General features: G+C 37.4%; 1 protein-coding gene across 1 annotated transcript; it reads right to left on the reverse strand.

Annotated features, from left to right (window-relative positions):
• Positions 1 to 29,009: 29,009 nt before the first annotated feature.
• Positions 29,010 to 39,805, reverse strand: LOC139708548 (G-protein coupled receptor GRL101-like). The gene is made up of 3 exons (XM_071620490.1): positions 39,798 to 39,805; positions 39,175 to 39,246; positions 29,010 to 30,081 (listed from the first exon to the last, which is right to left on the reverse strand). The coding sequence occupies exons 1-3, from the start codon at positions 39,803 to 39,805 to the stop codon at positions 29,010 to 29,012; spliced, it is 1,152 nt and encodes a 383-aa protein (XP_071476591.1).
• Positions 39,806 to 72,089: the final 32,284 nt, after the last annotated feature.

Genomic DNA, 72,089 nt, shown 5'->3' on the forward strand with positions numbered 1-72,089 from the left:
TGACCCTGCACCTCAAAACAAACAAAAAGTCGCCAGACATGAATTTTTAGTTAAGACCATATTCTGAGAGAGCAGACTTTAAGCTTTAAGATGATGCATAACTCAAATCAAATGGACTCCCCTAACCTATATAAATATTGGAAAGAAAGCAAACACTCAGGAAAAGTGTGAACTGAGAAAAGAGGCTCTGAAATACAGTGTCAATTCAAGCACCTGATCTTTACCAAGCCGTGCTGGCTGTGCAATGAATGGGACAAAAAAACAGGATGTAAACCACCGGAGTAACAACAATGAAGGGATTATCTGATTAAATTGAAATTGATCATGCCTTATTACACATTCTCTCCTTAATTATTGCCAACTTTCAAAGCAGTAGCATTATCTCTTCAAAAGACACACTACTCTGCCAAATAATGTTCCAGAAAAACGGCTAAAAAGCACACGTTCCTGCCCGTTTTATGATACAAAATTTTAGCATAATGTAGAAGAAGACTTGCTCTTTCAGAAAATATGAAAAAGTCAACATCGGCTCGGTTGACCCTTTTCACCTTCATTCAGTCCTCACACAAAATCAGTGTGTGCGACTTTTTGTTCGCTTTGTGGTGCAAGGTCACATATTTACATACATCTACTTAACCCATATACGCCTACTGCGTTATACTTTGTAAAAGCCATTTGTACCGAGCCACTACAGATCAATATTTGCACTCAAAGAACTTTCAACTTCACATCTCTTTCAAAGGCACTAAAAATAAAGGAAAGTTGACAAATTTCGTATCAAACGAAAGAGCATGAAATTGCCTTTATTATGATATAAATTTCCATGCATTTTGACCAATCAGAAGAATTTACCAGTTGACAGAAGTCAGACATGATTTATGAAAATATGAATAATAAATATCATATTTGATATTTATTCATAAATGAAAAATATGTTCTTCCTTTGCATGTAAATTTCAATATCATTTTCAGAATATTCAAAGCAAGCGCTTTACAGTAATGATACATGCATATTGTGATCTTTTAATTAAGAATAATTGGAGAAGTAAAAATATAATGCAATCTCTCTGTTTTATGACAAATGGGTATTATCCATGTAAACATATAATTGACTGATGTAAAGAGACTGTTCTTTACAACCTTCTCTGAAATGAGATACCACATCCATCCCAATCAATGCTTAGGCCTATCACATCAATTTGTAACCAAAATATCACACAAATACATGGAAACAAATGTCATGATTACATATGCAAAAAATAACGTCAAAATGACTTTAAAATTGACGTTAAAATGACGTCATTTCAGCGGCAAGCTCGACTACGGAATTTTCCATACTTCGGTGATTGCAGCGTTCGCGGCTGCTGCGGGAAATCCCGTAGATCAGCGGATATGGGTTAAACCTCTACTCACAATTCTCAGTTCCTATCTAACCAAAATATATATTCTAAACATCTCAAATGATGAAATAAAATATTCATTCGATACTCCTATTTCCCCCCTAAAAATATCAGGAGGCGTGTGTTTTCATACACACAATTTGTTTCAATGCGTTTACTCTCTAAAAAAGAAAGAGTGAATTTTCACTCGATTTTCACTCCCCTTGGTAGTGACGTCAAGGATCACTAGAAGTGGAGTGAATTTCGAGTGAACAGAAATTTCACTCCAAAAGAGAGTGAAAAAAGACGGAAATGTATTTGGTGGGATGTTCACTCCTTTCTCACTCTAAATTCACCCCTGACGTATTTCACTCTTTTGTCAGTCGTTTTTCACTCCTTTCTCACTCTCAATTCAATCCTATTGTATTCACTCTTCTTTAACTCCGGAGGTTTTTCACTCCTTTTTCACTCTTTTTTCAATCCTTTTTCAATCTTTTTTTCAATCCCAAACGGAATTACACTCTACATGAGCACACAGTTTTTCCATAGATAAATACTTCAGCCTCATTCATATCAATTCACGAAGCTTGAATAAGAACTTTGAATCAATCGAAACGCTCTTAAACTCTCTTCACCATTTTGCCTTTTCCGTAATAGGAATTTCTGAAACTTGGTTGCATTATGTCTCCCCAAATATGTTTAGTATTCAAAATTATGATATGATTCGTGCAGATAGAAGGACTGGAAGAGGAGGTGGAGTAGCCTTGTATATACATAATCAACTTCGTTACAAACTCCGACCTGACTTATCCATAAATGGTGTTGAAAGCTTATTCGTCGAAATTATAAATGATAAAACTAAAAATATTATTATAGGTATTATTTATAGACCACCAAATAACGAAATAGATTTATTTCTAGACAGCATTGAAATTTTTTCAAATACAATTATTCATGAAAATAAAAGTTTGTTTTTAATGGGGGATTACAATATTGATTTACTAAGTACGACAAACCATAATTCTTCTAGATTTCATAACACATTATCATTAAGTAGTTTTTATCCTCACATTAATAAGCCTACGAGAATCTGTAACACCACGTCAACTGAGACTTTAATCGACATTTTCTCTAATATTATTGATAAAAATTATTCTAATGGCATACTTTATTCAGATATATCTGATCATCTTCCCATATTTACCATTTACGAGCAGATTGGAAACGTTCAACCAAAACAAAAATGCTATAGAACGCGAAAAAAAGAATCTCACGAAAATATTAATTCATTAATATCTGATTTATCACGCGAACAATGGCAAGATGTGACTTCGGTCAATGACGCGAATCTATCTTATGAAATGTTTTTGCATAAATTTCTTTATTATTATAATAATCGTATTCCCTTAGTTAATAAGAACAATCGCGCAAAAATAAAACAACCATGGATTACCAAAGGGCCAATGCGTTCTATACTCACCCGTAATCGCTTATATAAAATGTCCTTACGTAAACCAACACCACAGAACAAAGCAAAATACAGAACATATCGAAATACATTAACCACATTAATCCGGGCATCTCGAAAGCGATATTATTCAGACATATTAGAATCAAATAAGGACAGTAAAACCAAACTGTGGCGAACTATCAATGACCTTATTAAGAATAAAAAGAAAGAACTCCCGACCGTTATTTCCGAAAATGACCAAGATGTTAACGACCCTGAAATCATTGCAAATTGTTTTAATAAGTTCTTTACCAACATAGGCCCCAATCTCGCCTCAACAATACTTCCAAACGCTGGAAATTTTACAGATTACCTTCCTGAAAGTAATAATAATTCTTTATTTTTTACTCCCACGAATGAAAATGAAATACTGAATATTGTTCGATCTTTTAAGTCGAGTAGATCATGTGGCCACGATGGATTAAGTATGCACTTACTAAAACAAATAATATATTTTTTAGTAACCCCCATAGTACATATCTGTAACTTATCATTATCTACTGGGATCTTCCCAAATTCTTTAAAGATTGCGAAAGTAATCCCTATTCACAAAAAAGATGATGCGTCCCAAATAAAGAATTATCGTCCAATTTCATTATTGCCCGTCATTTCCAAAATCCTTGAAAAGATTGCACATGAACGTTTGTATAAGTTTCTAGTTGATAACCACATTTTAAATCATAACCAATTTGGTTTTCGAAAAGGTTTTTCTACAGATTTTGCAATCATTCAAACTTGTGACAAAATTATCGATTCTATTGCGAACAAACAGCACGTGATAGGAGTTTTTATGGACCTGAGCAAGGCCTTTGATACAATAGACCATGGAATTTTATTAAAAAAGCTACATAATTATGGCATAAGAGGAATAGTTCTTTCCTGGTTCCGAGATTATTTATCCCAACGTCAGCAATACGTAGCATTTCATTCAAGTACCTCGTTTAAGTCATATATTACTTGCGGTGTACCACAGGGATCCATTTTAGGACCTCTACTTTTTCTTATATATATTAACGATATTATAAATTCCTCAACCCTTCTCACCTATGTATTATTCGCGGACGATACCAGTGTCTTCTACTCTCACAACTGTTTAAACACACTAGTGGATATACTTAATTCTGAGCTTGCAAAAATTTCTACATGGTTTAAATGCAATAAATTATCACTAAATATAGATAAAACGTGTTTCATAAACTTCAATACTTCACATTTGCAACCGATAATGCCTAATAACATTATTATTGATGGTATGCCCATTATTGGAAAAAAATCAACCAAGTTCTTAGGGGTAACCCTTGACTCCAATTTAAATTGGAATAACCACATTGATAATATAACCACATTAATATCTAAAGTCATTGAAATACTTCGGAGATTAAAATATTTTGTAACGGAAAAAGTACTCACTATGTTATACAATGCATTAATCTTACCGTATATTAATTATTGTAATGTTGTCTGGGGAAACTGTAATAAAACCAAAGTAAATGTTATTTTTCTTTTACAGAAAAAGGCAATAAGAATATGTACTAACTCACATTATTTAGAACATACTGATCCATTATTCCTTAGACTAAAAGTTCTTAAAGTTGACGATATACACAAATTTCAAACAGCAATATTTATGTTCAAATACACGCAAAATCTACTCCCACTCTTCCACAACGCATTTTCCCTTAACAGGGATGTCCATGCTTACCCCACGCGCCATCGTAATGATTTCCATTTGAATAACCCTAAACTCCTATTAGCTCAAAAATCAATTCGGCATAACGGGCCTGATATTTGGAATTCACTCCCTCTCCACATAAAACAGTGCACATCTCTCTATTCCTTTAAGGCAAATACAAAGAAATATTTCTTGGCACAATATCATACGGTACAGTAATCATTAAACATGTACCTCTTATACTCAACAACAAGGCAATATTTTGGTCCACCCCCTTTTCCCTTTCTTTTACTTTGCTGCTTGACCCTTCGCCCATATTATAACATATTCAATCATTTTCTTAGAAGTGCTGACCATCAACACTTTCGCGCTTCATCACCTGCACACGCACTCACAGGCACCACTCCTGTTTACCAAATAATTGTATAAAACTGGATTTACACGCATTTTAACATGGCCCATCCGTATTAGTGTTCAAGTACTACAATAAAAAATGGTAATTTAACTCTGGCTGTCCGTCTGTTCAAGCACGGCTTATAACGGCGGCCCTCTGCATTATATGTATATATTATATATTGTACTGTGAATCAAGTCATTATTGGCCATATAAACATTTTGTATGTTATTTAACGTTTCATTTGTCTTTATATACAAAATATGACTTACTATGTAATATGTCAATAATTTTCAGAATTGTATTTGTGTAATTGAACCTGCCTTTGTTATTTTTGTATTCTGAAAGAAAATATGAAATGCAGAAAATAAAATCTTTTCAAACAAACATCTCTATCACCACTGATCACAGTACTCAGTGCACTAGTTATTCAACCCTGGAAGAAAAAGTGACAATATATATGGTGATGAATTTGGGAATAATGTAGGTGGTCTGGAGTCATTTTTGGAATAATGAATACCAATCAAACTAATACAAACAAAAACAGTAAGCAACGTTCATAATATAGATATTTGTTAATATTAATGCATATATTTAGAAGCCAACGATCCACCACTGTTAGCCCAGTGCATTGCCAACTTTGTGTTCCAGGTTTGAAAGTAATTCCTACCCGAGCTGGATCAATACATGAAACTGAATAAATATAAGCTAGTAATCCAAATGGCTGTTGTTTCATTCTTTCTTATTAATTTATTCTTTCTTTAAGTAGCATAGAGGGGGATATAAGAAGATAATGTACTAAATGCTACGCATGTTATTTTTTTTTTCTTATGAGCTGATTCTCTATATTAAATAAATGTGTGATGTCCACTGGATCACCTGAAATTTAAATAAAAGGAATATACCTCTTGAAATATCTAAACTTAACAACTGCAGAGCAGTACACCATTACAAACAGTCTTCATGTGCTGAGTATCTGGTTTTCCATGAATTCTGTGGCCAATAATAATTATACATATTTTTATCATTTAAGAACAACTGTCACCATAATCATCACAAGGTCCCTGTAAATATGCTATTCTAGCTGTCATTCCCAAAGCTCTACAAATGAAGAGTTTGTTTGCAAAAACTGCTAAGTCCATATGTGCCAAATGGAGATATTTGCGATTAAAGGTCAAGAAAAATAAAGAGAATAATAAGAAAATGTTTGTTTCTTTTGATCAGAACTTCAAAAATGTACCTTTATATGTAGTGACCAATATATAATTTAAAAGGTATTATTTTGTACTTTAAGACAGAGACCGTACTTCAAAATCTTCTAAAATGGACATATCAGTTTTTGCGAACAAACTCTTCAAATATTAACATCACACATTTCCCCGAAAATATGCCAAATTCATAAAGTTTGTGCAAAAGTGAAACATTTTACAAGTACCCTTCCTGAACATGTTTAATTTTCGACTACAAGTGAATATAATTATTGCATGTTCAATGATAAGCTACAAAAGACTTGCAAAGTATAGTCACCATTATCTATATTATAATACAAAAACAATTACACATGTAGTAGGAATTGTGATTGCTTCGAAAAATTGACAAAAATACAGAAATTTTCAATACTGCATGGATCCTCTGTCATGTAACACAGTGATGCTCTACAAGTACATTGTACAAATACCTAAACATACTCGATCAGAGAAGCATGGTCTTGACTTTAAGTAGGCTTTAGGTGGGGTATTTATGTAGATGATAGAGCCAGAGGGGGGGGGGGGGGGGGGGGCTCCCTGGAACCCCCCAGACCTCGGCCATCAACCGTGCGATCATTACAAAATCCACACACAAATTGCCTGTGACATAATCTATAAAACGGTAATGTTGATTTTCAACAACAAAAATAGTCAATTGGCTAAATTAAGCTAGTTTGAGCATGAAATCAGACCATTTGCCATAAATAAAGTTCCAAAAAGGCACATTTTTTGTTTTTTGTGTAAATATTCTTTCTGGTGTCCATAGCAAATGAAAGAGAAAAAACTGTGCCATCAAAACATTTTGAAGTATCTATTTTTTTATATTGACTCATGTATTTCTTTGTTTCTTACTTTTTGTTTTTCATTGCCTTTTCAATGAAATTTGTCAGCAACACGTCCAGCATGAAAATATTTATGTTATTGATTACAATCAATAACCCCCCAAAATAATCATGCCTTCATGAAATTTGGCATGGAATGTCAAAGGGAGGAGGGCTCGTAGCCCCCCCCCCCCCCCCCCCCCTCAACCGGGCCTACTATTTATGGAAAAAGAATTGCAATCACTACAGTTGACACAACATGTATCATATCATTGATCTTCTTCACCTAAATAAGGCATCATTGTACAATATTGAACACTTGTAATCCTTCCGAGTTTTGCCAGATGTAGCAACAACTAATGCATGGAAACTGAATTTCTTATAAAGTGATTTCATGTGACGTCATGTTGGCCACCATAATGGTGACTTCCATAGCAAAGGCGACCAATATTCATTCATGCATGCCTCTGTAACAAAGGTGTTCTTTTGCCTTAGCTTTCCCTGAAGTAAACATTGCTGCAGCTTTTGTATGCAGTCTTGATTTCTAGTTGGTTTACGCAATTGACTTCATTAGGCTGCGTTCACATATATACGGTATTCGCTATTCGCTATTCGCTATTCGGGCACCCAGTACACCATCACCCGCACCATCAACTCGCCATCCCATGCAGTGAGGATTTCTTCCTCCTACATCCCAGCAAATCTTATTAACAATTTCTAAACTGCATCAGAATGTCAATCTACATGCTTATTTTTGCTAAAGGGCAAATCCAGACCAAAATTGTCATTATTTCATAAACGAGAGACGGTATACGCTGCAAGAAAATCGAACAAGCTCGATTCCCACTTTGCTATACTATTCTATGCTATTCGGTACATTCAAATAGTTCGCTCTTATGTGAACCGGTGTTAGGAAAGCCTATCGTTCGATTCAAGCTATTCGCGTGCCCTCGAACACGAGTCCCAAATACCCAAATAGTATACTTCTAAATGAATGCAGCCTTTTGGTGGGCAATTGTGACATCACTGCTAACACTCTATATCAAAATATGATTGTCAGTTGCAGGTTATCTTAATAATTTGTTACGAGATCAAGGGAAGAATTATCCATAAGTTTGACTTGGCACATTAGTGAACTAATCTATTTAACTCCATCTACTCTAATGCCGTGGATTTATCAATGATGGGCTGCAGATGTTTTGTGGAGAAAGAAGTTGAACCAATTGAGCTTCTACCCACAAGTTTTTCAAAGTACAGTACATCAATTACATAAAGGTGAACATGTACAAAATAACTCTGGGTCCCGTAACCCTAGGGATCAATGATTCCCATCAATTTTGTTTTATTTTTTTTAAAGATTTTCCCCCTACTCCAAAGAAGATGGATGCAATAAATTTGAGCACATGCATATGTGACCCGCTTCAACAAAATGGTCCTAAAGTCGCGCACGGTCGAAGCCGTGAAAATAGAGTTTGAAGTTAGAGCATCAAAATTGTTCAAAACTTACGATTTTCTGAATTTGACATATTATTAGAGTCTGACATGTCTTCTATCATCTGTCGAAATTTTGAAGTAAAATGATGAAAGGAAAGACCAAAAAATAGCGTTTTTCTGGGCCATGTTTTTTTGGCGTTTCAACGAAGCAGAAACTGGTTCGAACATTTGGATTGAGCGCCACACATAGGCTCCGCCCCTAACGACGACCAGAGTGATCTCATTGGTCAGTTTGCTGCTTGCCGCTAACCGAAGCGTGAAGCTCGCACACTGCCCAGTCGACTGGTGCGTGCGTGCGGGTTGCGCTATGCCTAGCCGCTTCTCCTGACATCCTGGTCACTGATTGGTCGGTGAGGAGACCGCCGACGCTGTGTTTGAATGAGCATTTCGGGGGTTGCTAGGGCTTAACTTCTATTGTCCGGAGGTGAATACTGACTTGCGTGTCTCTTGATTGTGATTGCGTCGCAAGGAGAACTTTTAGGGCGCTTTTCTCGAAACAATGATTTCCCAGACGTTTTGACATGCTCTCTTTTAAACATCGATATCTCCGCAGCCGATTATTTTTATAAGACATGTTATATATCAATTTAAAGCAGAAAGATTAGGGAATTGTGTCATGCAATTTTCAAATAATCGACCTTGCCCGACTTTAGGATCATTTTGTTGTAGCGGGTCACATATTGTACTGCATCAATGCTAATCAAAGGGGTGACAAAGGTATGTGGTAACTTATTCACAACATGGAGACATGATCTTCATCCCAAGAGCATGGATGACCATTGGAAGATTCTTCTATTTAGCTGCTATATGTAGCATTCCCCCACCCCCCCCCCCCCCAAAAAAAAAAGAAAAGAAATGAGGGAAAGAAAAAAAAATACATATGAGTGTCTGTCAACAGTTTTCTCTCTTGAATATTAGACCATCAAAAGGTTTTATTAAAGCAAGTCAGAATTGCCTGGAGAGAAGGGGGTGCTTAATCATGAGCGCAGCCAGATTCGTATCATGCGGAATGCCAAGCTGTGTGTGGCCAAACATTCTTTGATATGCTTGGAACACCTCACAGATGAATGTATTGATTAACATGTGGCCATGAAGAGGAGATTTTTTTGACTATATAAGTCAAAGCTATTTTCAGTTACTGGTATATACAACAATCAACAATTTAAAGCATTAACAATCACACATTCTATGCAACAAACTCTTTTCATCGGCGAGCCCTGTTCTACTTTAATGTTGAAGTGCTTCAGTACATCCTGGTAACAGCTTCATGCTAAACTACCGCTGAGCCTGATGAGGCTGACTCTTCAACAAGAATGTAAGTTCCAACGTCAGAGGAGCATATGCTGTATCTCAAAAGAGGAAAAAGCAAGGGTATTTAGACCTATACACCGATGGTAGCTGTCTCTTCTCATTGGGCTTCTAATCTAACGTTGGAATGGTGCTCGGTCAGGGGCTTGGTGGGAGCTGCAACTACTCTCTCTTTCTCTCTCTGCCTGAGGTGATTTGTGGTGTCATAGCTCCTCAAGGTCTTCAAACGATACCCGATGAATCCATGATCCTTGCCATACAGGTATACTCCTGAAATATAAGAATGCATTGTAAGTCAAAGCTTTTTCTTGAGTCTCAACAAATTTGACTTTGGCACAGAGTTGACTATAACTGATGAAGATCTGATAGCAGTAGAAATACATGTAGTGGCATTCTTATGGAAGAAAACGAAAATAGGTTTATTATAAATGAACGGCGCAACTGGCATGTTGGAACTTAAGTTACATTACGTTACGTTGAAGTTAACGTTCATCGAACCTAAGTCATGGAATCAGGCCAATCTGCACACAACTTTATTAGACATCTATGAGGAGGTACATCACAATCCCCACATTGCCTGTATATTTGCACAATGAGTTAATTAAGAAATAGATGCAATTTCCCTGTAAAGGCCATTTTTTTATTTTTTTTTATTTATTTATTTATTTATTTATTTTTTTTTTTTGGGGGGGGGGTGGGGGGTCATGCCCATAATCTGAAAAACTTTGGGTCCTTGCCCCCTAACTAAACAAGGATGATCAACTCCTCGGTTGGTTTCTTAATTCTGTCCACTAGCTCCTGAGAAAAGTTGAAAATGTTGAAGTTTTTGCAAGCTAGATGAATAAGATACCATGTATGTCACTTAATCTTTCTGCTAAAGAGGGCTAAAAAAAGGTTGTAGATCACATAACTTACGAGTATAAACTTACATGTCCCTTTGCACCTTGTGTGGTGTCTCACAAAGTGGGGTACTGCATCGCAACTGCCTTGGCTACAACATCCTTTGCTCACTACTTGGTATCTGAATTTAAAAAGAAAGCAAGAAAAATGTTAATCATATTCTACGACACAAACATCAAAAATTTGGCCCTCATTTTAATCTTTTAAGGGGCTGAACTATTTTTACGTTTTTTTTTTCTTGGCATTAATTCCTACTGCTATTCAGTACCACTGTTTCAAGTACATTTATTGCTACTTCAGCCAGATATCAGTTAATACATATGTGACCGTGCACCTCAAAACGAACATAGAGTCGCACACACTGATTTTGCGTGAGGACTGAAAATAAGTGAAATGGCTTAACCTAGCCGAACTTGACTTTTTCATATTTTCTGAAAGAGCGGGTCTTCTTTTACGTTATGCTAAAATTTGGTATCATAAAACAGGCAGGAAAGTGTGTTTTTTTAGCAGTGTATCTCGAACATTTTTGGTAGAATAGTGTGATTAGGTGTGTCTTTAGAACCCCTTTTTCATTTCTGAAAAACCGTGTCCACACTCTTCACTTTCAATTCTAATAACTTTTGATAAGATAGCGCTACTGCTTTGAAAGTTGGCATTAATTATGGACAGAATGTGTTAATGAGGCATGCTTAATTTCTGTTTAATCTGATAATCCCTTCATTGTTGTTACTCTGGTGGTTTACTTCCTGTTTTTTTGTCCCATTCATCGCACAGCCAGCACGGTTTGGTAAAGATTAAGCGCTTGAATAGACACTGTACTTCAGAGCCTCTTTTCTCAGTTTACACTTTTCCTGAGTTTGTGCTTTCTTTCTAATATTTAGATAGGTTAGGAGAGTCCATTTGATTTGAGTTATACATCATTTTAAAGCTTAAAGTCTGCTCTTTCAGAATATGGTCTTAACTAAAAATTCATGTCTGGCGACGTTTTGTTTGTTTTGAGGTGCAGGGTCACATATGACAATTTCATGCAGATAGGTTAAGTGTGAATGTGCACAGTTAGTAGAAAAATTCATACAAGATGTGATTATCCATTGAACTTCATGGCACATCAACTCCCACTTTTCTATCAATCATTGTGATGATTAAATCATAAGTATTAGGACTATTATCAAATCAATATACATGTGGCCCGATGGGGCTACCACGAAAATAAGTCAGCGTGGAGTCTTGTACGTACACTCTGTTTACATGTTTCATACAAGTATACCAGTCTTTATTTTTAAATCTATAACCATCACTTCATTAGCAATGTTATACTTACCGGTCCCGTCTATTTTCTTTCCTTTTTTTTTTTGGGGGGGGGGGCAAATTTTAGTCTGCTTTTCTCTATACTTGAGAAGACCAAAAAACAAAAAAAAAGAAACAAATGAACAGGCAAATTACATGGTTATATATTGGATGAAAATCTACATTGTAGTACAAGACATGACAATGGGAAACTGGTATTCCAGACCAATTTTCAAATTATAATAATAACATATGAATAATAATAATATTTTAACTAATTGAACTTACGCTGTACAGTTTTCAGCTTCCATTTTCAACAACAAATATGCTGCAATGATCTGGATGTGCAGATGTCTCCTCGGAACAGTCAGAACTCCTTCCCTCAGCTTTTGAAGTATCTCTTCCCCCTTGAAGTGATGTGTGTGTTGAATTCCTGGGCAAATAAGTAAAATGTAATGGTTTTATGAATAATACAAATGGCATGAGGATAGTAGGTTCCTCCAGTTTACATTATAAACTTGAGGAGCAAAATCATTTAACATACATATTTGACATAAGCAACAGCTCTACTTACACAACACAAGACTGACCATAACATGGTTTTCACTTCTGTCGATACGGCAAGTACACGGTACACATTTTTCTTAAATACAAGTACTAACCTGTCAAGACATTCATTGTCAGAGGGAAGGACAGCTCCAAAACTGCTCCATGAAGTATCTTGAAAATCATTTCTTCAAACAAAATAAAACCAACCAAGCATTCAGTCTCTTAATGTAGCCTCTTATGTAATTACTAAGACTCTAGAATGTAAAATAAATATAAATCAATTTCAAACTAGTCTCCCTTCATTAATCATTGTGGAAAACAACAGAATAGCTTACAGCAGGGTTTAACGCAATGGAAGTCAATATCTCAGAGGCTCCTTCGCTGATGTTGGCCCGGTGTTTCCAGCATTCGTCAACCCTGAATTCAATGGCTAGTCGTTGTATGACCACATCTGGTACTTTGCAATCTGGTGATCTGCACCCTCTTCGTGTGACAGAGACTGTACAGCTCTCAATATCTGTCTTTGTTCTCCAAATGATGACCCCTACACCGAGTTCCTTTAAATCACCATCACTCCCGAAGAGCTGTCATGTCTACGTCCTTATCTGGAGGAAAGTGTGAAAACACAAGGTTCAGAAATGGATTTAGAACTCATTTCCACAAGACAATATGCAGTTGTTTTGTCCACACAAATACTAAGTGAGCACCAATACAAAGGCTAGTAGGCCTAATTACTTTTTTAGCTACCGTACATCAGCATATTCAATGTTAGAATTAAAGACCCAAAGATGATCTCTGCCAAATTTCAATACCTAAGGTCACCTGTAACTTTCATAAAAAACAATGTTGAAAAAAGTGCCAGTCATCGTCTGCTACAAGGGGATCGATCTCCATGATGACGTGTGAGCACGCGATCTTCAGCTAGAAGTGTGATGTCACAGTGGACCAACACTTAACACGAACAGTACACGCATCATACTTCTTACCTAGTACAGTAGTAGATGATCACGACACATGACGTGGGAGCTAGTGTACGTGGTATTCTCCCAGCTGTTTGGATGCTCAAATGTAGCGGCAAATAAAAGTCCTTTTTACTACATACAGTGTAATAATCATAAATCACCAAATTTCACCATTCTTTATTACCGTACTGATCGAGATCACCATCTCATCTGGCAACACAGACCAGTGTCAGTGATTCGGCTGTCAACTCAACAATAGCAATGTAGAGTACGTGTCTGGCGCTAGGCGCTTCTAATGTATTGCTTTAATTAGCACAGCTTAGTAACAGTTAGGACCCTATAGTATAAGTTCGATCTCTAGCGCTACACTCGACCACATATAGCACCGTACAGGAATCTCTGTGTGATGATATGCTTACGAATGTCAATTCAATGACTAACGACCAACGTTTCATTCATCAATCATTTTTTTTTTTTTTTTTGAATAGTTCAAGCCCTAGATCCCAACGTGTACAATTAAAGTGTTATCTAAAGACTCAACGTATTATTAGATCCCAACACCTTGCGTGTACCATCAGCTGAGTTTCGGCCTCGGATTCTAGCTGTTCGTAAGGTGTTCTATGGTATGACCAGCCCCATATAGCTAACTGTGTACAAACCATTGTACATTAATTGTTCGAAGGAGCGCCAGTACGGGCCCGGGGTTATTCGTATAGAACCCTAAAGGTAACTTACTTATGGTCATTAACGGAGAGGTATAATTAGATCGATCTATGGTTTGCTTACCTTCAAAAATGTGAATAATATCTCCGCCCCACTCAATTTGAAGACAGACATTTTCTCCCGTCTATCACGACATCCAGGCTCTGATTCTCACGATTGCACTTACACGCACGTAAATCTGTGATCCTATGCATAATACACGCACAGCTAGCACACAGCACGCAATTATTGCACACAGTCCACGCACAGGTGACGCGTCGCTCTTCAGGTAAACCTGCCCGCGCCCAAGCCAGAGGAAATTGCTGCTGGTGATTGGCTTAGAGTAAACACATGACAGGGGAATTCTCAATTTCTATTGGCCTAGCCAAATGCGTTTAATTATGTATTCACTCGGAATTCACTCGGCTTAATTTTCACTCGGAATTCACTCGGCGAATGAGTTTCACACAAATTTCACTCGTTACAAGAGTGAAATTCACTCGACAAGGAGTGAAAGTCACTCTTAATTGAGTGAAATTTTATTCACTCCTTCCGCGGAGTGAATTATTCACTCGAATTTTTTTAGAGAATACATATCAGTCGAACAATTGACACTCAGTGGCCTATTGACCTGAAGTTTTTAAAGGAGAGTTGTACTAATATGAGAGTTATAGCCTATGAATGATGCACATGCCCTGTAATCAAACTTTAAAAGAGGGCGAGGGAGATTATGGGTTGGATCACCACTTACCCCTCCCTTTCCCAGTTTGGCGCTTACCGTGTAACACCATTGATAATGATATTACAGTTTAAAGGGGTGGTACAACATTGGAGGAGGCGAGGGATAGGGTTTTAACTTTTTGTGAGACACCAAGAAACCACTTATGAAATAGTACAGAACATACCATTTCAAGACGAATTCAAAATTTGTTTGACGAAAATCGGCTTTGGAACGCCTGAGACATCCAAAAACAAAATAAAATAAAGCGATCATATCAATAAAAGGTGGGTCCCACCATTTATTAGGATTACTTTACTTTGAGTATCTCGGCCATTTCAAACTCAATTTTATCAAATAAACGTTGAATTCCTGTTGGAATTACATGCTCTTTCACATTTCATAAGAGGATTCTCATTATCTCACCCAAAAATGTTGGAAACCTGAAGTTAAATCTCAACCAAAACTGTACAATCCCTTTAAAAGCTAGAGAATGACCGGAAAGTTGATTGTGCTTGGCGTAGTCGGAGTAAATCTGACACCTCAGCAGAACCCATCAAAGGTGGGGAAAAAAAAAATCTCCACCAACTAAATCAAAGCCGAGAAAACTTCAATGTAAAGGCAGATGGCATCTTGACGACTATTAACATGGAAATTCCCTTGAGAACGTACACTGCATACAAATTAAGTTTCATATCATGAAAAGATTGGGCATGCTGATAGTATTGCGTAATTCGACATAATTTGTGACCGTGCACCTCAAAACGAACATAAAGTCGCACACACTGATTTTGCGTGAGGACTGAAAATAAGTGAAATTGGTCAACCTAGTCGAACTTGACTTTTTCATATTTTCTGAAAGAGCGGGTCTTCTTTTACATTATGCTAAAATTTGGTATCATAAAACGGGCAGGACAGTGTGATTTTTAGCAGTTTATCTCGAACATTTTTGGTAGAATAGTGTGATTAGGTGTGTCTTTAGAATCCCTTTTTCACTTCTGAAAAACCTTGTCCACACTCTTCATTTTCAACTCTAATAACATTTGAAAGGATAGTGCTACTGCTTTGAAAGTTGGCATTAATTATGGACAGAATGTGTTAATGAGGCATGCTTAATTTCAGTTTAATCTGATAATCCCTTCATTGTTGTTACTCTGGTGGTTTACTTCCTGTTTTTTTGTCCCATTCATCGCTCGGCCAGCACGGTTTGGTAAAGATTAAGCACTTGAATAGACAGTGTACGTCAGGGCCTCTTTTCTCAGTTCACACTTTTCCTGAGTTTGTGCTTTCTTTCCAATATTTAGATAGGTTAGGAGAGTCCATTTGATTGAGTTATACATCATTTTAAAGCTTTAAGTCTGCTCATTTAGAATATAGTCTTAACTAAAAATTCATGTGTGGCGTCTTTTTGTTTGTTTTGAGGTTCAGTGTCACATTTGCAAAGCTAAGATATAATTATACTTTTCGGAGTGATTGCGTAATAATTGGAAAGCTTATAACGCGTCGTATCGAACAAGATCTGTTAGTATTTCGGGAGCTGCAGGCAGGTGACAGAAGTGGGAAGGTATAGTCTCCTCCAGCCAAAGAATCTGCAAAACTATAAGCGAGGAGAAAAGGAAATAAGCTGAAGTACCCATGTAAGTCGCTTCTCACTTTCTTCTGTCTGTTGTCTTTGTCAAAATTTGTTCGATGTTCTCCATCATCATTTAATGCAATGATTTAGCTCTAGGCTCTGCTTGTACCATTTACATTATGTTTCCTCATGTCAATCTTTTATATTTTTGCATCATTTTTTCAGTACTGCGATATGAAAATTGATACACTTAGATGGAAGAAATAGAATATTGTTTTGTGATATTTGAAAGGAAAACTGCCTTTTTCGATATTAATATTTTGTTTAATTCTACATCTCGAGACAAAAAGGATCTTTGCTGGGTAAAACTGGTCGGTTCTGTAGCTGAATAAAACGATTTTATTTCACAAAAAGAAAAAACGATCTCCAATACAGGTACAAGAGCCCTCGTTAATAAAAAAACTGTAAAATGCTTTATTTCGGAAGGTTAAAATTTTTGTCTTTGATATAATTATTTCACCCCGGAAATGTTAAAAATGCACACACATGGACTTTATTTTCATAGTAAACACACACTCTGGATATTAAGTCACAAGTAGTCATAATCTAAAAAGTGTTTGAAAGATATGCATGATTTCTACCATTCAGAGGCATGAATCTAACACAAGTAGATACGATCAGGTGTCTCTAACGACGTTACTCTGAAAATGTGATACGAAAACATAAGACATTTTTAAATCTAAAGTTAAAACATATTGAGTTGTACTTTCGTCTCTTACCTCATCTTCTTCTTCCTCATGGTCTTCTTCATTTGGAAAAGTAACGGTCGACTATACATCAAACAGCACACCTTGTCCTCTCCACAAGCAAAATGATTCTTGGGAAGCAGTTATTGCTCTTTGTCGCCGTCGTCATGGTGATCTGCCTCAGCACGTCAGCCTTAACTCCGTATGATCTGTCGGAGGAAGATGTCGACGCCCTGCTTGACGTCATGTCAACATACTTGGACGAAGGCGACTCGGATGGAGGCAACGAAGTCCTCGATGTCGAGATGGAGAAAAGGGGTCGCTTCTTCCGTGAGTTTTATAAATCTGAATGTCCATGCAATAAGCCTTTTTTGATAAAGTTCTTCTTCTAATGATCATCAAGGTCTGCAAGAACTCGACGGCAGGCAACAAATGATTCAATAGCTGTGCATGTCACTTTATTTGTGCTTTGCTGCATACGTGAGATAGTTCTAATGCAAGAACAGTTCAGAGTACACCAAAGTAGGCTCTATATAATATGTAAATATAAGTTCTACTCGGGGAAAAAATAGCTCGGTCACAATTATTCGGGGCTTAAAGCCAAACAAGTTTGCTTTCATGAAAGTCCCGTCAACCTTTTTCTTTGAACAATCCGAATCGAGATTTCGTCCAATTATGATTGTGATTATCATTTTGTATAATTATTATCATACCATATTTTTGTATGTGTTGTACATAATTTGTATTAGAACTACTGCCAATTTTACGGCATTTTATGTGGCCACAAATTAAAAATGTAACCAGGCATCACAAAACGAACAAAAAGTCGCACACACTGATTTTGTGTCAGGACTGAAAATAAGTGAAATAGGTCAGCCGAACCGATCTTGACTTGAAGCAAGTCTTCTTCTACAATGTGCTAAAATTTGGGTTCATAAAAAGTGTGGCAGGAAAGTGTGTTTTGCTGGCAGTTTATCTCATTTTCGGGGGGTAGAATAGTGTGATTAAATGTGTCTTTAGAGTCCCCTTTTCACTTCTTAAAAACCTTGTACACTCTCTTCACTTTCAACTCCTATAACTTTTGAAAGGATGATACTGCTGTTTTGAAAATCGGCATTAATTAAAGACAGAATGTGTTGATAAGGCACATTCAATTTCTCTTTAAAGGGGATAGCTGGTAACTGATCAGTGGGAATCAGTGGGAATGCTGGAGGACGATTGTTCCAATCCTTGTGGGATTCATTTAAGAGTACATTATATATCTACTGTTGTGTGAAAATTATTTGCTTCAGAACGGTCTCATATTCAAGTAATGTGCAGATTAATGCCCCGTCACTGACCAGGCACGCTAACCTTGAAACATTAAACTGCACATTACTGCCCATTCATCACACAGCCATCATGGCTTGGTAAAGATTAAGCGCTTGAATAGACATTGAACTTCAGAGCTTCTTTTTGTCATTTCACACTTTTCCTGAGTGTGTGCCTTCTTTCTAGTACACTGTATTTAGATAAATTAGGAGTGTTCATTTGGTTTGAGTTATACATCATTTTAAAGCTTAAAGTCTGATCTTTCAAAATATGCTTTTAACTAAAAATTAATGTCTGGCGAGTTTTTGTTTTGTGATGCAGGGTCTCAAAAACAATATTTTTTGTTATGAAAGTAAGGAAGGTCATATTCAACAACCTGTTTACCTTTGGGAGCAGTGAGTTAAAAAAAATGTTCAAGATATCACCTTTGATGCATATGTGTAGGTCAGTTGTATCACAAGAACTCCTACCATATGAAATCTTTGCAATGAAGGGTAAGATATAAGGATATTACTTTTTAGTGGACCTCTCTATTCTTTCTTCCTTTTTTTTCAACTAAAGCATGACTTTGTATTATTTTGTTTTGCCAGTTTGCGCTCTTATGTTTATCGATATCATTTATTATTGCAAAGGTAAATGTTTTGTTTATGATGTAATACCTGATTTATCTTGTGTTATGTTTTTGTTCAAAGAAAGAAAAAAGAAGAATGAAAATAAATGAATTGAATTGAATTGAATTGAAAAGATATAAGGAAATATCACTATTTTTATCCCATTCATTGCACAGGAAGCACGGATTGATGAAGATTAAGCGCTTGAATAGATCCTGTGCTTCAGAGCCTTTTTTCTCAGGGCATACTTTTCCAGAGTGTGTGCTTTCTTTATGTAATATTTATATAGGTTAGGAGAGTCCATTTGATTTTAATTAATATCATTTTAAAGCTTGGAGTTTGCTCTTTCAGAATAATGCTCTTATCTAAAAATCCATGTCTGGCAACTTTTTGCTTGTATTGTGGTGCAGGGTCACATATCATGTGTGTGTGTGTGTGTGTGTGTGTGTGCGTATCTGCATGGTTGCATTTGCGTGGGGGTCTTATACGCTTTGCACTGATTTTTTTTTACGTTCACCCTTATTTTTTCAAGAATGTAGCGGCATTAAAACGTACTGACAGATGCATATATCATTGAAAGTATATTACCCATAAAATTCAAAGTAGTTTATGTTTTGCACTGTAAGTGCAATGTAGTTTTATGTTCTGTTTCCCGAGGATTATGTCAAATTGTCTCGTTGTATTATTACTATAAGTTTCACGACTCACGAGAGGACTGCATTCTACAAGCTTGGCTTTTTAGCAGTCCCCTCCATTTCCGACCTTTTCTTTCTTATGATTCAGTCACATTTTGTCCATGTATTTTTTCAGTTAAAGTATGTTTATTGATTCATGTAAACATATGACGTGTATCTAAATTTCATTTGGAAATGTAATAGTTACATTGTATTTAATTTGTTTATATGCAATTGTCACATTATATGCTTTGGCCGGAAATGAAATAAAAATGAAATGTAGTGAAGTGTGAAAGCGTGACAGCCTCTCGGCTTGTATCAAAATTGTCATATACTTTGATTTTTTTTAAATATATTTAACATTTCTTTTTAAAAAAGTTGCATGCGCAAGTCACTTTGTCAATATCATTCTCTCCCACACAGGTTGCACTCATCCCCTCAACGGTGCCAAATGCGCGTGTGACAAGAAATATCGGCGGAAAAATCCGAAACACTACAGAGTTTGCAGTACCATATATTAAGTCTTGAAATGATTTTGTTGGAATACGCAAGCGCAAACAAGTGCATTTCCAATAAAGGACATGTTTAGCATTTTTTTTCATTGTTTACTCTTAATTTTTTTTTTTTTTTAAAAGACAATGCTGGCACAGAAATTTTGAGTTAATACGCTTTATGACTAAGAAATGACCAAAGCCATAACAGCGATATAAAGTCACACGCTGTTTCGTAAAATCTACGTTGCTATACCAAATTTGAGAAATTGTGTCATTCTGCTCTTTATAACTATGATCTTATGGTCAAGATGGTCCTTATTTCATTTCAAAATGAAAACTAACGCCAAAATTCTCAATTTTGTTGTTTACCAGCATTTATTGTATGTTGTAAATGATAATTAATTTTACAATAGTATGAGGGGATACTATTTTGCTACGTTAATTTAATGTTCACGAAGCTCTTTATTTTGGGCATTCGTTAACGGTGTCATGTCATTCTTAAACTTACATAACGTTCCAACTCTGAGACACTGATTGTAAAAATAACTGGACAAATTATTGCAGAAGTACTGCTTAGTGAAAAGAACATGAAGATAACAAAAGAAAGTGGTTTGATCGAGCAAACAAATCACGTGATGCGTGTGATGTTTGTACTTTTTGTAAAGGTATGAGTTGTTATTGCCTACAAAATAATTGTTGAAGATTAAAGTGCTAGCTTAACGTAGATTACCATGCACTAACGGGAGAGAGAATGTGACCTTGGATGTCATGAACATTGACTACTTGTTTTTTCCCCCTTGTGTAGTTCAGTATGCATTCGGAAAAATGTGTTAAAAAATAACGTATTAATAAGCCTATATCACATCTTGGTTGAATTTTCGAAACCCAGAAAATTGATAATGGGATAATTGATGAGTGGGTAGCATTTTTTTTTCTTTTTAGGGGGGGGGGGGGAGAGAGGGTGAAAAATGTGTAGACTATCGAAGTCGCTGCGTCAGTGATCATTCACAACTTCTGTAACTGACGTGGTAAAAGTTAATACCTGTATTAAAAAATAATTCAGTAAATGTAAAAAAAACCAACAACAAAACATCCATTCTTATTGTCTGTGTTTTCGTAGGGATTCAATAGACATCACAAGAGTTGAAATTAAGATGAATAAAACGGAATTTAACATATGCATATTATCAAATATCATAATAACAAAATATTTCTTAATTTAATACTCAATTTTTCTGGAATTTAAAAAGGCCTTATGTAATTAATGGAACACCAAAAAAAAAAAACTTATATATATATATATATATATATATATATATATATATACATATATATATATATATATATATATATATCATTACATGTTTACAAACAAACACTAACAAACGTATATGTGCGTGCGTGTGTGTGTGTGTGTGTGTGTGTGCATACATACAGACCTACATACAAGCATAAACATTATAAATACCTATATGTGACCCTGCACCTCAAAACAAACAAAAAGTCGCTAGACATGAATTTTTAGTTAAGGCCATATTCTGAAAGAGCAGACTTTAAGCTTTAAAATGATGTATAACTCAAATCAAATGGACTCTCCTAACCTATCTAAATATTGGGGCACAAACTCAGGAAAAGTGTGAACTGAGAAAAGAGGCTCTGAAGTACAGTGTCTATTCAAGCGCTTAATCTTTACCAAACCGTGCTGGCTGTGCGATGAATGGGACAAAAAACAGGAAGTAAAACACCAGAGTAACAACAATGAAGGGATTATCAAATCAAAGTGGAATTAAGCATGTCTCATTAACACAGTCTGTCCATAATTGATGCCAACTTTCAAAGCAGTAGCATTATCCTTTCAAAAGTTATTAGAGTTGAAAGTGAAGAGCGTGGGCAAAATTTTTCAGAAATGAAAAGGGATTCTAAAGACACACCTAATCACACTATTCTACCAAATATCTTTGAGATAAACTGCTAAAAAACACACTTTCCTGCCCGTTTTATGATACCAAATTTTAGCATAATGTAAAAGAAAACCCGCTCTTTCAGAAAATATGAAAAAGTCAAGTTCGGCTGGTTTGACCCATTTCACTTATTTTCAGTCCTCACGCAAAATCAGTGTGTGCGACTTTATGTTCGTTTTGAGGTGCACGGTCACATATTGTACATAATACATTATGTACTTACATTTTACGTGTTGTTTTATACTTATGTATAATACATATAACAATTATAAAGGCTTTCCCGGTCAATTTCATACTTTTGTCCTTCAAGTTCCTATTTCGAGCATCCAGTTTCACGCTTTTCACGCTCGCAGCACTGGATCAGCAATGAACATTCAAATTCATCTCAAGCTGGTCGTTCAAATTCGTAAATACCAACCATGTTCCCAATAACCGCATTCAATTCAGAAAAATTCCTCAATTTAGTCAGTTTGGGACTTGTACGTGAGTCTTTTTGATTCAGCTTTGAACATATTGGGATTTATGATGAAGGTTATTTTTGCAGTAGAGATCCACCTGCTCATTGAAAAAAAAAAATATTGAACTGGTGCTTCACAAAAAGGAATATGCAGGCACATGTCCCTCGGATAGGACATGTACAATGGAGGTCTATGTGTGAGAGTCAAAACTCATGCACGTAAAAGATCCCACTTCATTAAATTTTATTCCTCGCAAATAGCACAGAGTTTATCAAGGTTAAGTGGTCCCACCTTACTTCCAACTGGATTCCATGGTAGACCAGCTGTTGCCGCAGAATATGGGATATCCAGTCATCTTCTTTAGATGGAAAAGGTAACAAACAAACAAACAAACAAACAAGCACACAGGCACTGTATAGGCCTAGAGACGAGCGTGATACGGACGGTTGATTGACACTATACATTAAAACTGATACAAATTGTAACATGAACATTGTATACGTCTTGTTTGTTGTTAATTACTTTCTTATTAGTTCACTTTTGCTGGATTATGTGAGATCCTTGTGTGTCAGTTTGTCTTTAAATTGATGCATTGTCAATGTGTGGTTATCCTTTGGGGCGTTGTCAGCAAGCAGTATCATCAAGAGATGTGATTAGATTGTCGTGTTTCAATTGTATTCGGATGCGATGGACCTTACAATTTAAAGTTTATCGAAATGAAAAAACAAAGATCACATAAACAGAGAACAATGTAGAACCATTCACTGTAAAAACATCGGTGTTAGATTTAACACCGATCAAACTTCAATAGAGGACCACACCCACAGGTATAGAAAATGTATTGTGACGGTGTTAAAAGGTGTTCACCTGGCACTTCGTGGTGTTAATTTGACACTGTGGCTGGTGATATTTTTGACACTGCGCTAGAGTAAATTCAATAATGACACCGCATGGTGTTGATTTGATATTTATGGTGTTAATTTCAATGGTATAACACCCGTCCAGCTTCAATAGGGGACCACACCAACTGGTGTTACTATGGTGTAAATGTGTTTTCATTTTTTTTTCAAAAATCAAATACTTTATCAGAAAATTCTTTATCGTCTTGTTGAAGTTCAAAATTACCAAGAAGTGCAGCAACTAAGAAACTATTCAAAAAACAATTTTAAATTTTGAAATGCCACCCGGAGTTGATAATCTAACACCATGAATGAGCACCGGAAATTTAACGCCAGCTCGGTGTTTCATATTTAACACCGGACTTTTTGCAGTGTTATAACATTCATAATTACACTTTATGCAAGCCTTCATTTGTTGTATATGCCCGTTCTCCCTCCTTAAAAAAGTCTACACCATTTTCCTGATTAAATTGATTGCACGAATGAGGAATTTATTATCGCCTGAAAATTGAATTGAACGGTCCAAACAAGCTCAACGGAACTATCGGACGACTATCGCATGAATGTGAATGTACGAGTAGGACATGCAATGCTCGCATGTGGGCATTGAATGTCCAAGCGTGAGTTTGAATTGACGAAAATGAAATAGAATTCCCATAAATGAGTATTGATCGCTCGGATTCTGAATCTTCATGCCCAAAATATTTTCGCGTGCGTGTGCTGTGTGAATTTGAATGCACTTTAATGAATTGGAATGGCAAAAAGTAAACTGACCGGACAAACCTATATAATAATATCCCTTTAAAAAATACTTTCAGCGACAATTCATCAGCAGATGCAAAGTACGTTCGTCACAAAATTCAAAGATAGACTGCCATGTTGCTAATAATGACTTTATTAAATGTACACGTAATTAAACTGACATACGATGATGAAACTAACCTGTGATTAAGCAATGATACTTGGTCAATTACATTACCTTACAAATACATCTTACAGAAATATCGTTCCAAAATGCATAACAACCTCGTCTACGTGATACAATGTAATACTGTATGTATGCGCTAATAATCTGCTGCACAGGTTCTTCATTCTGAGAACAATCCAATGCGGCGAAGTGGTAACAGCCTACTAAAAACTCGGTACGACTCCTTACTCAAATACTAAATCTATCATTTATAATGGTAACAAAATACATTATTCACATTTCTTAACACTATAATGAACTATTCCATAAAATCATGCAACTAACATTACCGCTTAGTTTTAACTTTGTCAAAACTCATTGTTAAAGACGACATAATGGGACAGTAAAATAGAATGAAATATTGTATCAAATATGTCTTTAAAAACAGGCAAATTTGAACATATTGGTACACAGACCATTTCGTATCGACCACAAAGGGCAACGATACTACAGTACATCAAAGTATAAAATAATTGCGATCCTTATTACTAACTAGTCAAGGTACTATTTTCACTACTTTTACCTGGTATCGGTATACACAATGTCATAATTATACGGATTAAAAATAAACGTTTTCGGTCGGATTTAATACTCGTCACAAGGATTTAAGGTAAGAAAAGTAGAAAAGGAAATTTGGAATATTTCATTTCTGAATAAAACAATGAAGAAAATCTCTCAACCCATACATCCTAGGAATAACCATAGGCTTATTAATGAAATAAGAAAAAGTAAGATAAATCGCAAAATTTGAAACAAGCAATTTTTACAAAGACACGCTGTAAAAAGTATATATATATATATATATATATATATATATATATGTGTGTGTGTTATGTAATATATATATGAAGAGTTTGCTTGCGAAGCCCGATAAGTCTATATTTGCCAAATGGAGATATTTGCGATTAAAAGTCAAGAACAATAAAGAGAATAATAAGAAAATTTTGCTTCTTTTGACCATAACTTCAAGAATGTACCTTCATTGTAGTTACCAATATATCATTTAAAAGGTGTTATTTAGTACTTTATGGCAGACACCGTACTTTAAAATCTTTAAAAATGGACTTATCGGTGTTTGCGAACAAACTCTTCATATATATATATATATATATATATATATATACATATATATGTAATGCACGCTCGTGTGTGTGTGTGTGTGTGTGTGTTTATGTGTGTGTATCTATAATTGATCTGTATATACGACCCTGCATCACAACCCCCCCCCCCCCAAAAAAAAAAAAAAAAAAAAAATCGCCATACGTGAATTTTTCGTTAAGGGCAGATTCTGAAAAAAAAACACCCTCTAAGCTTCAATATGACGTATAACTTTACTCACTTTATTTACTCCCCTTATCTATTTGAATACTGGAAATAGAGCACACACTCTGGAAAAAGTGTGAACTGAGAAAAGAAGCTATGAAAGAGTCTTTTCAAGAGCTTAAACTTTACCAAGGAGTGCTGGTCTTTCGATGAATGGGACAAAAACAGAATGTAAGGTAACCTAACAAGACAATAAAGGGATTATCAAATTAATTGAAATTAAGCATACTCTATATATCAATGCATTCTGTCCATGACTAAATGCCAACTTTCAAAGCAGTAGCATCATCCTTACAAAAGTTATTAGAGTTGAACGTGAACAGTCTGTAACGGATTTTTACAGAAATGAAAAGGGGCATTTGGGACAAAGCTCGCAACACAACTAATTATAACAAAAAGATGTAGAAAAAACAGCTGAAAACACACTCTTCATTTCTTTTCATGATCCCAAACTTAAAAATAATGTATAAGAATAGCTCTTTAAGAATTAAAAAACAAACAAACCAAAGATTGACTTAGTTGACCCGTTTCATCTTTTTTTTAATCAGTCCTAATGTAAAATCAAGTGGTGCGATTTTTTGCTGGTTTTGTGATCCATGGTCACATATAAATGACTGAAATTAAACATATATGTACACATATCTAATTAGGTACCTATAGTATTTATGTATATAACTTTTCATCATACTTCTGTATAATACATGATATTACGTATGAAATACTACCAACAATAATATATCAGCAAATGGAAAGTAGGTTCGTCACAAAATTCAAAGAGACACTGTCATTTTGTTATTCATGACTATTCATAACACCTAAATAAACTGACATAATATGATTAAACTAATCCGTGATTAAACAATAGTGACTGATCAATTACATTATCTCACAAATACATCTTACAGAAATTTATTTCAAGATACACAATAATACAACCTTCTTTACGTGATACAATGTGATACTGTATTAGTGTGAGCTGATACGCTGTACAGTGTTTACATTATAATAACAAGTCCATCCGGTGAAGCAATAACAACCTACTGCCAAAAAAAAGAGATAATTTTCTTACTATAAAAATATAGCTAACATTTAGTGGCAACAAAGAGCATACAATATTCCCACATCATAAGCCCATTTATGTTGTCTCTACATAAAAACACTTTAACATAGTATCACGTACAGCTGTACAAATATTGTCGTTGCTTGAAGCTTCGATTTAGCCTCATTGTTAATGAGGACGAAAGTGTAAAATGAAATTATGTAATGAAATACTCACTGAATAAGTCTGTGAAAACTGACCCATTTGCAAACGCATGTATTGGTACACATGGTATTTCATGTGAAACACAAAGTAGGCTACATTCAACTAAGGAGTAATTACCAATATAGCTTGTCATGTTACTGTTGTCACTACTTTAGCTGGTATCGGTATAGATAAGGTTATTTCAATGCAGAAGAAAAAAATCAAACAAACATATAATATTGCGTGCATATAATTCAGTGCAGCTTAAAAAAAATGAGATCTCAACGCTTCAGCACCCCTACGAGATGATGAGAAGCTCCACCAAATTTATACGCGCTGATATTCATTGAAGTAGCAACATTGATGATATAATTTTTAACAAAGTTTGCCTTGAAACATAATTATATTTCAAAATAACATTTTCTGTATTTAAAATCACCGTTACGTACAAAAGCTATTGACCTTTCTTCGAATAATTATGATGGTTTGATGTTTACCAAGTACTTTTTTTATGCCAGCTCTGACCAACAGATTCCACTTGCCAAAAGGGATCATGCGACTGATATACGATTTTCTTGCAAGTTTTCCTGACTAGTCACATTCATTCACTAAAACAGTTGCGCTTTTTTCAAACAAAGCTGTAATGTATGCACAGTCTTGAAACTCGCCAGATATTTCTGCCCCAACCATGAACATTCAATAAACAAATTATTTTTTTTTTTATGTAAGTGTAAAGTAGGGTTATTCTGAGCCGAGGCTGTGTGACGAGTAGCTGTTGAAATTAGTACTCAACTTTTCGTAAGGCAAAATCGTATTCAGAGAAACAGTGAGCAGAGAACTACGATATCTATTAATACAAAAGAGAGCTATCAAGCGGGGAATTTCATCCTAATGTATCGCAAGATTCTATATTTTAAGCCTTAGAAGCATTCAAAGTCGCTTTTTCCTTGACCGACATCACACTCCTACATCCGCTCTATTATCATGATCTAAATCGCGCCCTTAACAACGTAGTGCAAAAGGCCAATTGGGCTCTGGTGTTTCCAGCCTCGAAAGAACTGGAACACCTAAAAACAAATCTAAGGGAACTTAACGAGGATCACCGCATAAAGGTTCAAAGACGGACTACAATGAGTAGGCGCGCTGTATGGAGACCCAATAGCCAAAAGGGTCCTGATCCAAAAGGGTACCAGAACGAAAGTTGACAATTGTAGCTACAACTGTATTCAATTCAACGCACAATATCAGACCTAATTGAAGCTGAGGGAAATGTCTTATACCATTCCGTCCTTTCGCGCGTCTAGAAGAAAAAGAAGATCGGGGCAAACAAATATATTGGCAAAAGAATTGTCGGTTGTGGCATAAAATGACGTTGAAGTGTCTAGAGGCGTCTGTATAAGCTCTTTCGGAGGTCTTTACGGAAGTAAAGAGTTCTCAGAAGGATATGATGGCCATCTGGCAAGACCTGGCGAATTAGTTCGTTCTATCGCGACATCTTTATCTCTGACATTTTTTTTTTTTAGTTATACAGTTGACGTTTGTTAACTTACTTCCTGCGATGAGGGTATAGGAAATCCTGTAAAACCTGTCGAAAGAGATACTTTCTAGACATATTGTGGGAAATATAACTTTTCTTTGTCTTTTATTTTGTTCAGATTCTTTTTCCAGGCATGTTGGCACAATTTCGTGTAATAATGTATTTCGCAGGTTTTCATCTAGAGGAATTGATAGTGCTTGACAAGTGTATTATAGGGCCTACATTTTCTCCGCTCTTTTATGTTATTAGGACGTACGGGGATACCGGAGTTACTTGGATCTGGGTGTTCTCTTGCCCTTGTCAGAGTAAGACATGAACGTGTACAACATTGGATTCAAGGAGGAATTGATAGGCAGAATAAAAATGACACTCCAGGCATAGAGAGATGTTGGTATTTCTCTTGTGCCTGTCTGACTTAGTATGCCCATTAAAATGATTGGCATCCAACAGGCAAGATCAGTTCCGATCAGAATCGCCATTCTGCGAGCCATTTTGATCTCACGTGACCGAGAGGCGGTGTTTGTGGACTCTTTTCCCGACCGCCTCACTTTGACGAACATTACAATATAGCAAACTGCTATAAAGATGAACGACAGCAAGTTCATGCAAATAAATACAACGATTGAGTAAATCCATGGGGGACGTTTCTTCCTGCTAAGTGGCTCGAAAGTGACTGTAAAATCCCTACTCCATTCAGTTTCTTTGGTTGTGACTAAGACACCTGTGCCACCAGACGACAAGTGCAGAGGAAGGCCTATGCACACGTCTGACTGTCCATAGAAATCCGGTATTTTCGAGTTATCAATCAAAGTTGGAAGAGAAATCACAAAAACAGAAAGCCAAGTGATGCAGAGCATAATTCTACACCACTTGGTAGTAATTTTCCAACCACCGAACGGGAACACAATACATACGAACCTATCTATAGTTATCAGCGTCAAACTTATCACAGATGCCTCACTTGAGAGAAATGCCAGAAACCCTGCAAAACGGCAGAGACCTGAATTCCGCCACAGCGGCGCATTCAGGAAATAATCTGAAGCAAAACGCAAATCTGCTGATGTTATGATCAACATGTACACCGCCATCACACAATCAGCCAGGGCAAGACTTGCGATCAGTCGATTCTGGACCTTGTTTTCTTCTTGTGCTTGAAAGAGACGTAGGTACAATACTACGCAGTTTCCAATGAGGGCGGTCAATCCCATTAACCATCCGAACACCCTTAATACGACACTCGGAAACAGACTACCGCAGGTGTCAAGAGGATTCGTTGGGACGGTCGAAGTGCAGTTCGTGCTATTTGCCACAAGGCAGCAGAGGCGAGTATCGGAAGTCGATCTAGTATGAGTAATAGTGAAAATTGATTTGTATCATTGATTGACATATTAATGCACGAATTAACAAACAAATGCAGACATGTCCTTAACGTGTATAAAGGTAACAGCGTAGATAGAGAAATATAACACCTACTTCACTCCACAAACACAAACACATACACGCACCTACAAACATACAAACCAACAAACAACAGACTCACGCATTCTGGGGCAGCGCTTTTCACTTTCACTCCCACTCCTTGATAACCTGTAACGCTGCATCATATATCCCATTAGGCATTACTAGATAAGATTCCTAATCGTAACCCACAACAAAAGATGGAAGATTCAAACATGCATGAAAGAATGTGACTTCTAAGAAACGTTTTGACAGTTTTTAATGATCTGAGTAAAATATAAAGAGAAATCAACATGTTTTCGTATTTCTGACTTAATGAAAGAGCACTAATGCTGGAGTTGCTTCTTTTTTAAAGAATGCAGGGGAAAATATTACTGTTCACATGTGTCAGTAATAAGATGAGGGAATGTGTACTTTCAAAGATTAGTGGAAAATTGAGCAAAGAAAATGGGATTCCTTCGGGATACGAACCCGAGACCTCCGGATTTCTAGCCCGGTGCTCTAACGACTGAGCTATAGAAAGCCCTATTTCAGTGTTCGTCCCAGAAACCCTAAATTCTCAATGCTGGAATTGTCAGAAGCTATAGCAGTTTGTTTGTGTGTGACACACATGTACACACTTGAACCTTGCATAAACCCGAAGGATAATTCAACTTGGAGATAAATGCGAGGAATCACCGAAGTGATGCAGCTTTTTGAGTATGTTGCAAACGCAAACAGAAAAACTGAACAGAATGAATATTATTTATTGGTGGAAAATTGAGCAAACAAAACGGGATTCCTTCTGTTTGCGTTTGTTTCATTCAAGTATGTGAAATTTGGTTGAAATCTCTTTATATCTTCTTTAAATCGTTCCTCTTCTGTGACATCCCACATTGTTGTAGCCTAATACCCAATAAAGATGACGGAAATTGGGTTTAATAAAAACTTTAAACTTTTAAGTGGATTGTCGATTTTCCTTAAACTTCAGTGATGTGTTCTTATACTTGTTCAGCACCCACGAAATTCACAAATTATTATCATTACTTGTATTGTTATCAATATCATTGTCATGAATTTTGTTATCATTATCCGTTAATAATATCATTAACCAATATTATTTCAAGGGCGGGGCAATTTCCATTCAATGATCTCCAACCAGCGTTTAGAACAAAACACAAACACACGCGGCATACTTACACAGCTGTCAAAGACTTAAGCGGTGTCACTGTGTTGCTGTCAACAACGCGCAGTTTAACATTTGTTAGAAACCTTACAGGAGAGAGAAAAAACCCCGAAAGACCATCAATTATTGCAATATTCATCTGCATTACTTCAAAGAGTACGCCCTTATATACTACGACACGATTCTACTTTATGGCGGAATTGCTTTGTAATTCACGTTGTACATGCACTTTTTCTTATTTGTTTTCTCCTGATTTTCACTTTTGAATTCTTGAAACGAAAGAAGAAGGGTCTTGGCTAAATTAAAATTTTTGTTTTTGTTTTTGTTTTAGGTTTCTTTTTAAGACACACTGTCAAGGCAGGGATACAAATCCATCCAAATTTACCCATAAAAGTCAAACGTTGAATAGTTGCAAAAATAAAAAGCAAAAAACCCAGAAGTGGTAGAACATTTGTCTTTTTTTCTACTTACATATATTCTAGTTCAGTGAGGTTGATGAATGCATCTGGTTCAATGTATGTAATTGGATTATTGTCCAGTGCTCTGTGATGAAAAAGAAAGAAAACACGCAACATCCATCTTAAAGAAGGACTTACCTCGAGATTATATTGTCTACATAAATAATGAACGTAATTGCAAAGTAAATAACAAATGATTATTTTTATTCCCAGGTGTCTTTTATCAATTGATAACTTGGAAAGACAGAAAAAAATGAACATGCGTGGTAAGTTACCTAAAAATAAAAAAGAAAGAATCAGTTGAACCCTCTAAAACATGACTGGTCTGCCCATTAGGGCAGACCTGTATATCTGTTACATGACAATGATTATATATGTTAACGATAGTAACAAACAGTAACATCTACAGTAGCATCGATGCTGTCAATGGTACGGATTATTGTATCGTCTCTTACAGGTACTTCAGCATTATCTGACTGGAGAAAGTGCGCGACTGAAGAAGCTCGACTGCGTTCATTGACAGGTTCCTGTGTGGAAATTAACACACACAAAAAAATGGTCATCAAGTCATTTACACTCTATGACCACTGTTCATAGCTTTGAAATAGAATAAGAAAATCAAACTAAAGTTAACAACTGAAATGGAATTAGAATCACGAAAGAACGTCATGCATTGATAATTGGGAGGGGGGGGGGGGGGAATCGTACGCCCAGTAGTGGGCGTTTTCTTTTCCTTCGATCCTTTAAAATACAATTGCTAGTGATTTGCTGAGAAGTATGATAAAAAAGTGAGTAGTAACATGGTTATTGCCACGATATATTAACATGATTCAATCTTAACGATTTGACTATAACCATAATGAATCGAAAATATCGGATAAAGTCTCAGAACATAATTTTGTTGTACAGTACTTACAAAGCATAGAGGCTGGTCAAATCGTGGAACACTCCACTGATAATGGTATGAATCTTGTTGTGCGATAGATCCCTAGGAACAACAATAGAGATATCGGTTGGAATAGTAAGTGCTGACTTGATGTCGTCAGAAGAACTCGCGCAATGTGATTGTCGGCTACAACGGTAGGTGCGAAATATTAGAATTGTGCTTTAAAGGGACTGAACAGGACAGGTTGAGGTGGGGATTCAATGCTTTGAACATTCGTATGTGAGATAATGAGAAACCCCTTATGAAATGTGAAAGTACATATAATCTTAAGAAGGATTCAACGTTTATTTGATGAAAATTTGTTTTCAAATGGCTGAGACATCCACAAAAAATGTGATAATAATAAAAGGCAAAAGCCAGACCTTTTGTTAGGATCTCTTTGTTCCACCTTGTTTTTGGATATCTCACCCATTTCAAAACCGATTTTCATCAAATAAACTTTTGATACCCCTTAGAATTGCATGCTCTTTGGCATCTTATAGAGTGGTTTCTGTATATCTCGCAAAACGTTAAAAGCTACACTGTATAGTATCCTCACCTCGACCAGAACTGTACACACCCTTTAACGACAGAGTAAGGTGAAATGAATTCAGGGGATGATTGCACATATACTATATAGTTAACCATGTCTCGTACCAGTTGTCTGTATGTTTTAACCCTATAAAACCAAGGGGGGCACATTTAATTGTACCCCCTTATCATATTTTCATTTGCCACTCCTACGGACTTTACCCGATTAAAAAAAGGAATTGTATATGATGCAATACAGCGAATAAATGAATAAAATCAAATAAAATCAAATCATACTGTAATGAAAAGCACCCCCATGTGTTGACCTGAAATTTTGCAACCATAACACATAGTGAAGGTTGATTTGCATTTCCTTTGTGGCAAATATAAAAATGATTGGTATAAGATACAACATAATATTATACACTCTGAATAAAGAAATATTAGAAGAAACATGATTTCAGCATATTTCGTCAGTATCTTTTTTATTTTGTTTTTTTGACGGCCTCAGTGGGTGACCCTCGAGAAATTTCAAATGTTGCGTCATGTAGAGTATGAGTTGCTCTACCGACGTGTCAAGTAATATTATGACGGTGATACATCATATAATAAAGAAGTTATGGGGGTACAGTGTGCAGCCCCCCCCCCCACCCCCACACACACCCTTGTGCTCGCAGGCGTCAAAATATCTTGGGCTTTATAGGGTTAACTGTGTGTGTGTGTGTGTGTGTGTATGTGTGTGTCTCGAGCTTATGTAGGCCTTTGCCTTTATATATATATATATATATATATATATATATATATAAATTTATATATATATATATATAAATTTATATATATATATATATATATATATATATATATATATATTTACCGAAATGTTGAAGTATTTGAAGGTTTAATCCAAAAGAGGGGCGTACCAATACCCTACCACGCATGTATCTAACGTCGCTCATAACTTTGTTAATAGTAGTCTCCTGTAATTTTCTCTTTCATTACAAGATGAATTACACGCATAATTATAATTATATTAAAAAAAAAAATGTTTAACTGTAGACTAGTGTCCAGCTGCAAAAGAACGCCCCACCACCTTTGCAGTGAATCATATGGGTAAGGTACTGCAGTTTGGGGAAATCAGCAGTTTAATTATGAAAGTGACACTCTTAATCAGTTATTTCAATCAATGCGATTGGATCCTTTTTTTTTTTTGGCTTATTCTTCTATCCTTATCACATGATCACAGAATCTTGTTGAATTCTTGTACGTTATACGGTGTCGGAGATATCTTCCACATATAACGTAATTTCGTGGCTTGGGTACTAAGATGTCTTGTTCCAAGCTCATCGTCTCACCGCCGGCAAACCAGGGATGCATTGTTGTAATGTCACTGCCCAGAAAAGCAGTATGTCAGAGTTTCGATCCCTCTTGGTTTCTTTTCCCCCGACACATTTGTGAAAAAATGTAGGGTAGCAGTTTGGTTTAGTTCAAATTTATTTCGTTTTTGTTTTGTTTTTGACATTAAAATAAATAGCCTTCATATAAATCTCACTTTCTTTAGAGACAAAGATAGTTCATGTGAATTTATCCAAAGAAAACAATAATTGAAAACTTACAGTACAGATACATTGCTATTGTTGCTGAAGTAACAGAAATGAAATAATTGTCAGTGTGCATTGTGTGATAAAAACAAAGGGACCCACTATAAAACAAAAAGACAGAGCTTGTAGAGTGTGGACCCCTGTTGGATAAAAAAAAAAAAAATAATGCCAAGATTGATTGAAAACAGCAACTAAGCGGCACAAAAGGCTCTGGAGCCCCCCGATAGACAGACGGACAAACAGTTACACACAAGTAATTGACAACAACAACAAACAAACAATAGCACGAGACCAGAAACAGCAAAAGGATTACTTGTAGAAAAAAAAAAAGAAAACTGACTTGACGACAGGAAACAAGACTATGATAGCGTGATAAAGAGGTAACCAATTAGAACTACGGACAGCGATCCTCGGAAGATTGATGAAGAAAGAAGAAGAATTGCAAATTATGGATCTAAAATAGTCTCGATCTTACAAATCTTACAAATCAGTTGCGACCTTACAAAATTAATTTGTTTCCAGGACAGACAAATTAAGAAAACTCTCTCCTGACAGTTCCATCATTTTTTTTTTTCAGGAAATATCGATCAATAACGGCAACAGATATGTAAACATCTCTAGCCAACTTAAGTGTGTGTTTTCAATATACTTACAGTGCCACCAACTGTTCTAAACCAGCAAATGCGTCCACCATTATTTCGATGATATCATTGTGACTTAAGTCTCTGTTGAAGAATAAAGCAGCGAAAAACAGCACTCACAAATTTCATTATGACTGCAGTGTCATGGATATATATCAATGGATAGGATTGTACTAATTATTCCGTGCGTATTTGAAAGTGTTTTGAAATATAGACAGATTTAGGTTTATACCATTTTGAAGAATGAGAGTCAATCATAATTGTCTCATTATCTTTTAGTGTTAATATAATTGGTGCCGCGATCCTGATTCAATTATTGATATTGTAAATAAAATCGATCTTTTTTTTAAAATCTACTTACAAGTCTGTTAAGCCGTCCAGAACTTCAAACGAACGGTTGTTAATGATCCGAAGGTTGTTGTAAGAAAGATCCCTAAGTAAATACCAATCGCAGAAGGGGAAAAAAACAAAACAAACTAGAAATGTCGCTACGGCGACTGATGCCTCCGCCATAATGCATGATTCTCCCAATAGGTGTATAGTACAATGTCTTCACAATGTGTGATGACAGTTTCACACAACTGGCAAAATATCGAAATAACAGGTTTGTCAGAAATATCTTGAATGTTCACTTTCTACGAATTGGGTTTGCTATAATTGTCTGTTAAAGAGTGCAGGTACACATATTTGGGGAAATGAAAATTTCTACTTGACTTCTGACCGACCTTACTATATAAGTTTATGCATTGAGTATAATTTTCAAGGTATGAAGAAAGAGTGTAATTACAGTACAAAATATATCTTTTTTTTCATTTAAACCTGACCTTTGACCCTTAACCTTTGACCTTTGACCTTCTGGCTGGAAATTTCCAAGAGAATCTCCATTAAGTAATACACGTACATATATTAAATTTAAAAACTAATAATGCAATCATTGCATATATACTAGTATATGAGGGAAATAGTAACATGATTTTGAGGAGTTGACTTTGACCTTTGACCTCCTGACTACTGACCCATGACCCCTAAATTCCCTAGATAATCCCTGCAAGTCAGTACATGCATATGTACCAAGTTCCATGAAGATATATTGAACCATTTGCGAGAAAAGTGATATTGCAACATTTTCACCTAACCTTTGACCTTTTGACCTTTGACCTTATGACATGAAACTCTCTCTGGAGAATCTTTACGCAGTAGTACATGTCTACGTTAAGTTTCAAGAAAATAACTGCGGGCATCGCATAGATATGGGGGAAATAGCAACATTTTTAGCATTTGACCTTAACCAAAATCTACTCAACTAATTGTCCCATCATACATCATCCTTGGACCAAGTTTGGTGAAAGCTGCTTCATCCAGTTTTGAGTTATCACGTAAACAGATACATTTTAGGATTTGACCTTGATCTTTGACCTTTGACCTCTGTCCGATTTCACTGAAAAACTAATCAAGTAATTGTCCTATCATACATCATCCTCCAACAAAGTTTGGTGAAATTTGCTCCGTCCAGTCTTGAGTTATCGCGTAAACGGATACAATTTCATGATTTGACTTGACCTTTGACCTTTGACCTTTAGCCGATTTCACCCAAAATCTAATCAAATCATTGCCCCATCATACTTCATACTTGGACTAAGTTTGGTAAAATTCCAGCAAATATTACTCAAGTTATCGCGTAAACGAAAGCGGACGGACGTACGTACGGACGTACGTACGGATGTACGGACGTACGGACGTACGGACGTACGGACGGACGGACGGACAACCCGAAAACATAATGCCTCCGGCACCACTTCGTGGCGGAGGCATAAAAACAAATAAACAAACAATGCAACACCCACACAAAAATGACAAACACTGATATGTTTTAACACTATATAGCTCCTGGAATTATCAGACACACTTCAATAATTTTACTGTTTTGAATTTTTTTAATGGAGCAATAGGATTTATAAAGTGAGTTAAAAGGTTCAAATCAAATATTTACTGTGTCTCCGTGTTAAAACTCAAAATATAACTCTTTACCATTGAAAATAGTTCATGCAATTATGGTGATTACTGATAGACGTTTAAACATCACTCGTTAGTGGTTAATTCCTTGATAAACAACAATTTTACCAAAGACTGAATAATATTTCGCTGATGTACATGGCTAAGAGAATCACCTATGAGTTAATGGGATTTGTTTTTCTGTATAAAATTCAACGGAAAATTGGAGAAATATCCATACCGAACAAGACGGCTTTTTCACGTGGCGAACAAATATTAATATTTGTGACCGTGCACCTCAAAACGAACATAAAGTCGCACACACTGATTTTGCGTGAGGACTGAAGATAAGTGAAATGGGTCAACCTAGCCGAACTTGACTTTTTCATATTTTCTGAAAGAGCGGGTCTTCTTTTACACTATGCTAAAATTTGGTATCATAAAACGGGCAGGAAAGTGTGTTTTTTTTAGCAGTTTATCTCGAACTATTTTGGTAGAATAGTGTGATCAGGTGTGTCTTTAGAATTTCTTTTTCATTTCTGAAAAACCTTGTCCAAACTCTTCACTTTTAACTCTAATAACTTTTGAAAAGATATTGTTACAGCTTTGAAAGTTGGCATTAATTATGGACAGAATGTGTTAATGACGCATGCTTAATTTCAGTTTAATCTGATAATCCCTTCATTGTTGTTACTCTGATGGTTTACTTCCTGTTTTTTTGTCCCATTCATCGCACAGCCAGCAGGTTTGGTAAAGATTAAGCGCTTGAATAGACACTGTACTTCAGAGCCTCTTTTCTTATTTCACATTTTTCCTGAGTTTGTGCTTTCTTTCCAATATTTAGATAGGTTAGGAGAGTCCATTTGATTTAAGTTATACATCATTTTAAAGCTTAAAGTCTGCTCTTTCAGAATATGGTCTTAACTGAAAATTCATGTCTGACGACTTTTTGTTTATCTTGAGGTGCAGGGTCACATATAGAAGGCGTTTTAACAATGTGCATTAAAATCAAAATTTTCCTTAGGCTAGAGCAGGCCCTCCATTGACACAATTATTCATCTAATCTTTAGATTCCATTTGGACCTTACACTCGTCTGTAGGGCTAACTACTCAACTTGTCAATCGCTGAAAAAAAAAAATACATCATACAGACAAGGACGAAACAAAACACTCAGTCGTTGTTATTGGAAGCGTTTGATTCCAGTCGAACCCTCATCCGAAGTATTCTTGATGCCAAGTCTCAATTAACTGAATCAATTGAGATCTGTATATGTAACATACACCCTTTCAATGAATGCACTATTCGCCAATGGAAAGAGACATGACTAATGCGAAACTGAGCAACACTCCACAATATAAAGAAGGAAGACCATATGTGACCCTGCACCTTCTTTTGAAGATGCTTCACACTGATATCAACACTTCGAATTAGGCACAAAATACATCCTGTTTGTGCCCCATTCACCTTTTTAAAAGTCAGTGCCAAGGTGTTATGCTGTACGGTCAAATGTATTCAGAATCTGAGGCGTATGACAGTACTTGCCATTATCAAGAACAAGTTAGCTAGGAGACACGTATAACTCTGACGCTGATTACCTGAACAAAAGACTCGTTCGCATTCTAAAAGCAATATTTCTGTCTACATGAAAATGTTTTCCATACTTACAAGTGAAAAAGAGTGTCGAGTCCATGGAATGTATTTCCCTCAATGGCGCTTATACTGTTGTTTCTGAGAATCCTTTTGAGAGAAGTAATACAGAAGTTAATCGTAATGTTGTTTACAATACGAGGACATACGCAGTATATATATATATATATATATATATATATATATGTGTGTGTGTGTGTGTGTGTGCGTGTGTGTCTGTGTCAGGGAGTGTAGGCGTATATCCCATGTAAAGAGTTTGTTAACAGCAGACGATAAGGCCATTTTCTTCAAAATCTTTAAAGCGATTTCTTTTTTAACCATATTGGCGTAGCACACGGATAATGTTAAGATCAGTTATGAACTTCGGTTACCTGGGGAGTTGGCGGTTACATTTACAGAAGTCTACACATAAGCAAAGATGTGACATTTTGTACTCCTCATTGTAATTTGCGATTTGCCGATAGTCCATCGTGACGGCTGGCTGTCATTCGGTTAGTTGCAACAACAAAAACAAAAAATATTGTGGATCGAGCTACCATCTTAGTTTTCGAACAATGCCCATGAAATTTGGCACAGAGAACTCGGCGTATGAACCTTGGATGAAGATGTGCAAGACACATTTTTAATGTGTCAGAAATTACGCTGCCATGTCGACAGATTTCTGTGGCGATTGGATTAGATGGGGAAAGTATCATGGATCGAATGTTACAGCCTGGTTTTTCAAACAAAATGCCCAAGATATTATTCTTATTGTTTGTTATGTCTAAAAAACTGCGTTGCCACGTATACAACATATTATACCAACTGATCAAGAAATATCATTGCGGACCACACTGATTTCTCATCTTCATTTTCTTTTTAACAATGCTCCTGAAATTTGGGACAAATAATGGTAAGGAAGCAAGACACATTTCAAATTTATCGGAAACTATCATGCCACAGTAACGATATGAAGAGTATGTTCGCAAAAACTGATAAGTCCATATTTGCCAAATGAAGGTATTTGCGGTTAAAAATCAAGAAAATAAAGAGAATAATAAAAAAAAGTTTGCTTCTTTTGATCATAACTTCAAAAATCTACCTTTATATGTATATAGAGACCAATATATCATTTAAAAGGTATTGTTTTGTAATTTATGACAGAGACCGTACTTCAAGATCTTAAAAAATGTACTTATCGGTTTTGGCGAACAAACTCTTCATGTATTTTCTTTCTTGCTCTTAGGTTTCGTTCCGCGTTAGACAAAAGGTGAATAACCTCTCCGGTCGTGTCAAAATTCTGTGTTTCGATCATCACATAATCTCCACGTCGGCCTGTATGCGATTACTGCGAAGTTCGTACAATTCTATCTCGTCGTAGTGCGTACATAAATAGTATGCGTAACACTGTGTAGCAAGGAGCTAAACATCTTGAAACTGCCTGACACCGTCTTGACATCGCCTTATATATTTACTACAACTGGACTTATCGGTGTTTGCAAACAAGACGGGTGGCGTTTCTCAGGTATTGCAACAACTGACACCCTTATTTTAGACTAAAATAATGCGAGTTACAGCATGTTTCATTTTGCTACAAGCTGATTTCATTGTCACATTGCAACTACCATTACTTAAATCTCAGTGAAATAAATTGATTTTCTATAAAAAATGGCCTTATCGGTTTGTGTTTTTTTTTCTCCAAACAAACTCTTGATGTATGCAATGTACATGTACATACTATTAGGTAGGCCTACACATATCCAAACATTTCTCTATGTGACGGTGCATTACAAAAAAAAAAAAAAAAAAAAGTCGCACGCGTTGATTTTGTGCCAGGACTGAAAATAAGTGAAGTAGGTCAACCATAGCTAGTTTTGAGTTTTTCATATTTTCTGAAAGACCAAATCTTGTTCTTTATTGTGCTCAAGTTTGGGATCATAAAACAGACAGGAAATAGTCGTTTTTATTGAGCGCTTTTTTGTAAAGCACTGTGAGAAGGTGTGTCTTAAAGAGTCCCCTTTTCATTTCTGAAAAACCCTTTGCACATTCTTAACTTTCAACTCTAATAACTTGAAAAAGTTAATGCAACTGCTTTGAAAATTTACAATTTTCATGGACATAGGTTGATATTAAAGCACGCAGAATAATTTCAGCTTAATGTGATAATCCCTTGATTGTTCTTGTTCCGATGGTTTACGTCCTGTTTTGTGTGTGTGTGTGTGTTTGTGTAATATTCATCACACAGCTGGCACGACTTAGTAAAGATTGCTTGAATAGATTCTGTACTTCAACGCCTCTTTTCTCAGTTCACACTTTTCCAGAGTGTGTGCTTTCTTTCCCATAATTAGGAATGTCCATTTCAGCTGGGTTTTACCTCATTTTTAAGCTTAATGTCTGCTCTTTCAGAATCTGCCTTAACTAAAACATCCATGTCTTGCGACTTTTTTTGGGGGGGGGGGGGGAGGTTGGGGGTGATGCTGGGTCACATGTTGAGTATTGAGAATTTTTTTCGGCGTTTTTCATCTATTATGGGTCAAATAGATCAACAAAGTTAAACCTCGTTCACTCCTTTTCTCGCTGTCGCTCCGATCGTATCACTGTTGTAGCCACGTCTTGATAAGCGTGCGAATATCGCAATACAATCGCTTTGATCGCAAAAGCAGGGCGTTTCTTCGGCTTGGAAAAAGCGGCAAAAACGTGGCAGCGTCGTGGCATTATCGTGGCACTATCGCCTACAGGGCAGGTTGAGCGTAGAGAAACCGTAGTGCAATTGCCTCGGAGGCCAGAAATTGAGACGGACAGCGATCGCGCCACGATTTGTTAAATCGTCACAGATCGCCATGGCGGCCATGATTGCCTTCCTTGTGAGATGGGGGCTTAAGATGTCATTCCTGACATAGGTTGTGCTTAGGAGAGAAAAGAATAATGGGATATAAGGCGAATATAAGGCGTTCGACTGCTTCTATAACATAATATGCTCCGCCGACAATATTGCTCCAAAAATTAGGACAAATGCTTCGCAAAATTCCGGAGCAAATTTGAGTGAAGCAATTGTCGGTGGAGCAATTATCGATGGAGCAATTGCCGGCAGAGCATTATGTCGTGTCACAGTCTCAACCTATCTGTCTGCCCACCTGAGATGTAATGCGCTCTTGATGTAGGATACTTACAGCCACCAAACGTTGCTTAAGCCATCGAATGCACCTGGCTCGATGAATGATATGTTGTTGTTTGAAAGATACCTGTTAAATTCAGTTGCAAAAAAAAACAACAACAAACAAACCAAGAACCAGTGTCTGTTATCTCTATGTAATCAGAACGTAATCTTGGTACTTCCACTAGAAAGAAAGGCAGGTTGTTGCAATTCAGTAACTTTATTATTTTACGTTATTTTGTAAAACTTACCATTCTGAATAATAAATGGATAAAGACATGGATGCCCACTACGAGACAAACGGACAAAAAAAAAGATACACACAAAACAACGACGAGGTAACAAACAAGCGAACAAACGTGAAACTAGACTGGGACAGCAACAAGACCACTCCTGCGGAAAAGACTGACTTGACGACAAAAGGAAACAAGACTAGCATAACAACGAAAAAAAAAAAACACACAAAATAGACAGGAACAGACAACACAGGCAACGAGACTAGCGGGTTCGACGAAGAAAAAAAAAAGAAAAGTCCTTTTCTCCCTTATATACGAAGTACATCTAATACGTCTAGCAAACAAAATATAATGCTTTAGATGTGGAACTGTCTTAAAGAAACTTTGAGGCAATAATAAAGGCGGCAACGCAGATTGTTAAACGGGTTACAAAATAAGTCTTTAAACTAAGCTGACTCAAAGAAGATGATTATAAGATTCTAAAAGAAAAAAAGGAGTTTAAAGGAGCATATTGAAGAAGCAGTTTTTATGATCTGTCATGATTCAAGGAATTCTAGTAATTTGGAGTACGAATAAGTGTGATTGTAGCTAAAAATCGTCGAACATGGCATAAAAAAAAAACACGGAAGTAGACTGTTCTTATACATGTACAGAGATTAACCTATGTTAGATAATGAACAACTCATTGATTTCTTTTTTATTTAATTCATTTGAGGGAAACAATAAATGTGTATGTGAACGAATGAGAGAATAAAAATTATACGGAGTGCCCTCTTTTGCAGCAATAGCATTATATTCAGCAGCGTGTGATGAATATTGCCCCCTAGCAAACATTCCATTATTAAGGCATTCAAGGCAGTATCATAGAGGTGTACAAGTAATGACTTTTGAGCAGGATGAAATCTAAGTCAGCGCATGACGCCTATATTACGCGAGATGATTTTAGAAATGTAATCGATACGCATTTTCCAGAGGAGTGTGACTACAAGAATTCCAAGAAATGTGAAATATGGTAGATTATCTAGATTAGAATCATCTATAATTATTTTTGAACAAAAACAATAACAGCAGCAGCAGCAACAGCAGCAGCAGCAACAACAACAATATTCAGATAACCATGTAATTCATGTATTTTTTTTTAACATTCATTGAAAGCCTATTAGCTCTGACCTATAATAGTCACTATTTTTATGCTTCCGTTACGCAGTGTCGCCGGAGACATTATGTTTTCGGGTTGTCCGTCCGTCCGTCCATCCCTCCTTCCGTCCGTAATCAATTTTGCGGAGATCGTCACCAAAAAACCGCTTGAGGTATCCTAATGAAACTTGTCATTATTTATATACGAGTGGACGAAGGTATGCCTATGAACATTTGGGCGCACATGCTCAAGGTCAAAGGTCAAGGTCAATTGCTCAAAATTTCACTTTTTCCACATGTCTGTGAAATGCTTGAAGAGATATTCTTGAAACATAGGGTAAACGTGTATTACTAAATACAATTCTACAGTTTTCCGTCATGAGGTTAAAGGTGGCAAGTGAAAAAAATACATAAAATGTAAAAATTTAATTTTTTGTCCATATCTCGTAAATGATTCAAAGTAGATTCAAAGTATCTTTATAAAAATTAGTACATATGCAGATGCTGATTGACTGTTATTACAGGGGATTAGGGGTCATGGGTCGAAGGTCAGGGGGTTAAAAGTCAAGGTCAACTCCTCAAAATTTCGCTTATTTCCCTCATTTTCAAGCAATGCCTGCAGAATTTTCTTGAAACTGAAAATATACATGTATTATCCAATAGAGATTCTCTTGGACGTTTCTTGCCAAAGGTCAAAGGCCAGAAGGTAAAAGGTCAAATAAAAGTGTTAAATTTCACTTCTTCCTCCATATCTCGAAAGTGACTCAAGGTATCACCATTAAACTTAGTACATATTCATGTTCTTCCTGAAATGGATTCTCTTGGGAATTTTAGGGTCATAGAGTGAAAGGCCAAGGGTGTGAGGTCGGGTTGAATTGCTACAATTTACACTTTGATACTGAAATCACACGTTTTGTCCATACCTTGAAACATATGCAATGCATAAACTGATCAAAGGGTCAAAAGTCAAGTAAAAATCCTCAAATCCCCAAATACCTGCACTCGTAAACATTCAACCAATTAAACCTAATTCGAAGAAAGTGAACATTCATCACATTTGTGACAAACCTGTCATACTTTGCCAATTACGTAAAACTGTCACCACACATTGCTAAGACATTAAACTATGGGCCTACAACGAAGAACCATACATTATGGCGGAGGCATTCCAGTCGGCATAGCGACATTTCTAGTCAATTCTATATTGACTCTTTGAACAAGGACATCAATATCGTTATTGGGAAGAAATACATTGGTATTGATACTAAAAACTTTCATCGGCTGGGGATGATGAATAATTAAATGACTGAGCTTCAACCAACCTTGAATTGTAGAGGGCAAGCTTTCGTCCTCTCCTGAGGACTTTCTCAAGCCTTATGCAGTGGAGTGTTGTCTTGCTGCCGTTGCCTGTCTTTATTAATCACTGGACCATAGATTGGTGAAAGGGTATATCCCGAGTCTCTGTTGAGAGCTGGATTGACCCTTCTGATCCAAAATGCTTCCTTTATTTTTCTTTTCAACCAGTTGCTTTCAAAGTCAATGATACGCGCCTCATCCCATTCAATGTTATGTCCTGTGTTGTAAGAGTGCTCAGCTATCGCCGAGTGTGATGGATTGTTTAGTCTCAGTGCCCTTTTGTGTTCTTTGAGTCTCTCGTTCAAGGTTCTGCTGGTTTCCCCAATGTAACAATCATGGCAATCAGCACAAGTAATCTTATATACAATGCCTGACCTTATTTGCCTTGGGACTTTGTCTTTAGCATGGACTAGTCTACTTCTCAGGGTATTACAGCTCTTGAATGCAATGTCAACGTCCTTGTTGTGGAATGCTCTTTTCAGACGGGAGGATATGGTGTTTACGAAGGGGAGGACTACCCTAATGCTAGCCTCCTTTCTTTCCTTTGTGGGTGACTTAGTTCTTGTTTTGTCCTTGGCTTTTTGTCTCATCCAAGCTGGGTATCCACATGCTGCAAGGGCCTTGTCAATATGGTGGAATTCACTCCGTAGTGCATCATTGTCAGAGGTTACATTTCGAGCTCTCAAATACAAAGATCTAGCAACTCCCTCCTTTGTGTTGAGTGGATGATCCGAGTCGAAGTTCAAATAGGAGTCAGTGTGGGTTGGTTTCCTGTACACAGTGATAGAAACTGAAAGGTCGTGGTTGACAGAGACCTTTGTGTCTAGGAAATTCAGTGACCTTTGAACTTCTTGCTCAACAGTGAATTCAATATGTTGGTCTATACTATTGATGTACTTAGTGAATTCGTCAATATGGTCTCTGACAATGATAACAAAAGTGTCATCCACGTATCTCCACCAGATTCTAGGGGGCTGGGGGGCATTCGAAAAGATCTCTTCTTCCAGATGTTCTAGATACAAGTTACAAACGACCGGTGAGATAGGTGATCCCATGGGTGTTCCATGAATTTGTTGATATAACTTGCCATTGTAAGTGAAGTAGGTATTTTCAAAACAAATACTCAACAGCTGACCAATTTCATTCGGGCTTAAACCTGTTCTATCATCAAGCGTTTGGTCTTCTTGTAGATTCTCTATCACAATTTCCACAGCCCGTTTTACCGGAAAGCAACTGGTTGAAAAGAAAAATAAAGGAAGCACTTTGGATCAGAAGGGTCAATCCAGCTCTCAACAGAGACTCGGGATATACCCTTTCACCAATCTATGGTCCAGTGATTAATAAAGACAGGCAACGGCAGCAAGACAACACTCCACTGCATAAGGCTTGAGAAAGTCCTCAGGAGAGGACGAAAGCTTGCCATCTACAATTCAAGGTTGGTTGAAGCTCAGTCATTTAATTATACATTGGTATTATCGGCAAAATGAATGAAGGAAAGTACCCTTGATGGGTACAAATACTTCTTCACAGTACCTCCTCATTGCAATTTCCTAAGATCTTTCACTTCTATCTCTAGAAGATAGTTTCTTTTTTTGTTTTCTGTTTTTTATATCCTACACGAACAACGCTATATTATAGAGGCACGACGATAAATGTCTGAGGCCGGACGAAGAATGATCACAATGGTTAACTTGATATTTTGGCTCGGGTGAGCTAAAAAGATCATATTTTGGGCATCGCGACTAAAATGGTAATATTTCTACATAGATGTCAATTTAAAGGAAAATAGCACACACACACACACACACCTATATACATTATATACATGTAATCTATATGAAGAGCTTGCTTCCAAAAGGCGCTAAATTCATCATTTTTCAATGGATTTAGCGCCTTTTGGAAGCAAGCTCTTCATATATGTGACCCTGCACCTCAAAACAAACAAAAAGTCGCCAGACATGAATTTTTAGTTAAGACCATATTCTGAAAGAGCAGACTTTAAGCTTTAAAGTGATGTATAACTCAAATCAAATGGACTCTCCTAACCTATCTAAATATTGGAAAGAAAACACAAACTCAGGAAAAGTGTGAATGGAGAAAAGAGGCTCTGAAGTACAGTGTCTATTCAAGCGCTTAATCTTTACCAAACCGTGCTGGCTGTGCGATGAATAGGACAAAAAAAAGGAAGTAAACCACCAGAGTAACAACAATGAGGGGATTATCAGATTAATCTGAAATTAAGCATGCCTCATTAACACATTCTGTTCGTAATTAACGCCAACTTTCAAAGCAGTAGCACTATCCTTTCAAAAGTTATTAGAGTTGAAAGTGAAGAGTGTGGACAAGGTTTTTCAGAAATGAAAAAGGGATTCTAAAGACACACCTAATCACACTATTCTACCAAAAATGTTCGAGATAAACTGCTAAAAAAAAACCCACACTTTCCTGCCCGTTTTATGATACCAAATTTTAGCATAATGTAAAAGAAGACCCGCTCTTTCAGAAAATATGAAAAAGTCAAGTTCGGTTAGGTTGACCCTTTTCACTTATTTTCAGTCCTCACGCAAAATCAGTGTGTGCGACTTTATGTTCGTTTTGAGGTGCACGGTCACATATTATAGTATATACAATATATTCATCCTTTACCGTTCGAAAGGAAACACAACCTGCAATTTTGATTTTTTATTTATACTTACAGCCACCATAATCTCTCAATTGCTCTAAATGTGCCTTGTTCGAGATTGGAAATGTCGTTGTTCCATAAGTATCTGCCATTGCATTGAGAAATTGGTGAGAGGTATTACAGAGAGAGGGAGAGAGAGATTGAAATGTTTTCATTTCATTAATACCTAAAACAACAGATCACAAACCTTTACGTGGGGAGGATTAAGTATAAGTAAGTCATCGAAGTCTTTCCAAGACAGACTTACACTTGAGGACAAAAAGAAGAAGAAGAAAACAGTGAAATAATTGTTGCCAGTTTGTGCGTAAAGAAGTGAAAAAGAGAAACAAATACAAAAGTAATATCAAGTGAAGGTCCAACGGCAATATGCATGATCACATGTTATTCGATCTCTATAGGTTGCATATGACGACGATACGAGAAGCTAATCGTATACATGATATTACTTGGGACCTGCAGCGTGATTTCTTTTTGTTGTTGTTTTTGTTTGTTGTTATCTTTTTTATTAACTTAAGTTAATCGAAAGTGATTAATCAAAATCCGTGCTCTTAACGGGAACTGTTCACTGCGAGATTCAAATGACATTCTTGAAATATAAATGACAAGATGCGAAATCAGGAACGAAGTGGATATCTTGTATGTGTTAATTGTGTGTGTGTGTGTGTGTGTGTGTGCGAGTGTGTGTGCATATGAACATTTGGAGTTAATAGCGATATGGTGATAACATGGTTCCCTGTCTTTTACTTCTGCCCAAGTTTTAGTTGGGAATGAAATATGTATAAATCTGATAATTCAGTCTTCCGTTTAGTAATTTTTACAAATACATGTAACAACAACAAAAACAATACATCTACAAGCTCACTGAAAACTGCTATAACAATGGGACTATAAAGAATTGTTTGATGGGTGCAAGATAACAATAAGAGGATGATGCATTTCTTCAAAGATGTATTTTTTGTTTAAAGCTATACCAATTGCATAAACTCTTGACTACGGTGATGGCATAACAAAAGGTGTAAATATACATTCAAGATTTTTTTTTCCAAGTGCAGATCAAATACTTACAATCTTAAAATCTTGCTTTGGCCTTCAAACGCTTTGGCGTCAATACTTGAAATGTAGCAGTTTGTGAAGTCGCTATTTTGGCATATATAGGAGAACAAATTGATACAGGATTTCTCAGTCAATTACAAAATTTTTCCAATCACTTTGACGTTTCGAATAATCAATGTCGTCCGAAATGCGATCGCAATTGAAAAAAAAAAATGAACAACAGTTTTCGTCAATGCTCATTTAAACTGGTCAAGAATGCCCATAGCATATCCGTTCCTTCTGTCATTCAAATTTGTCACTGAGCAAACATATTTGAAATAACCGTAGGGGCCTACTCAACTTACAGTGTGAGGTTCGTGTCAGGTAGACAGTCAAAATGGGGAGGGGGTTGTGGAACTCTAGTTCAGGTCAATACTTGGGTTTGGTGATGTAATGCTCATTTGGCAAATGAGATGACACATTTTCCTTCTTTTGCTGTAAAATCTGGGAAAATGTGGGAAATCTGAGCTCTGCTACGGATGTTATATATTGATGACCTGGAGGTTTATGCCCTGTTATAAACCATCAATATTCTTAACTCTTTATGTGCCATGGTGGAAACCCCCTGTGTGCCACGTTATTCTGAGAAACGAAGGTAGTCATGCTTTGAGAAAGAATTCTGTTTTTCCAATCTGTATAACTTCTACAAATTTTTGTTAAGCTGGACTTACAAGTGAGCAAAGTTAAAGAGGAATGCCAAACTTTGCTTCCATAAACAATGTATAACAATTCTATTTTCAACTTTTCTTTTGAATAACCAATTGCTACATTACTGTAAAGGCATGACTTTTGCACATAGAATAGTGACAGTAATTTAGAATGTACACGCAAATCTAGTTGGGAACACCGCTTGATAGTCAATCACCTCATAGAATGCAAGCCGTATGTGAGAGGAACAAAAGCGCGAGAAACGCTTTGATTATACCGCGGGATTAGCAATTTATCGATCGGTTTTGGCGGCTTTGTTTGTTGAGCAGAATATGCGAAGTTGGCACGCCGTCGACTGAGTCGGACGTGCGAACGTGGCACATAAAGAGTTAAATTTCATTGCGTAGTAGATCTGTGTATTGCTGTTCGTCATCAGGAGCAGATAGGGCAGATATAGATCCATCTTCATATTCATGAATTTAACTATACTAGTGAAGGGATCGGTGCAATATAGTGCTACCCAAAGCTTTTCTCAAAATTGAGTTACATGCATTTTCATAATCCTTATCCTTCACTCTACCCTCCATGAAAATGTCATATTTGAATTCAACCAATAAGATGGTAAAAAATGCAAACATTGATGTTTTGTTAATGTACAATGTATGTACTTTCCGAAGGTTCAACAGCGATTATCTCAAAATGACTATAGTGTGGGTTAGCACTATATTGTACCGACCCCTTCTATTAATACAGTCTTACGCCATCATCACTTCTGTGTTCTGTATTCCTTCCGTTTAAAGGGGCCCTGAAATCCAAATGTATGATGACTTGTGTTGATTTATGATACCCTCAACATCACTTTTGCGCTAAAACGAATATCTAGAAACATTCCATTTATTTTTAATGATTATCCTTCTATTTTTCTTGAGATTACTTGCTAACGCCCACAAAAAAATCCTTCCAAGCCAATATTCTTGAGATGACCTCATCTGTCAATCATTGCTTAAGTAATTAAATGTTTAACAAAAGACATTGGAATGCACCTTCCTCTCGACTCAGCAGTATGTTTCTTTAATATTAATGTGACTAACAACATGAACAAAAGACATGGCGAGGGAACATGCAACTTATGCTGAGTCGAGGGGAAAGTGCATTCCTATGTCTTTTTTTGAAAAAAACATCTCAGTACTTTGGCAGTGTTTGACAGATGAGGTCATCTCAAGAATATTGGTTTTGAAAGATTTTTTTGTGGGCGTTCCCAAGTAATCTCAAGAAAAAATGAAGAAAAAACCGTGAAAAATGCATGCAATGTTTGTAGATATTCATTTCACCGCAAAAGTGATGTTGAGGGTATCATACATCAACACAAATCAACATGCATTTGGATTTCACGGCCCCTTTAATTTTAAAAAACTTGACGCTGACAGGCAAGATAATGTACTGAGACGTTGCTAGCTATTTACTGACAATCTAAACACCAAAAAAAAAAAAAAAAAACAGAAAAAAAAACGACATAGCTGACCCTCATCCAGTTCTTTGTACCGACGCACTACCAATGAGGACTGACACAGAATAATCGAGACTTTTGAAGAAAACAACACAGACTACTTTGAAATAGCGGACAAACTCGGTGTCAAGTCAAAGGTTTGATCCTCTCTATCTTTAGGGATCGGGGCAGCATTACCCAAGAAAACCTGTTAAAGGTCTCTAGAAAGAAAACAATGAAATAATAAAAAAATAACCACAGCAAAATCAAGGTGGTAAAAATGGTTATTGCACTCACAGGAAAGTTAGATTTGATAATCCAGATAACATTTCCCGGTGTATATCAGTGATGAAAGTGTTCGAAAGATCTCTGTATATGATAGAAAATAGTTTTAATAACATTTATCATAATACAGTGATGAATTCTCGCATATAAGCAACACTGATACCATTCAAAATATTAAATAGAATTGTGTAAGAGATGCAGTACATTAAACGATGTGTATCCTTCAATCGATTTTTATCCCTTCCCGTTTTTTTACTTTCCTCAAATGTGATCCTGCACCACAAAACGAACAAAAAGTCACCAAACATGGATTTTTAGTTTAGGTCAGATTATGAAAGAGCAGACTCTAAACCTTAAAATGATACATAATGCAATCTAAATATTGGAAAGAAAGTACACACCCTTGATCAGTGTGAACTGAAAAAAGAGGCTCTGAAGAACATGGTCTATTCAAGCGTTTAATCTTTACCAAGCCGCGCTAGTTGTGCGATAAATGGAACAAATTACAGGATGATAACCACCAGAGCAACAACAATTAAGGGATTAACAGATTAAGCTGAAATTGCGCGTGTCTTATAAACATATTCTGTTGATGATAAACGCCAACTTTCAAAGCAGTAGCGTTATCCCTTCTAAAGCTTTTGGAGTTGAAAGTGATGAACATAGACAGGGTTTTTAAGAAATGAAAAGAGTACTCTTTGAGAAACACCCAATCACACTCTTCCACTAAAATGTGTTCCAGAAAAACTGCTGATAACCCTATTTCCTTGTCGTTTTAGAAATATGAAAAAGTTAAGATTGGCTAGGTTGACCTATATCACCTATTTTCCGCTCTCATACAAAATCAGTGCGTGCGACTTTTTGTTTGTTTTGTGATGCACGGTTACAAATAGAATTTGACTTTTATATCAAACAAAATTCAGTATATGTGACCCTGCACCTCAAAACAAACAAAAAGTCGCCAGACATGAATTTTTAGTTAAGACCATATTCTAAAAGAGCAGACTCTAAGCTTTAAAATGATGTGTAACTCAAATCAAATGGACTCTTCTAACCTATCTAAATATTGGAAAGAAAGCACAAACTCAGGAAAAGTGTGAACTGAGAAAAGAGGCTCTGAAGTACAGTGTCTATTCAAGCGCTTAATCTTTACCAAACCGTGCTGGCTGTGTGATGAATGGGACAAAAAACAGGAAGTAAACCACCAGAGTAACAACAATGAAGGGATTATCAGATTAAACTGAAATTAAGCATGCCTTATTAACACATTCTGTCCATAATTAATGCCAACTTTCAAAGCAGTAGCACCATCCTTTTAAAAGTTATTACAGTTGAAAGTGAAGAGTTTGGACAAGGTTTTTCAGAAATGAAAAAGGGATTCTAAAGACACACCTAATCACACTATTCTACCAAAAATGTTCGAGATAAACTGCTAAAAAAACACACTTTCCTGCCCGTTTTATGATACCAAATTTTAGCATAATGTAAAAGAAGACCCGCTCTTTCAGAAAATATGAAAAAGTCACGTTCGGCTAGGTTGACCCATTTCACTTATTTTCAGTCCTCACGCAAAATCAGTGTGTGCGACTTTATGTTCGTTTTGAGGTGCACGGTCACATACATTATAACAAATCCTTGCTAGTCTAAACCCTTGTTTAATAATGATCTCTTTGTCCAATAGGTCACGATTATTTTGAGGTTTGTCACGCAAGTTGTCCATTCCTTTGAGAAAAAAACACCTTATATTCTTTTATTTGTTTCAGTCAAATCAATTATGACAGTTGTATATGTATATATATATATATATATATATATATATATATATATAAGCATATTTGATGCGGATATTAGCAGTAATAATATAATAGTAGAATGAATGACACGATAGAGGAATGCATTGATTACCAATTGGTATATATGAATTAAAGATTTCGTGGCAATTACAATGCTAGACAGAGGGACATTATGAAGTTGCAACTAAACCAAGCACAAAGATATGGAATATGTTTTTGGCACTTACACTCGAATAAGGTTTAGGAGCCCCCGAAATCCATTTGTGTGTATAACTGTGATACGATTTCCTGAGAGGTCCCTTAATTTTCAAATGCAGTTGGTGTAAATAAGAAAAGGAAAGAGAAAAAGTAGCGCATAAAATACAAATGAATATTGCTGCACAAGTCTGTTAGAAAATAATAATATTTGTTACAACATGCGTGATTCTTACTCAATACAAAATCTAGGTATGTGATTAATCTTCTATTATTTTGTTGGGGACATACCGTATGTCCACCCCCCGCCCCCCCCCCCCCCCCAAAAAAAAAAAAAACAACAACAACTTTCTGCAATAACAACTTTGAAAATGGTGAGTCAATAAAACTGCAATTTCAAGGTACGAAACTATAACTTATTACGTACACTGACAGAAAACATCATTGAATTTGCCTCACTGGTCAGAGAGAAATTGTCAGGAATTCCTTCCTTCCAAGTTTTGTCCATAGTTCTCACATCTCAAGAAATGCCATAACATCCAAGTGCTAAGCAGGGATGAACTGACGAACAATATACTTTGCAACGATCCACATTTCTCTGTGACCGCTTAACCATATCGAATGGGGTTTACTGCAAAATGTAGGCAAGAGATTATAGTTCCATACCTTGAAATAACATTCAGATTGTTCAATCCTCTAGAAAGATATCAATGTGGAAATCCGATTGTATTTTCTTTTTTTGTGGGGGGGGGGGGGGGGGAGGGTTCAAATATCAAGTACTGGACATCAATATCTAATATTTCCAATTTCAATTTATCAATTTCATTTGTTTTTTCATATTTCTCGATGACAAAATACATCAAATACAGTGTATAACTACATTGAATAATACATAATATTCAGCTAGGAGGCATACATAGAATACTGAAACATATAAAACATAGTTGTCAATCTATGAAAGTTGGAATCTGAGAATGAATGCTATAGAAATGTGATGGAACCTACTTTGAAGCATGGTTTCCGAGAGTAGGCCCCAGTTAAAATCGAGTGTTAATTCATTTGTTCTTACTGTTTGGTCTGTCTCCGTGTCTCTCTGCCCCCCCCCCCCCCTCTCTCTCTCTCTCCCTGTACATCATTTATTTCTTGCCACGCCTTGTGTGAGCGTGTGGCGCAAAGAATTATACAAATAATGAATGTTTATGAGTGCAATGGACAAAATATTTCATGAGGTGACCATGAAATAATGGTTGAAATGATCAATAATTTCATCTTTCGCAGAATGAAGTATTCTGTCGTTTGCACGTGTGATGGAGAACCGTGATGTGCCTTGGTGAAACCAGGGTGGAGTGGAATAAAAGTGTCCATTCGGGACATGAGAGTTCGAGTTGGCAAACATGGCGTGAACAGCTGTAGTCATTCGGTGCTGATCCAAGAATGTTTTGTCGGTGTATGACAGATGTTATGTCGGTGCTGACGGATGTTCTGTTGACATGTGACATGTGGGGAACATGTCCGGGAAACGAACATACAAACAAGCCGTCTTTTGGCAGTGTTTCGGTGTTTGGTACATCGTTGTAGTGATTGATGCCCGTTGGAGGTATGTGTAGTGTTCGCATTCATGTGAGATGTGTACACATGGTATCGAAGGAACGTAACAGTGTCGTTCGTACCGTTCGTAGCGGTATTCTACTGCATGACATTGCATGGTATGCAGTGGCGTATCTAGGGGGGGGGGGGCAAGGGGGGCACGTGCCCCGGGCGCCACTCCTTGGTGGCGCAAAAAACGAAAAAAAGAACGAAAAAAAAAAAACAAAGAAGAAGAAAAAAGAAAAAAGAAAAGAAGAAGAAGAAGAAGAAGAAGAAGAAAAACTCGCCCGGAAAGGGGGTGGGGGGGGGGGGGGGGGAGGAGGGAGAATGGTGGGGGGGGGAGGGAGAATGGTGGGGGGGGGGGCAGAAAACCAAATCAAACAAGATAAAAAGAAAACATGATGACGACGCGGACAAAATGACAATGTTTATTGTGTTCACACAAGAATTCCATGTTCTGTCAGCTGAAATGCAAAAATTTTCGGCTCGCTCGCTGCGTTCGCTCGCCAAAATTTATATAGATAAAGAAGGTAAGAACAAAACTTGATGATGACGCGGATAAAATGACAATGTATATTGTGCTCACACATGTCATTTTATATTTAGCAAGCAAAATGTTTCACGGAGCAGCGGCTGCAATTTCTTTCGTTCTGAAGCGATCGCCAATTGGATCAAAAGAATGCGCCAACGGTTTCGAACATAGGGGGGGGGGGGGGGCGGGCGCAAAAACAAAATCAAGCAAGATAAGAACAAAACGTAATGATGACGAGGAAATATGCAAATTTCGGCTCACTCGCTCGTACAATTAAGAGTATTTTTTTCAAGTCCACAGTTTGTTGGTATAAATCGTTATCTATAAGGCCGTCACTGTTATCTTGATTAGGTTTGTAAGATTAAATAAGCAAAAAATGACAAGAATTCAGTGTTTTGTAAGCTGAAATACCAAAATTTTCGGCTCGCTCGCGGTGCTCGCTCGCCAAAATTTATCCAAAAAAAAAGAAAAGAAAAGAAGATAAGAACAAAACGTGACGATGACGCGCACAAAATGACAATGTCTATTGTGTTCAAACATGTCATTTTATACTAAGCAGGAAAAATGTTACACGGAGCAGCGGCTGCAATTTCATTCGTTCTGAAGCGATCGCCGATTGGATCAAGAGAGGACGCCAATGGTTTCGAACATATGGGGGGGGGGGGGGGCGCAAAAAAAAACAAATCAAAAAAGATAAGAACAAAACGTAATGATGACGCGGAAATATGCAAATTTCGACTAACTCGCGCGTACTAATTTAGAGTACTTTTGAAATTCCTCATGCAGTTTGTTGGTATAAATCGTTATCTATAAGGCCGTCACTATATCTTGATTGGAATTGTAAGATTTGATTAGGAAAAAATGACAATAATTCCATGTTTTGTGAACTGAAATAAAAAAAAAATTCGGCTCGCTCGCTGCGCTCGCTCGCCAAAATTTATCAAAAAAAGACAGAAAAAAGAGATAAGAACAAAACGTTATGACGACGTGGAAATATACAAATTTCGGCTAACTCGCTTGTACTAATTTAGAGTACTAGTATCATAAGTCCTCAGTTTGTTGGTATAAATCGTTATCTATAAAATCGTCACTATATTTTGATCAGAATTGTAAGATTTAATAAGCAAAAAATGACAAGAATTCCATGTTTTGTAAGCTGAAATACAAAAATTTTCGGCTCGCTCGCTGCGCTCGCTCGCCAAAATTTATCAAAAAAAGACAGAAAAAAGAGATAAGAACAAAACGTGATGATGACGTGGAAATATACAAATTTCGGCTAACTCGCGCGTACTAATTTAGAATACTTTTGAAATTCCTCGTTCAGTTTGTTGATATAAATCGTTATCTACTAGTATAAGGCCGTCACTATATCTTGATTAGAATTGTAAGATTTGATTAGGAAAAAATGACAATTCCATGTTTTGTAAGCTGAAATACCAAAAAATTTCGGCTCGCTCGCTGCGCTCGCTCGCCAAAATTTATCAAAATTCATTACATTTAAATCACCCTTAAAAGACCCCTTTAAAGTGCTTGAAAAAGCATATCATGTGACTTTGTTTAAAGTCCCTACCGGGATGGGGTTGGGGTTGAACACTTTTTCAGAAATTAGGGGCGCAATTTTCGCGCTTGCACCGGGCGCCGTTTTCCCTAGATACGCCGCTGATGGTATGTGTAATTGGGCTGCGTTAGCAGTGGTTGTGAATGGAAGTGCGATTCGCGAAGCGATGCGATGAGTATGTTTTGCGCACTTGCACTGGTCTTCTCGCAAGCTGAATACCAGAGTTGCAGCTTTGATTGCTGAAAAGGAAGGGTACGTATTATCGTTTCCTTTATGTCATTCTATCAGATTAGTGTGCCACCTTCTGGTTATTTGCATTAGCATCGTTAGATGTGGCTTTACGAGGAAATTGGCCTCGAGATATACGAGTGTTTGTCAGGTCTGAATTGCTAAGACTATTCTCGTAGTTCGGTACGCAGTGGAGTGTACTGTGGGAAGTTGCGTTAACGACGCTCTTGGTTGATTGAGAGGGTTAGTGAAAGCCCAGTTGATTGAGGTTGCAACTCATGCAGATGCTGATATCAGAGAGTGTAGTCAAAAGAAAGAAATCTTTGCAGTTCTGGTGAAGAAACTTGATCTTGATGGTGTAGAATATGAACACACAGACCAGAGTGAGAGTACAGATGAGATCGAGAGTGCTGGTAGAAAAACTGCTCCAAGTATTACTACTATTACTAAACCTAGTGAGATGAGGGTAGATTCCACACAACTAGAACTGGCTAGATTGGAGTTAGAAAAAGAAAAAGTGAAGGCAGAAAATCTGAGACTCGAACAAGAGTTAATCCAACGTCAAATTGAGTTGACTCAGGCCCAGGCCAGTAGCGTCCCAGGGGATAGGCCTAATGTTACTATGTCGAGACCAAAGACGCCCGATATCGCAAAAATGGCAAACACAGTCCCCCGTTTTGATGAAGAGGATGTAGACCAGGAATTTGGAGTGGGAGAAGAAATATTGGTCTATGATAGTACAACAAAAGCTCACATGCAAGGCACATTCAGTAGTGTCTGCTCTCTCGGATAAAGGGGCAAATGACTATGACACAGTTAAGGAAGCAGTCCTTCTTGCCTATCATTTAGTCCCAGAAGCCTACAGGCAAGAGTTTCGAGGATATAGGAGAGGTTCGGAACAGACCTACGTAGAGTTTCAGAGAGAAAAAGAAATTCTGTTCGATCGATGGGTTCGTTCAATGAAGGTAGATCTCACTTATGAAAATTTGAGAGAGATAGTATTGATGGAGGACTACAAGAAATCGACACCTCCAGATCTGAGAACATAATATTTGGAAGATCGAAGAGTACACGATGTAAACAGTGCAGCAGTCACCGCTGACCAGTATGAGTTGACACATAAGGTGAAAACAAAAAGTCCTGCGGGAAAGAGGAAGTTTGATCAGTTGAGAAATCTTGACACTCAAACGTGGCACGGTAGTCATAGGGATAAAGTAAAGACTGACTCACAAAAAGAGCGCCCGAAATCGCCACGGCCTCAACACAAAGAAGTGAGATGCTTTTTCTGTGGGAAAACAGGTCACATTGAGTCCGAATGAAGGCGATTGCTGGAACAAAATGAAGCAAAAGAAAAACAAAAGCAAAAAGCGACACATGGTTTAGTCCGTGCAGACACACGTACACAGAACAGTTCAGATGCAGAAACAAAAGAGAAACAGAGAAAACAGAGAAAACCAAGCAGCCACCAATGGTTTTGTTAAGTCAAGTGTAAGTGATGACCAGCGTCATCCAAATGTTGTGAAAAGCAGTGTTTCAAAAATGACAGATAGGTGTTCAAGTGGTCGTGTGGATGAAAAGTACAAGGACTTCATTTCTAAGGGTACAGTTACCATTGCTGAATTTAGAGTACCGGTTGTCATCCTTCGTGATACTGGAGCTACACAGTCCCTCATGGTAGGAGATGTGAAGAGTATGCCCATAAACTAACACGGGTAGAAAAGTACTGATACATGATGTCAACGGAGGAACGCAGGCGGTCCCTCTATTCCGAGTGAATTTGGATAGTGGACTGATTTCAGGGGAAGTGATTGTGGGAATTATTCCATTTCTCCCTATGAATGGAGTTTCCCTTTTACTTGGTAATAACCTTGCAGGAGGTCGAGTGAGTGTCCTTCCGGTTGTTTCTGAAGTCCCAGTGTACGAGCAGGAAAACGAAAAACTGGTCGATGAATTCCCACAAGTATTTCCAACATGTGCTATCACCAGGTTTCGAGCAAGTGAAGCAGAGCGTGAGAGAAAAGAGTCTGAAAGTGAAATTTCTCTTGATGACACATTCTTTGGAAGGGTGACCAGTGAAGGTGAAAGAGAACACAGTTGGGAAGAAGGTGTATTCAGTCAGCCAGCTTTAATCAAAGCACAGATGGAAGATGAGGAGTTGTTGAAGTTAAGAGAGGGTGCATTGACTGTAGATGAGGGGAAGGGAGTGCCAGAATGTTTCCATGTAAAGTCTGGTGTTTTGATGAGGAAATGGCGTCCTCCAGACGTCCCGCAGATGAGGACTGGACGGTTGTCGAATAGTTGTTCCTCCGCCGCATCGAAAGGAAATTCTACGTCTTGCACATGAAATTCCAATGGCCGGACACATGGGTGTCAAGAAGACTTTCAGAACTCACTTCTTCTGGCCCAAGATGAGAAAGGATGTGTCTGAATTTTGTCGAACGTGTCTGAATGACAAGTGGTACGAAAACCACAACATTCCATTAGACCTGCGCCGCTGATTCATATTCCGGCTTTTGACGAGTTATTTAGCCGTGTGATGGTAGAAGACATAGGTGCCGTTATGAGTGAGAGTGTCCTGCACAGTGCTGGGAAATGTGCAGAAGAGTTTGAACCTGATGCTCCAGATTCTCAGAGTGTGAGTTTCAAGTCAGGAATGATTCCGCTAGTAGAGAACTCAAAGGCACTATAAAATCCAGAGTTACTGCTCAGTCATCAGTCTAGTTCGGAGAGGCAAGATGTTGTCGACATCTTCCAGGAATTTCCAGAGGTTTGCAGTGATAGATTGGGCTGTGCAAAAGATACTGATCATACGGTAGATGTTGATGAAAATGCACCCATAAAGCAGCATCCATATCGGATTCATCCTGCTAAGAGAGAACAGGTGGATAGAGAGATAGATTTCATATGGAATCATAGAGCCCAGTAACTCAAACTGGAGTTCCCCAGTATTGCTAGTCCCGAAGTCAGACGAAACGTCCCGGTTATGTATAGATTAAGGAAGGTCAATACCATAACCAAGACTGATTCGTTTCCGCTTCCTTTGATTGAGGAATGTATTGATCGAGTAGGAAGTGCTGAGTATGTCAGCAAATTGAATTTGATGAAAGGGTATTGGCAGGTGCCATTAGACAAGGATGCAAGAGAGATCTCGGCATTTGTCACGCCCTCCGGGTTATACCAGTGTCGTGTCATGCCCTTCGATGAAAAATTCCCCCGCAACTTATCAACGGATGATGAATCGAGTTATTGCTGGTCATGATGACTGTGTTGTCTATATAGACGATGTGTTGGTTTTCAGCAATACGTGGGAGGAGCAACTGTTCCGGAGGTTGTCACATGCAGGACTCGTGGTGAATTTGGCTAAATGGGAGTTTGGAAAAGCTTGTGTGACCTACCTAGGTCACAAGGTAGGCCGAGGAACCGTCGCACCACGAGATGCCAAGGTCCGAGCCATCGTGGACTTCCCAGAGCCGACATCGAAACGGGAGCTTCAGCGCTTTTTGGGAATGTGCGGATTCTACCGGAGATTCGTTCCCAATTTCAATCACTTGGTGGTGCCCTTGACGGACCTGTTGAAAAAGGGTACAACGTTTCAGTGGTCGGCGAGCTGCCAGGATGCGTTCCAGAAGCTGAAGGCCGTCCTCATAAACGATCCCGTGCTCATCGCATCAAACTTCGAGAGGAGCTTCCAGCTGGCTACGGATGCTAGTGACCGAGGAGTAGGAGCCGTGCTACTTCAGGACGACAACGGACACAGTAAACGCGTGTGTTTCTTCTCCAAAACACTGAATCGCCATCAGCAAATGTATTCAACTGTGGAGAAGGAATGCCTCAGTGTCGTTCTAGCCGTGCAATATTTTGAAGCGTATTTGGACGGTGGAAGAGACATCGTGCTGTACACTGACCATAACCCATTGACATTCTTAGAACGCTTCAAGTACAAAAATCAGCGTCTCTTCCGTTGGAGTTTGATTGTCCAGCCGTACCCTCTGAGAATTGTGCACATAGCAGGAAAGGACAACTAATTAGTAGACGCTTTGTCGTGAGTTGAAAATGTGCACGCGCTGATAATGTTGCCGAACGATAACAATCTCAAATGTACAGTGAAACCTACATCAAGCAGAACATTTCAAACAAAACTCAAAACAGACAAGAAACTGATGTTGATTTTTGTTTATATGACCACGAATACATGTGTTTATGTATTCTCGTTCAGTTTTCTTCCTTTCCCAAGGATCTGCGAAGAAATTGTATTTATGCTAATCATGTTTGTTTTAAAAGAAAACAATAAATGTGAGTGATGCTAGGAAGTATGAGAAAGTACTAGTACACAATTAATCCAGTCACTGATGAACAGCTTCCAGTCACTGATGAGCAGTCACTGATGAACAGCTTCCAGTCACTGATGAGCAGTCACTGATGAACAGCTTCGACGTCTCATCATGCTATCTCCACCAAAATCTTGCAGTCTGGACCCTCTTCCAACTTGGCTGCTCAAAGAGTGCCTTGATGAGCTGCTTCCGGTTCTAAAAAACATCATTAACACATCATTGTCATCGGGTATAGTTCCAATACCTTTCAAGACATCTCTTGTTTCCCCTCTGTTGAAGAAACCGAACCTAGATCCCGATGTCCTGAGCAATTACCGACCAATTGCCAATCTGCCATTTGTGAGTAAGCTTCTTGAAAGGATTGTGTCTACACAGTTAATGTCTTATGTTGACAGTAATCATCTGCTTCCCACAAACCAGTCAGCATACCGCAACCTCCACTCAACAGAAACTGCCTTGTTGAAAGTGCTCAACGATCTCCTTCTTGCTGTCGACAAGGGCAATGAGGCTGCTCTTCTTCTTCTTGACTATTCAGCTGCGTTTGACACGCTCGACCACACGTTGCTACTACAACGACTTAGTAATGACTATTCCATCACAGGCACTGCCATCCAATGGATCAAGTCATATCTTCAAGATCGCACACAGAGGGTGATAATCAATGGGACCTGGTCACGTCCTAGTCCTATCAGCTGCGGAGTTCCGCAAGGATCCGTTGCCGGCCCCCTTCTTTTTCTCCTCTATACAGGTCCACTCACCAGAATCATCAATTGTCATCATGGAGTCAACTACGCTATGTATGCTGACGACACTCAAATTTACATAACTATGTCACCTGGCGATAGGATTGCTGCTGTTAATTCACTGAGAGAATGTCTCAACGACATCAAAGCCTGGTCCACTGCCAACAGACTCCGTCTGAATGAAGACAAGTCTGAACTCATCCATTTCTCATCACAGTTTAGGAGCACAGTTCCTCTACCAGATCTAACTACTCGGGATGGGATTATTAAGGTCTCTGACTGTGTTAGAGACCTTGGCTTTACTTTGGACAAACACTTAACTCTTAAACACCATATCACAAACATTTGTAAGTCTGCATCATGGGGTATTTTCAAAATAGGGAAGATCAGGCGTCTGCTTGATCAATCATCAGCTGAGCGGCTCGTCCATGCCTTCGTCTCCTCCTATCTGGACTACTGCAACTCCCTCCTTGCCGGCCTCCCTCTTTCTCACATATCCCCTCTCCAACGTATCCAAAATTCAGCCGCTAGATTAGTCTCCCTTAGTAGGAGACATGACCATATATCTCCTGTTCTCCGCTCACTCCATTGGCTTCCAGTACATTCCCGTATTACTTTCAAGATCCTACTTCTGACGTACAAAATCACACGTAATCTTGCACCCATATATCTTCAAAACCTAGTCTCTCTCCGCTCCTCCTCTTCTGCCAGACCCCTCCGTTCATCTTCCTCTCTCCAATTACTTCACGGCCCACGTACAAACACCCGTTATGGTGACCGAGCCTTCTCTTCCATTGCTCCTACTCTTTGGAATAAACTCCCTCTTTATATTCAGAATGCCTCATCTGTCGAATCATTTAAAATTCTTTTTAAAACTCACCTGTTTAATCAGCTGTAATTTTTTTTTTTCTGGAGGCGCACACAGTTATCAATTATTGTCCCATTGTATCACATGTATTTTTCTTTTCTTTTCTTTTCTTTCTTCTTCTTTTGTTACTGTTAACGTTAATTTCGTTAATGTTACTGTGTTTTCTAGTCTATTTGTATGAGCAGCAAAGTGCGCTTAGAAACGTCAGTATGAAGCGCCATATAAATGCAATTATTATTATTATTATTAATTTGTCTTTATAAGGAGACAGCATTTGAAAAATTTCACGATGTGTTACACGCCAAGCATTGTATGATATTTCGAAAACCCAACATTACAGGAAGCGTCAGGATACACTATTTGTGGTGTGTAAGATTACAGCGAAAGTTGTGCTTCAGTTGCACACTTCTATTTTGATTTCATTCAATGTACCACAAAGAGTCAAAGGATTCAGATTTGTATGTATACCGATACGTTACAGACTTAAAGCAAAAACAGTATAGCAAAACACAACCGGCCAGTCACAGGAAAACTGTTGATCAAATTTTGAGTTTTATGTCAACCGATCTGTGTTCAAACAAAATAATTTGTGTTGTTTTGTATAAATGAAAAAGTGTTGAGTGACAGTGAGGCACAAAGAAGCCAAGATATAATGTCACTTTTGTAAATTAACAACCTGTATGTATATGTAGTTCGTTACAGAGTGACAGAGTCACATTTGTGTGTCGAGTATGATCTCGATATTTTCCGGAGTTTTACATACATTGTATATTGTAACATCTTAACGAGTGACCATACGTACACATAAGTGTGAAGGGACGAAAAGGAATGTCCGATGGTTAAATTTTGTTGTTGTTTTAGCTAACTTATGACGCAGAGTTGACATTAGTATGAAAAATTTATTAGCAAGTTCATTGAGTAGATGTATACCTGTGTCATAGTTTTTAAATACGATGTTGTTATAATCAAGAGATGCGTGCAGTCACCTCATTCAGTGAAACTCCAGTGTAAGTTTGTGTTGGAGAAACAGACATATCTTTGCAACAGTCAGCACAATTTCATGAAGAAAGTGTATTATTGGTTTTCACATCTAAAGATGAAGTGTATGTGTTGCAAGAAAAAAAAATACATGTTTGAAGTTATGTAAGTTTATTGGTCAAGTATGTGAGGATATAATAATTAGTCGAGACTACCAGAAAAACACAGTCTCAGTCAAAATATTGATACGACTGGGGAAATGATTGATTACATGTGGTGTAATCTTTCCGGATTATGTGCACCCGTATGTGCACCCGTTGAAATCAGTTTCACATGTGTATTAGTGTAGACATATGTGACCCGCTACAACAAAATGATCCTAAAGTCGGGCGAGGTCGATTATTTGAAAATTGCATGATATAATCCCCTAATATTTCTGCTTTAGATTGATAGATATAACATATTTTATAAAAATAATCGGCTGCGGAGATATCGATGTTTAAAAGAGAGCATGTCGAGACGTCTGGAAAATCATTGTTTCGAGAAAAGCGCCCTAAAAGTCTTCCTTTCGACGCAATCGAGATCAACGGACACGCAAGTCAGTTTTCACCTCTGGACAATAGAAGGTAAGCCCTAGCAACCCCCGAAGAGTTCATTCAAGCACATCAGCGTCGGCGGTCTCCTCACCAACCAATCAGTGACCAGGATGTGAGAAGCGGCTGCGCATAGCGCACCCCGCCCGCACGCACCAGTCGACTGGGCAGTGTGCGAGCTTCACGCTTCGGTAACCAGCAAGCAGCAAACTGACCAATGAGATCACTCTGGTCGTTGTTAGGGGCGAAAAAACATGGCTCAGGAAAACGCTATTTTTTCGTCTTTCCTTTGATCATTTTGCTTCCAAATTTCCACAGATGATAGAAGACATGTTCGACTCCAATTATATATTAAAATCAGAAAATCGTAAGTTTCGACCAATTTTAATGCTCTGACTTCAAACTCGATTTTCACGGCTTCGACCGTGCGCAACTTTAGGACCTTTTTGTTGTAGCGGGTCACATATTGATATCGTGTTTACATCTTTTGTAGGGGGGTTGTCAAGTTTTCATATATTGTTCTAAAAGTGGAAAATATGATGCCGGAGTTAACTGATTCTGATAAGGCTCAAAATCAGCAATTATAAGTGTAGTATGCTAGGTGAGGTTTTAAGAAAACAACACAAAACAATTTGAGTTTGTAATCGTGTAAGCTGAATAGTACGCAAGAAAGGTGAAGTAAAAGCCGTACAACGAAGGTGTTTATAGTCGAAAAGTTACATTCATAACTTTCCTTTTGTTGGGGGGAGGTGTGATGGAGAACCGTGATGTGCCTTGGTGAAACCAGGGTGGAGTGGAATAAAAGTGTCCATTCGGGACATGAGAGTTCGAGTTGGCAAACATGGCGTGAACAGCTGTAGTCATTCGGTGCTGATCCAAGAATATTTTGTCGGTGTATGACAGATGATATGTCAGTGCTGACGGGTGTTCTGTTGGTGCATGACAGCACGAATGAAAAAAAAAGAAGTCATTATTTGATGTATTATGATGCCTAATAATAGATTCATGTCATTAGATATTTCATAAATTTAGAAACAAGAGAGAAGGGACTATCGAGATCTGAGGTCAAGAGAGTGCTGAGCGCTATACTCTAGGGCGCAGCATTATATCGTCGGTCACAATTCACCATACTTGCAAGTGCCTGGTCCATAAGGAATTAAAACCGTATCGACCCGCTTCGAGCCGTAGAGACCAGTATTGATACGTATCGAACCGTTTAAAAATCCGCTTCATAAATTCTTAACTGAATCCTTTTCGACTCATATCGACCTGTGTCAACCCGCTTCGACCCGTACCGACCCGGATGTAAACCTTGTCATCATCCGTTGCATGAAGGCAATGCGGTATACGGCAAGGGTCCATACGGTTTTACGATGCGGGTTTCAGTAGGTGGGTGCGAGTCAATCGAACCGGGTCAATTCGGATATCAATACGGAATTGAAATCCGTGAGAATATTTTGAACATGAACATTTTTTTTTTTCACCGTAACCCCCGGAATCCATAAGGAGTTGACACGAGTTACGATGCGGGACAATGCGGATCTCTGCGGGTCGATAGGTTTTGATTTTTTATGGACCCGGTACGAAATCCGGCCGTATGTGACTCTAGTATAAGGGATCCGTGTGTCGTAAGAACCGCCTCGGTTCGGATTTTGGAGAACGCAAACACGACGTAGCACTTATAGTGCAAGCAGAACTTTCACTGCGTTAGAACTGCGGTCGCGCTACAGATTCACCCCCAGTACGGGTGACGCGTGTTCTGTACAACATACGTGACCAACACGTGCAAGTACGTCCTTGGTACGACAACATGGCAGTCGCATGGACATCGTACGTTGTAATCACGGTACAAGCGCGTACAACTTACCACATGCGCAACGTGTGATAGAAGCCCGGGTCACAAGTCGCCTGCGTGCTTTTAGTCCGTACGTTTTTGGCGGAGACCACGGCATTCACTTTTTTTTTTTCTGAAAACGTGGGGAAGGAGTGACTAGAGCAGGAAGTACGTCAACGCACGACACTCGCACGTGCGACTGCCACGTTTATCTTGCGGAGGCTGTAATTACACGTGCTGCTCACGTACGGTATCCCTTCTCTCTCGCCTGTTGTAAGTGCGTGCAAGTGCGATTATTTCTTTCCCCCGTCAGATGTTAGGGGTAGGCCTTCTCCATACGTGTACATGGTACAATTTGACATTCGGTGTGCCATATCTATTTCATGTCCATAGATTTATATGTGAAATGTGCGCATATTCGACTCACTGACAGAGAAAGGGTTAATACATCAAGTTCAAGTTCAAGTTCAAAGTTTATTTCATTTTTCAACAAAAAACATATGTTTCACTTCATTTTGTAACAGAAAATAAGGTAAGTAGAACATAGTGAAATAAAAAGAGTATAACAATTGAGGACCTAAAGTAATCATACATTGTATTGCAAGAAAGAAACATAAGTGATCAAAGCGAAATACATGTATACCGTTGTTTTAAATGCGAAAAATGGAGGGACCCACTACAAAGACAGAGCTTGTAGTATGTGGGTCCCTCTGGAGAAGAACATCAACGAAAAGATCCTAAATTGAACCGTCGTATATACAAACAGATAACAAAGTGGAAGAAGTCTGGAAGCCCACTAGAAATTAGATTAACAAATAAATTCATTTACATAGACGCGAACTAACATAAAACAGGACTAGACAGCAAGACAACTACTAAAGAAAAGGTTGTAAAGGACAAAACGGGCGGACAAGACTGACGAACTGAAGACAAAATAGCAGACAAGAACGCAAACAAGAGACAGAAACAGTAACAGAACAACAGAAACAACATAAACATAAACAGCGATCTTCGGCAGAAGCATGCCGAGAGAAACAGAAGATAGTTGCTGGGGAAAGCGAAATTTTGACGCCTTGAAGAAAGACAAGAAAATAGAAAATAGAGGGATATATGAACCGAGGTAGCACACGGAGAGTCATCTACTAGACTCTATGGGTAAAAAATGGCATAGATGACAACATTGCAAACCTCTTCGAGTAGGGGGCAAAGTAAACAGGTTAGTATAAAAAAAAGCCAAAAGGTTAATTCAGTATTGTAGAGTCATACGATTGCAATAAAAAAGACTTCAGTCTCCTCTTGAAAGAGTATATGGATGGAGCATCTTTTAAGTCATGATTCAAAGAATTCCAATAATTTGGGCCTACATAAATAAGTGAGTTTTTAGCAAAAATCGTTCTTAAAAGAGGTAAATGAAATTCACCAGATCGCCTAGTGGGATATTTGTGAAATGATTGATTTTTAGGACGTAAATATATATAGGCTTAGGACGTAAATATATAGTTATACAATAACATTGTATAACATTACTTCGGTTTAAACAGCCTAACGCATTGGCGCTGGAGATGAGCTGAGAATAGACGTTTGTTATTTCAGATGCATATGATTTGTTATTGTGAAGTCTGCTATCTTTACACCCAGTTTCAGAGATGGCGGCATTTCTGCCAGCCAGGCATATTTTGAAATATATATATTTTTTTCTTTTTGGAGCCCAGAATCCTTATAGGGCATTTCTGCCCGGTAGGTGAAGTAGAACAGTAAAAATATCTAATGTCCAACATCTTGGAGACGAAATGATGACACTTGTCCGTCGGCTCGGCTTGTGTACATATATTGCAGAAATCGGTGCGCACAACTTGCGTTGTAAGTGGGGAACAGGTGCTTATTCGGTACGATCTGCGTACTCTATTGAACAGTTGAACTCAGGGAAGTGCCGAATAAACACGGACTACGCACTTGTCACGTGCTCAACAAGCACGTGCTACGTGGGCCGTCCGTCGAGCAAGTGACGGTAGGGACATTTTAAAAGACGCACGGAGTCAGTGCGTTGTACGCACGTTTGCTGTAGAGGGCACGTACGTTGCCCGTACTTCGGGTGAATCCGTAGCCCGAACATAGCGAAAGCTCCTCGTGTCCTAAAAGTGCTACGGCGTGTCTGCCTGCTCCAAAATCCGTACTGAGGCGGTACTTACTACGTACGGATCCCGAACTTTTGCCCACGTTTTTGCAAGTAGACAACACGCACTTGCAAGTACGGCGAGTTGTGAACACGGCTAGACGCGACAGCTTATAACACGTACTTACGCCTTGCGCAATCGCACTCCCTTTCTGCTCCTGCCACCCTTCCCCACGTTTTCGGAAAAAATAATAAAACAAACGAACAAACAAAAACAAAACTTGGAGGTCTTGGCCTCCGCAATAGACGGACGGACTAAAAACATGCACGATGCACGATCACACGGCCTGCATGGTTTAGGACCCCGCTGGAATTTGACACCTGAGCTCCATTGTCCTTGTGTGTATATTTTATATTCACGACAAAATTCTTTTAGCCCACCTTCCATTTATGTATTTATGCCAATTGTTACGTCATCATCTATACCTCCACACCCACTTAAATCCTTACAATCTCAGTCGTTGTTCTCTCAATGTCCTTACTTGTAGTAGGTTATAGTTGCAACATGTGACCTTTCAGTGTTTTATTCTGTATTTTATATAGCAACATTTGATTTGATCTTGTTCGTTTTAATCGGATCCCCCAATTATAGTATGGTCTACAAATATCTGTACTTATGCTTCCCCTAATCTGATTTTACCACGGGACCTGCGGCTCTATACAAGCTTGCTTTTACGCAGGCCCCATCATATTTTTTTCGCATTATGATCTCAGTTTAACTCGCATGTATACAGACCTTGTGTATACCAAGACAAACTTTTGAACATTCCGGTGAAGTTCTATTTTGAATTATGTTCCGTATAGATTTCGTATCAATTTATTTTATATTGTGATATATGTGAGAAATATGAAAATAAATTGAAATGAAATGAAAATGAAACGATGAGCTACGACCGACGCTTGAATATGATTGATAGCATGTACAATTCAAATGTAAGCGTTTTACGTATGTAGAGTGTCGGGCTCTCGGCTTAGGGGCAAATGGAGCAAATTGCATTATTCCAAGATTGCAAGGCAAATAGAGCCACAAATGCACGAATGATAACGTACATAATTGTAATAGTGAAATGTTACAAATGATCAATATCAAACAACATATCAAGTGACAGTAATAAACTCTATTATCTCCACTGCGATTTCAATGATTATGTGATACCTTTGACATCTTTCATATCTAATCCACTTTCTATATGTACTGCAGTTTGATAAAATCACGCAGCATGTATATAAAATGGTGTCATGCATTGACAGATATGTTTGCATTAGAACGGCATAAATTTATGCTATGTCATGATCACGTGAAGAAACAAGACTACCAAATACTATGAAGAAAATAAACAAACCAACAAAAACAATTTCTTTAATACTCATGACGTGAATGCACATTCAATGATACTCACAATTCTAAAAGCTCTGTGAGGCCGGCAAATGTATCATTCCTGATATGCTGTATGTCATTACCTGAAAGATCTCTTTTGCACAGGAAGAGTTGACAAAAAGAAGGAAAAATGTTTAAGAAACTTGCCAAACAAAATACAGATGCTCTGAATGTGTATTGACACAGACAGTTTAAACTTGTTGCAAGTTGTGTCAAAATCAAGCTCATACCTACAATCAAAATAAAGTCTTCACCCTTCCCCCCAAAAAAAACCCCAGAATTATGAAAATGGAAGAGAGAGAGAAAAAAAATCTTTTTCAATAGGTTTCGTTACGAAAAAAAAAAGTATGAATGAATGACTGCAATATATCTGATACGAGTACATGTATGGAATATCCCTATCCTTTTTTATTGTTATGAAGAGTGGGGAACTCAGGACAACAACAAAACGTAATTGTTTAACATACTTCAAAAGACCCTGCATTACAGAACCATGCAGATAAAGTAGCCAGGCATGAATGTTTACTCAACAGCACCTTCTGGGAAAAAAAAAAAACAGAATGTAAGCTCTAAAATGAATTAAAACTCAATTCAAATGGACTCTCCTAAATCTAGATATTGGAAAAAAAACGCTCATACTCTGGAAAAGTATGTACTGAGCAAAGAGGTATTCAAGAGCCGTAATGTCTTACCAAGCCCTTCTACTGTGCAATGAATTGGACAAAATACAAAACAAAACCAAAAAACTCAAGAACAACAATGAAAGGATTATCATATTAAACTCAAATTTTGTGCGCTCTATCAAAACATTGTATCCATGGTGAATACTAATTTTCAAAGCAACAATATTATTCTTATAGAAAAGATATTAGAATTTGAAGTGAAGAGTGAGTAAAGGGTTTTTAAGAAATGAAGAGGCCTCTCAGATAAACGTAATGCACCATTCTACAAAAAAAGTGTCCTAGAAGAACTACTAAAAACACAATTCCCCATCAGTTTTATGATCCCAGACTATGGAATATTGAAGTTGAAGAATAAATTGCCCTTTCGTAAAACATGAAAAACTGAAAATATTGATAGATTGACCCATTTCACTTAGTTTGAGTCCTAACATAAAGTCAAGGCGTGTGATTTTTTTTTGTTAGTTTTGTGATGCAGGGTTAAACACACACAGGCACAGACACAAACACACTCAAATACATATATATATATATATATATATATATATATATATATATATATATATATATATATATATATATATATATATATATATATATATATATATATATATATATAACATATATATATATATATATATATATATATATATATATATATATATATATATACATAACATATATATTTGACTAATAAACTAGTTTTCTTGAAACTTACAACTTCGTCAGCCCGTCCAGACCCATGAACGCGTTCATTTCAAGATCCATAATGTTGCTATTGGAAAGATTTCTGATTCAGTTGCAATAAAAATGGAAAGTTACTCTCAATAATGCAACAACAGGAATATCGTCACGTTAAAGAGAGCGCAACTAAAGAAGCAAAGGCAAGTTATAGACTTAAAGGGCAATGCATTTGTGTTAAATTGCTTGAAAATATAATTCGTTAAGCTATGCTTAAAGGGATGGTACAGTATTGGTGGAGATGAGAATTAGGCTTTTAACTTTTTTTGCGAGATACCAAGAAAACACTTATGAAATAATACAGAGCATACCATTTTAAGAGGAATTCAAAGTTTATTTGACGAAAATCGGGTTTGGAAAGACTGAAGCATCCAAAAACAAAGTAAAACAAAGCGATCGCAGTAAAGTGTCGGGTCCCACACTTATTAGAATTGCTCTGTTTGGGATATCTCGGCCATTTCAATACCAATTTTCATCAAAATAACGTTGAATTCCTCATGGAATCACATGCTCTTTCATATTTCATAAGAAGTTTGTCATTATCTCACCAAAAAATGTTAGAAACCTGAAATTAGGTCTCAACCAAAACTATACGATCCCTTTAAGCTGCAGCCCATCTGTATTATCCAATTCATTCAGCTTATACGATTTTGTCACAGATTGTA

The sequence above is a fragment of the Diadema antillarum genome, unplaced genomic scaffold (assembly GCF_040938485.1).
Source record: "Diadema antillarum isolate AM-2024a unplaced genomic scaffold, OU_Dant_1.0 seq00001348_RagTag, whole genome shotgun sequence".
In the NCBI taxonomy this organism is placed as follows: domain Eukaryota; kingdom Metazoa; phylum Echinodermata; class Echinoidea; order Diadematoida; family Diadematidae; genus Diadema; species Diadema antillarum.

Coding starts and splice junctions, on each gene's coding strand:
- LOC139708548 (XM_071620490.1), bottom strand. Junction 30,082..39,174: donor CTCGACACTCTTTTTCACTT/GTAAGTATGGAA, acceptor TACTCATACTAG/ATCGACTTCCGATACTCGCC.